The sequence below is a fragment of the Cupressus sempervirens genome, chromosome 2 (assembly GCF_028749045.1).
Source record: "Cupressus sempervirens isolate cs-2001-9-10 chromosome 2, ASM2874904v1, whole genome shotgun sequence".
NCBI lineage: Eukaryota > Viridiplantae > Streptophyta > Pinopsida > Cupressales > Cupressaceae > Cupressus > Cupressus sempervirens.
Window position 1 is genome coordinate 170,348,632 of NC_143119.1, and position 72,089 is coordinate 170,420,720.

Genomic DNA, 72,089 nt, shown 5'->3' on the forward strand with positions numbered 1-72,089 from the left:
CATGTGCAGTACCTATAGTACTCGCACCAAAGAAGGATGGAGAGTGGAGGATGTATACAAATTCTCGAGCTATAAATAGGATAACCATCAAGTACCGATTTCCTTTGCCAAGGATGGATGATCTTATGGACTGCTTGAGTTGAGCTCAGTACTTCACAAAGATAGATCTCAAGAGTGGCTATCATTAGATATGGATATGAGAAGGAGATGAGTGGAAAATAGCCTTCAAGACCAAGGAGGGTCTTTATGAGTGGTTAGTCATGCCCTTTGGATTGACAAACGCCCCAAGAACCTTCATGCGGCTTATGAATGAGGTACTTAAGAAGTTCTTGGGAAAAAAATTTATTATCTATTTGGATGATATTTTAATTTTTAGCAAGACTTTGGAAGAACATTTATTGCATATTCATAGTTTCCTTGAAAGGTTAAGGGAAGAGAAACTATTAATTAATTTGAAGAAGTGTATCTTTGCAAAAAGGGAGTTAGTCTATTTGGGATTTGTTATATCACCTGAAGGTCTCAAAATGGATCTAGAGAAGGTAAAAGCCATCTTGGAATGGCCTAGTCCAAGGTTTGCTATTTAGGTAAGATCATTTCATGGTTTGGTTAGTTTTTACAAGAAGTTTATTAAGAATTTTAGTGGCATATGTGCACCCCTAACTGACACAATAAGAGGGGATAGAAAAGAGTTCAAATGGACTACAGCAGCTGCGAGAAGTTTTGAATTACTGAAGAAGAAGGTGATAGAACAACTTGTGTTGGCACTTCTAGATTTTAGAAAGGTGTTCCAGGTGGATTGTGATGCTAGTGGTAGCGCTATTGGGGCTGTATTAAGCCAAGAGGGTAAGCCTATTGCATATTTTAGTGAAAAATTGAATGATGCAAAGAAGAAGTATTATGTTTATGATCAAGAGTTCTATGCAATAGTTCAAGCCTTAAAGAAATGGAGGCATTATTTGTTTCCAAAGGAATTTTTTTTGTATACTGATCATCAGGCATTACAATACCTAAATAGCCAAGGTAAATTGAATCAGAGGCATATGAAGTGGGTAGTGTTCTTGCAGAGTTATACATTTGTGTTGAAGCATAGAAGTGGAAAATCTAATAGGGTTGCAGATGCACTAAGTAGGAGACAGTTGTTGCTTACAGTAATGCAGGTTGAAGTAGTTGGATTTGATGAAATCAAGAATTTGTACCCTGAAGATCCTAATTTTTCTGAAGCATGGAAAGCTTGTAAAGAGCCTATTGCTATAGATAGAACCAAGTGGTTAGACTATTTGATTCAAGATGGCATGTTGTTCAAGGGTAGTCAATTGTGCATTCCAAGGAGTTCCATGAGGGAAAATATGATTAAGGAGAAACACAATGGAGGGATGGCAGGACATTTTGGTCGAGATAAGACCATTTCCATTCTTAGAGAACATTATTTTTGGCCTCAGATTTCATAAGATGTGAAGAAGTTTGTACAGAGTTGCCAGGTTTGTCGAGTTGCCAAGGGATTTAGTCACAATACTGGACAATATCAGCCATTGCCTATTCCATCAAGGCCATGGGAGAACATAAGTATGGATTTTTTTCTTGGATTGCCAAGGACAGAAAGGGGTAATGACTTAGTATTTGTGGTGGTTGATAGGTTCTCCAAAATGGCACATTTCATTCCATGCCACAAGACTCATGATGTTGTCCATATTGCAGACTTATTTTTCAAAGAGGTAGTAAGACTACATGGTCTTCCAAGGAGTATAGTTTCTAATAGAGATACTAAATTTGTGGGGTATTTCTGGAGGACATTGTGGAAAAAATTGAGAACAGACTTGAAATTTAGTTCCACACATCACCCATAGACTGACAGCCAAACAGAAGTGGTAAACAGAAGTTTGGGCGATTTACTTAAATGTTTAGTTGGGGATAAGCCCAAGGGATGGGATTTGATTCTACCACAAGTAGATTTTTCTTACAATAACTCTATAAATAGGAGTATAAAAAACTCACCATTCCAAATTGTATATGGAAGTAGCTCAAGGACTGCACTAGAATTGAGGAAGATAGAGCAAGGGGAAAGGACAAGTGTTGAAGCTGAAGAATTTGCTGAACATATCAAGCATCTACATGAGGAGGTTCAAGCACACATTAACAAGATGAATCAAGAGTATAAAGCTAGGGCTGATCAAAGGAGAAGACATAAGGAATTCCAAGTAGGAAAATGAAGAAATTTGGCCCTTGCAAAATTCTGAAGAAACATGACTTAGGAAATGCATATGAGGTGGAGCTGCTAGATGGTGTTCACATTTCTCCTATTTTCAACATTGCAGACTTAACAGAGTATCATGATGATGGTGTAGATGAGGAGATGGTGTTAAAGCCATGTCCAATTCCTGCTTCTAAGAAGGAGGCGATAGAAGACATTCTAGATCATTGTGTGGGTAGAAGTACCAGAAACAGGCAGTATGAAGAGTACTTGGTCAAGTGGAAAGGATGACCGATCGAGGACTCAACTTGGATTTTAGCAGCTGAGGTTTCCCATTTGGGATTTCCTCTACCATTCATAAAGTGACAGGGTCACTTTTCAATCTACCCTAGGTGTCTGATGCAGGAGCATCCAGAGGTATAAGGGAAATCCTATGTCACCCAAAAAAATATACTTAGACTTAGTTTCTATTTCATGTGTTTTCATTTTTAGATACCCATTTGGGTCAAATAAAGGTTCCAACTCTCATAGTTCCACTATCAGTGTTCTAGGATAGAGTATTTGAACACCTTGGGATACATGTAATTGCCGAAAAAATAGGAGTATGTAATTGAGCCATCATTTTGGTGAACTAGGAGGTGTAAATTGGCCAAATGAATGTAATTGTAATTTAGAGCATTCCAGAAAAAGAATCAGGTCAAAAGGCCCCATGGTTTGAAAGTTATCGCAATTTTTTGAGTTTTGGAGACCTCCTAAGAATGCTTCAAAGTCAGGTTAGGGGCATTAAATGAGCTCAAAAAAGGTTGAAAAATGGGGGATGAGTGAAGCTGGTACACAGTTCTATAGAGCACTTTGAGAGCTTTCCAAAAATGTAAATGATTCGTCAATCGGAGCTACGATTCAAAAGTTATGCCTCTCGGAAGTTCGATTACCATTTCTAGATTCTTCTAGATTTGTGTCAACTTCTAACACAGCTTTTGGAGCCTTCTATTAGGTCGGTGGATGCGTACTAGCACTTTCTAGAATGTATTCCTAGTCCTTAACCCTCTGAGGTCTATTTAAGGACATTTTTGGCATTGTAAAAAGAAGTTCGGAGTGGAGTTTGAGAGGAGGTACTGAAAGGAGAAATTATCTCTAGATTTATGTTATTGTAAGCCCTTAGGGCATGTTTTGAAGTCTATTTTCTCTGTACTGAATGTACTAGCTTATTTTCACATTTAATACAATTTCCCTTTTCCTGTTGTGTCCATTCTATTTTTGGGTTATCTCCCCATCAGTTGTACTACTAGGGATAACCAAATTAGGATCAAGTACTACCATAACTTTTTTATATGATTGCAAGTGTAGACCAAATTCAACATGATTTTGACAACAACAAATTTCATGCATTTGATTTATGTGTACAAAGGAAGGATACAAACTTTCTTGAATGTTTGAAATAATTCACTTTGAGTTATATCTACAAAATGTTTTGGATGTTCAATTTTGGCCCCTATCTGTTGATGTTTAATTTGTATAGTATCATGTTTGTTGGAAGGAACGTTACAATGTGTGGTCCAAAGTTCAATAACTTGTCTTTACATTTTTAAAAATTCTATCTTTTTGAGGAACTATACAAATATTCACCCAGTTATTCTCAACGTTATCATCTAGCATATTTCTCCTCTTGATATATCTCTAAACAATTCTTCTAGATATATGTCGTACATCTATAATGGTATGTACCTATTTTCTATGTGTCAACTTTCTACTAGATATAGTAGTCATCAATGGTCTACGTCCATTACTCAAATCACCTCCTCGAGTTGTGTTGTCACTTTTGTTATAAGCATTTTGAAATTTTTCAACTATTGTTTTATTAATATTATGTGCATGGTTTTTCTTTTTATCAACACCCAACAACTCCAAAATAGGTCTCATATATTTTCTCCTAAATAACTTGACAAATAATTGTGCTTGTCCAAATATACTTTTATCTTTGAAATATTCATCCCACATGTTTTGACAATGCTTTCTAATAGTGTTATCATTTATCATATCTTTAGATGGAATTTGGTTAAAAGGTAGTTTCTCATCCAAATCCATCAAATTTTCTATGCCATTTAATTTTTTTTTATCATTAGAACTACCAATTTATTCCTCTTCATGAATCTCATCCTCTTCATTACTTCCATTCTTTTCATTAATCTCATCTTCTTCAAGAATTTCAATAGGTTGGTTTTGGTTACATTTTGTATGACCTTTCATTTTGTCGTCTCTTATTCTATCATATTTTCTTGATCTTTTCCTTTTACTACCCATTGAATACTTTAATCTATAGAAACAAATATTTTAATTTAGATTTCACCAAATACCAGCTAATGCTTCAATATATAATGTACATAAAAATAAGTACACGGGAAAAATACCTTAAAAATATTTGATCCTTTGCAGTTCTAATTAAATCCACAAAATAGTCACTAAAAATGGCTTCAAAAATCATTGTCTTCTCAAAATGTTCCTTTTTTTTTGTTATTATATATATATATATATATATATATTTATTTAAAGTTTTATTTTATATGAAATAGTGAAATTAACTACTAGTGGTTTGATAGGTTGGCGAGAGTTACAACTGAAACCCTTTCAGTCAAAAGGGTTAGGGCGGAAATGGTTTCGATCATAACTATCTGTGTGGCATCCTAAGTGGTAGCCACACAAGCAAAAATAAGAACTTTTGTAAACATGTCACTTTGAAGGCCAATTTGACCTACTAAAATGAAGTTTTTTTTAAAACTAAAAAAATACTTTTGTAGGTCTCAAAGTCAAGATTATGATTATATATTTTTATTTTTATTTTTATTATGGATGATAAGTTGTAATTTGAAAATATTACAAGTAGGTATTTTAAGATTCGGGAAGATGTCTATTCAAAAATAGGAAAAGAATAGTATATCATGTTCAGTTATTTTTTAGTGGTGCACTAGAGGCGAGAGTCTTCTTCAAGAATATGTAGTTTATTTTTAAAAATATGTAGATTTGATGGAGAAAGTTTGAGAGAGAAAAAAACTATAAATTTCTGATAACTTTGACTTTGACTAGTTATAATTTGAAAAATATTAGCCAAATTTTATTTTTTATTTGTTGGTGCACTAGGTATACCTTTCAAATCTAATATATTCCATAATCAAACCAAAATATGATCATTTGCATATATTTGTTTGATTGAAAAAAAAACTCTATATTTTCAGCATTTAGAAAAATTAAAAATAGACTTTAAAAATTCAAAAATAAATAAAATTTTCACTCTATTTTTTAAAAAATTATAGACATAAACTTCATCCAATTTTACAAATTTTATTAGTTTACATCATCTTCAAATTCTAAACACAAATGCCACTTTATGTTGTTAAAGTTGAAGAGTTTAAATTTTGGTATCACTTTCCTTTATAAAAGGTGACACAGGTTTGTGCTTTTACCCTTCTAGAATATAGCTTCTCAAGTTGTTTCTTAGACTATGTTAATTCTCCTTTCATAATGATATCATACTTTTCAAGTTCTGCATACTCCAACTTAGTATATTCAAATTCATATGTAAATTTTGTAAGGTTAGATCTCAAACTTTCATTCTTAGATTTCAAATTTGACTCAATTTTTTTATCATTTCTCTTCGGGCTCAATTTTAGATAAGAAATATTTAGTTCATTCTTCACGATTTCAATTTCTTTCTTTACTCTAAAAATGTCATCGATTTCCTTGACTTGATCTTTAGGCTCTTTGTTGGATTTTAGACAATCAATCTTATCTTTCACCTTATCAATGTAGCCTTTATAAGTAGGTTCATATCTTTCTTTCAAGTCATCTCTTTCTTAAGTAAGAATGTCCATTTTTACAAGAGCTTCTTTGTAGGTTCTTCTATAACTGTTCCATATCCATAGGGATATTACTTAATTTGTTAAGCCTCTTTTTGAGTAACAATTCTCTAATTCTAATTGTTATAAATAGAAAAAAATGAGGGAGGAGGGGAGGAGGAGGGGATCAATATTTTTAAAACATTAGTCCAAAACAAGATATTATTAACAATCTTATAACTTGGCTATGAAAGAAAACTAATTATGCCAAATACTAAATGTAAACATGCAATAAGAGAACTCATAACACTATATTTTGTTAACTAGGGAAGCCATGGCCAAGGGGAAACCCTAGTGGGGATGGTACCCACAAAATGATCCACTAATAAAAAGTATCTTGACAAAGATATTGACCCTATTAGGAGTCTATTACATTTGTATAGTATCTTGGTCTTTGTTAGAGGACTTAGGCCTTGTTAGAAACCCCAAACCTATTAGGAGTTGTAATGTAAAAATTCAAAACGTATGAAAGATGAGCCTGTTGACACAAAAAATTGCACCCTTTCTTGAAGTGTGAACTTCAAATGACCTTGTGTAACATGGAAACAATCTCCAAGTGTGGGACTTGAAATGAGAGATTGAATCTTTGAAAAAGGCCAACTTCCTTACTATCAAGATGCACACCTAAAATACATCTCTTAAAGAAAAGGGAGGAGATGCACTAGATAGAATTTCTGTCTAGTCTTTCTAATCATTTGCACTTAAATTTAAAAGAACTCAAAAACTGCCTGTAGCTTATCAACTTTAGCACAAGATGAAGGTGAGAAAACAATACAATCAAGAAATGAACATATATTTTCACTTAAGAGATTTACTAAATAAGATTTAGCATAATCATATAGTGCTATAGATGATGGAGATACATCCAAAATAATAAGGAAAAACATTGTACAAGCTTATTTTTGATGAAAGTAAACATAAAAATAGTGGTTTCTATTAATCAAGGCAATACCATCTACAGAGGAGAATTATTGAAAGAGGACCAGAAAAAGAGATCCTTAAGAATATCCAAGGTTTTTGTTTTGAAGATATCAAACATAACTCATTTACCACCATTCAACTCAAACTCTAGCAACTAAAGTTAAGATCATAGAGTGCAAATCATGAAAATTAGAAAAAAAACTTGATTTTGTACAAAAATTTGCTCGTGAAGTGATAGAAAATGAGCCAATAAATGATCCTATAATAAAGAAAATCATGCCCATATCCTCTCCAAGTGTAAACATAGGAAGAAAAAGCCTTTACATCCTATGTAAAAACTCCAAAAAGTAAGTCAATAGTAAATATTGAGCTCTTAGGTTGTATCACAATTAATAAGAAAAAATAATGTAGGCACAAAAATGCATAATAGTTTTGACCTTTTTACTATTGTAGCATAAAATTATTTCTACATAATAGACTTATGATGATGCACAGAGTACAAAAATGCATCATAGTGCATCATCACAATATGAAAATGTACTACAACACACAACACGTAATGTCATGTAGCGCAAGGTTGCAACATCACAAGATCAAAACCTGTGCAAGATTGTGAAAAAAAAAAATTTTATAAAAAAAAGGTGTTCATTTGATAAACCAATTCATTTGATGAATTTCTTTTGATTCCCAAAAATGCACTGTAGCACAAGATCAAAACTAAAAAGCTCCTCTCTTTAAACTCTCTTATGATGATGCATGGGTAGAAAAATGGACCACTATTTCAACCTACAAATGTCAAACACTAGTACAAAAATAGCAATATGTGACTAAAAAACTACTAAATTTTGTATATATTTGACAAAAAATCAGTCACGCGACTAATAGTAGTTAATATCCAATCATTTAGAATGCTACTAAATATACTACTAAATGATTTTAGTCACTTATTTGATCACTGAGTTTGATCATTGATTTAATCACATATTTAGTCGTATATTTGATAGTGGATTTAGTCACAGATATAGTGATATATTAAGTAGCATATTTAATCACATATTTGGTAGTGTATTTAGTAGAATATTTAATAGTATATTTGGTCACATATTTAGTAGCATATTCAATAGCATATTTAGTCACATATTTGGCAAATATTTGATAGTGCATTTAGTACCATATTTAATAGTATATTTGGTCACATACTTAGTAACATATTCAATACTACATTTAATCACATATTTTGTAGTGTACTTGGTCATAATAGGGCATGATGGAGTCCAACCACCATCCTCCTACTTGTAAAGCAGGTGCTCTTCCATTGAGCTAGCACCCTTTGAAGAATACATAAAAAATTATTATTTGTTTCATTTTATTCTCAATATAGCACCCAAAAAGGTTTTATAACAAAGAGTCAAAACAAAGAAATTCACATTTCATGTACTAGGAGTTTAAGAATAATCAAATGAAATCTTGCACCTTAGCAACTATTTGGGGCCACAGAGGCATTATAGCAACTATCATTGAATAGAACAAAAAATGATATACAAAATTCACCTTCAATTGATCAAGAGTGACAAACATTAAAACTGACCCATCTTGATGCAAAACACCCCTATAATCTACCTCATTACCTTGTACATGTGAAAGGAATTCAATTAATGATAAGCATAAAAATCATATGTAGAAAGATATACAGAAACAAAATGTAATTTTCTTAAAAACATGTTGACATCAAGACCAGCTCACTTTTACAATTTGAGCCTCCTAGATCAAGTGTCAAGATTTTAAATAACTACAAATAAGAATGATAAAATTTTAATGAATTAATTAAGAATTTAAAACAACACAAAATTGAATTCCTTCAATTGAGACATTGATTGAGTAGAAGTACAAAAAGAAATAATTAAACAAGACTTCCACTATGAAAAAATAAACACTAACATAATTTAAAATGGAGAATATCAAACAAATGGGAAAAGGGAAGTATAAAGATCTATGAAGAGCTAAAAACATATGATCCTGAGATTATTACCCATGAAATTCCATTGAAACCAGATGCCAAACCTTTCCATTAAAGGAAAAGGCCTATCAATCCTATCATTGAACCAATGATAATGACTGAAGTTAAGAAGTTGTTTGATGCCAAGATCATTTTCCCCATTCACCATTCTATGTGGGTGGCTAACTTGGTTCTTAAGTGGAAAAAGACTGGGAAGATTTGTCTTTGTGTGGACTTCCATAATTTTAACCTTGCATTTCAAAAGGACAACTATCCTTTGAGTTCACTAGATGAGGTTTTAAAAATTGTCAATGGTTCAAAGATGATATCTTTCTTGGATGAATATTTGGGATATAATCAAGTAATTTTTGATGAATAAGATAGGCTAAATATGGCCTTCACGACTAAATGGGGGACTTTTTCTTATAGAAGAATGCCTTTTGGGCTGATTAATGCAAAGGCTACATTTCAATGATCCATGGAAAAAGTTTTTAAGGGATTGATAAACAAGTGTATAGTCATCTAAATGGATGATTTAACTATCTTTTCAAAGGATCAAAGCACACACATTTCTGATCTCAGATAGGTGTTCATAGATGTCATAAATACAGTATATCCCTCAATCCTAAGAAATGTTCATTTGGGGTTACTAAATAAAAACCCCTTGTTCATATGATCTCTAAAGATAATATATCCATTGATCCTAATATAATTGAAGCTATTCTAAAGTTATGGCCTCCTCATAGAAGAAAGGAGCTTAAGTCTTTCTTTGGGAAGGATGAATTTTATTCAAAAATTCATAAGCAAATTTGCAGAGATAATTCATCCCCTTAATGATTTACTCAAAAAGGGAGCTAAAATAGAATGGATTCTGAAGATTAAGAAATCATTTGAGGATATCAAAGTGGCCATTTCTGCGGGCCCAATACTAGTAAATCTAGATTATGGACTAACTTTCAAAATATTCTCTTTTGCTTCAGAACATTTATGTACTGGGATTCTTATGTAGAAGAAGGAAAAGGAAGATGAAAGGCCCATTGTCTTTATGAGTTGCCCTTTGAAAATGTTGAGTTAAACTAATACAACCTCAAAAAATAGTTTTTTTCTTTAATCAAAGCGGTAAAGAAGTTTTTCCATTATATATTGAGAAGTAAGGTATAGGGAATTGTACCTGATCCAACAGTTAAGACATTATTGATGCAAAATGAAATTGGTGAAAGACAAGGGAAATGAATGGAAATCCTTCAAGAATTTGATTTAGAGATTCAACCCATGGAGTTAGTAAGAGGCCAAGGCTTATCAAAAATGATAGTGGATAACCAAATCAAAGATGAAAAGAAATTCAAATTTGATGATGAAACAAACATGGGAGATCAGAAAAAGATCATAGTATCTTAAGTTGACATTGATCAGGGTGTAATAACAGATGTCTGGTACCATAATATTGTTTACTATTATTTACAAAATTAGTATCCCAATCAGATGAATAGTTCACAGTGTAGGGGACTCAAAATGAAGTGTGAATCCTACATGCTACATGATAGAAAGTTATACAAAATGAACTATGAAGTAATCTACCTCAAATTCTTAGTGTGCGAGGAAGTAAAAGAAGTTTTAGAACAATCTCACAATAAGTATGGTACAAGACATGGTTCGACAAAAATAATTGCTCATATGATTTTAGATAGGGTTATTTCTAGCCCATGATATTCAAGCATACTTTTGAACATGTATATACTTGTCATATCTGTTAGACTAATTTTAATAGAGATAAACATCCTACAATTCCATTACAACTAGCGTTCGAGATACACCCTTTTGCAAAGTGGGGGCTAGATTTTATTGGTCTAGTGAACCCATTATCATCAACTAGGCACACATTTATTCTCATAGCTACTAATTACTATACGCATTGGACAAAAGTAGAGAGGTTCAAAAATTGCATGGCTAAGGTGGTTAAGAATTTCTTGGAAGAACATAATGTTACTAGATTTGGGATGTCATTCTCTCTAGTGTATGATAATGGATCAGCTTTTGTATCAGTATTCTTAACTTAATGGGCATTATAAAATTTTGTTATTATCAAGTTCTCCTCAAATTATTATCCACAAAGAAATGGAGTAGATGAATCTATGAATAAGAACATGATCACGATAATAAGATGTTTGTTGAAGGAGAATCCTAGAGATTGGTATACACAACTCAAATATGGGCTATGGACAAACCGAGTAAGGGTCAAGAATGCTTTGCGAACATCTCCATATTTTCTTGTCTACAGAACAGAGCTAGTACTCCTACTTAAACTTAGGATTTGTATTTTGAAATTCATGAGTGGGTATGCTAAAGATACTGATAGAGTACAAATCAGATTGATGAATGTTTTAGAGATGGATAAAAAAATGGATTGCTGCTTTGGAGCATATGGAAAAACATCAAGCTATCATCAAGAGGTAGTTCAACAAGTGGGCCATGATAAAGTCTTTCAAAATATCTAATCTTGCTCTACTTTGGACAAGGAAAAAGAAAAGCTAGGCAGCCACACAAAGTTTTAACGCTTATGTATTGGTCCTTATTAGATTGCAAAAATTCTGGGAGAAAATAATTTTAGACTGAGTTCCTTATAGGGGGAATTGGTTCCATTACTAGTCAATGGGAAATTTTTGAAACATTACTTTGAAGCCTAAAATATAGAAAATCCAAAATTAAAAAAATTATGCATATGTGTTTATTTTTACAAGTGTGTTCCTTTTTGGTTGCGTGTTTGATTTCAGTTGTGAGTTTGTTTTCAAAGTTGCATTAGTCCATGGGCTAGGTGCACTCAAGATTTTTATCTTGACATATCTCACTAACCATTCTTTTGGTTTTGAGTTTTGAGAAGAGCTATTTCTCTATAAAAACAATTTTATGATTTTGTTTCTTATACCAATTGAGGGATGGATGTTACTTGTAGTGATAGGGGAATTTTAGTCTTGAATTCAAAATTGTAGATCAATAAGTTCTCAACACTTTTCAAATTTAAAGATCTATTATTATAGGTGTTTTTGAACCAATGTTGAAGGTAGAAAAGGATAGTCCAAACCCCATTAGTTTAAATAGAAGGGTCTTCTTGAAGGAATTGCTAAGATCGTTGTTTGGCATCAGAGTTTCTAAAAAGTTCTCAAAAGAGGAATGCAAGGGATGTTCGCAAAAGATCAAATCTAAGAAATGATATCAATGTCTTGGCCACATAGTCTAAGCATGGTCAGGATATAGAAAGAAAACAAAAAATAAATAAAGGTGTTCAGAATGAAAGATTCTACAAAGTTTGAGAAAGGTAATCTAATTATAGGGATATGTACTCTAAATAAGCTATCCAATGTCAAAACCATTACATCATTGAAGAATAAATGGAAAAATTATGAGCTACATGAAGTAAATATTCAAAAGGTTACCCAAGACTTCAAATGGAAAAGTGATAACCTGCTAAGAGCCCTCATAATTTATTCTCTCATCTCGTCAAACAAAGGATTGATAAACAACTTTCGTGAAGATTCTTTATGAATGGATCAAAAGGGTTGGAAGATTGTTTCCATGTTATCAAAACAATTTAATAGACTACATTCTGAGATGTCAAAGGAAATGAATGCTCTAAACACACATTGAAAATAGAGATTCAAGATTCTGAGGTTTTTCATGTAAAGTGACTCAAAATATGCCTACAATGTGTGGGATTTAGTTGGTGTTTAACACATATCAGAGCAATGTTTGCTGATGAAGAAATGCCTTTTTCATTCCTTCCTTTTTGTCAGGGCTATTTTTTCTGGTTTCACAATGCACGCCCCATTTTTCCTAGAAATGGGGACCCCCTACTTTAATTTCTGGCTTTATGGAACCCTAGTCCAAGATCTGAGTCTTTTTTAGGGTTTTTTCTGGGTCCTAACTGGAAAACCCAGCTTCTAAAAATTTAAAATTTTGGAGGGAGAAGTAATTTTTTTTGCAAAAAAAGGCACACCAGTGCACCTCATTAGGTGCACTAGTGCACAAAATCACTTAGAAAATGGAATTAATCCTTGCTGATGTGTAGCAGCACAACACCAAGGCATGCATTGGGTCTTGGGTCTATATAATGTGGGGACCCGTACCCCTCTCCCCACTTTTTTTCATTTCTCTTCTCTTTGCTCTCCAACCCGCAACACCGAACCTCCTGAGGTGTGCCTCCTCTGCTCCTCCCCTCCTACCTTGCATTCACAAAATAAAACAAGACTAAGACACCTATAATGGTGCACATCTATACACCTATTTACCTGCATAGTTGCACACCTTTTTTCTCTATGAAAAACCTAAAAAACTAAAAAAATTACAAAAACATAAAAGACTTAAACTAAAACATCAATTTAAGATGCATAGTAGTGCACCTAATAGGGTGCACTACTACACACCCTAACATCTATAAACCCTTTTGTGCCAAAGCAAATATAGGGTGCACATCAGCGCAACCCATAAGGTGCACTACTATGCACCCCATATAAAAGCTTAACAAGGAAAAAGGGTGCACTTTTTTTTTGCATTCCAAGGTTACAAACTTAGTTTTTTGGTGTTTTTGAGTAATTAGGCTTTTCAGTTCTATTTGCGTCACTATCAGGTTTTGAATTAATTGATTTTTCTTCAACTCTAGACTAATGGACATTGTTTTTGATTCAATGGCTTCTTCATCATCCACTCCTGCTATGAAGATGGTCCCAAAGCCCATAGTGTTCAAGTTTCAAGGTGTTCCAACAAAGTCACATTTCCAAGATGATTATTCAAAGATCTAGGATAGAGTACTAGGTCACATAGATTTGGGCACATTCTTAACATTGTACAATGAACCAATAGAAAGGTCTCTAATGAAATATACTTTGATCCAATTAGGACTTCTGAGTGCAACATCACACCCAGTATCAACGTAATCCTCAAAACTTATCATTACACTCATGGAAAACTATGTTCTTGAACAAAGAGTAGTGAAGAGCATAACTAGAGAGATCATCTCAGATATTCAACCCAAGAATATAGAGATGGTGTTCCATCTCCCAAGGGCAGATCAATTCATTAGATTAACCTATCACCAAGCAAAGAGATGGTACAGGGAACATGTAGATGAAGCTTCTGAGGTCATCCAATCTTCATACCTCACTGAGAAGACTCGTCTAGGATAGAAAGCAAGCAAAGTGGATATGACAAGAGGCTATATGAAGGGAGATATTGGATATTCAGTCATACTCTTAAGTATAGTCATGGGATTGCCAGCATCGGGAGATTTGAACATGTGGATGGTGCATTTTATTGAGACAATCAAAACAACAAAGATGTCAATTGATTGGTCTTCTATTCTTGGTGAAAACTTGGGTGAGCAGCCTATGGTGGTTAAGAATAACCAAAAGTTCTATATGACATCATATTTGGTATACTTTTTAGCTTCAAGGGTGACAAATTTTCTAGGGCTTTATAAAATGGGTAGTATGTAGGATGCAAATGCATGGCCATATATAGTATATCCTTAGCTAGTTAAGAAAAAGCTTCAAGAGCATAGCAAGGAATAAAGGATCATAAATGATGCATTTATATTAGCAATAATCTAGTTCATGAAAGGAGATTATGCAAAGAGAATGTCAAAGGAGGTAGCGGCTAAGATTTTAGAGGTTGGAGGCTATTACATCTAGTACTGAACATTCACATATTTGAGGGTAGTGGGTACAACAATCAATCCAAAAAAACTCCCTAGATAACCAAGTTATAGACTAATACTATTGGAGATTTCTCAACAACTCTTGTCTGCATACGACATAGTACAAAGGTAGCACAAAGTAACATGGGTGTGGCCCATTATGATAAGACTATTCAGTGTGGATTGAAGACAAGATGTTCCATCTTATGAGTCTGAATGAGATCAATATCCTTTTGATGAGTATAATTCTCCTCGACCTTATTTTGATGACATTGGATAAGTGTAGTATTTGGATGGCAAGACATTTCAACATGAAGATGCAATTGAAGACCACTGGATGAATTTAGTAGATGACTACAATATTTGTATAAGGGATTATTGTAGGATGACTCACTATCTAGCAACCAATGCTTTGAATATTAAGGTTCCTTTAAAAGGTTGTGCAACAAGATACTAAAGATGTCCTTGATCCATTTCTCAATAAGGACAAAATTGGTGATCAACCTATCATGAATGTTGAGGTTGATAAGGAAGAAAACTCAGACATTAATCATCAAGCCAAACATGGTATCAAATTGACAAAGGATTGGATCAAATGACCTTTCAAGTTGGATCCAATTCCTTAAGCAATAGTCTTTCACACCCAAGCCCTCTGAACATGAGGTTGAGCTGCTAAGGTTATAGCGACTACATTTATAGCTTAGTCTCTAGTAAGGCTAGAAACAATACGCCAACTTGATTGAGAAGTTGGGTATTATAGCATTCAAAAAGGAAAAGGTAAAGGAAAGAGGAAGTGGAATTCTCCCAAACAAGTTGAGCCAGAAGAGGGAGCCTCTCAAGCACTACACAACTTGAGGCAAAAAATGTACAAGGATTAGAGAATGTGGAATTAGCACAAGCCCAAGATAATCCTCAAGTATCACTAGTTGAACAAGGGAAAGGAGGAGTTGAAATTGAAGTGCAAGAGGTGTATCCACCTCAACAAGAGGTACAAGCCTCCCCTTTCATTGCTAAGAGAGGAAAGATTAAAACTCTTGTCAAGAGGAGACAAAAGGTCATTAGGAGAGTAATTCCTTTCCCATCAATTATAGAGGCTATCCCAAAAGAAGAGGAAGAATATGATGATGAGGACAAAGAGGATAATTTTCCTTTGAACCGGAGGACTCGGATTACAAGAGCTACAGAATCAGAATGAAGAAGGAGCTCCACAATCACACCACCATCTATTCCTAAGCAACCCATTTAGTCTACAAGCTCTAAGGTTGAAATACAACAATGGATAGATGAACATGATGTTGAGGGGACTGATGTCATTAAGATATCAGATTTTGATTTCACACCAGTTGGTATTGAATTGTTGGGAGACAAAATTAAACACTTTGACTAATCAACTTTAGCAAGAGGATTGGAGTTAGTTGCCACTAGAGCCATAGGGACCCAAATTAGACCCACCATGTCTAGTGCAAGTCACATTTTGTGTAGATAAGGGATTAGCTACTCCTCCTCCTCAAACATTGAAGAAGAATAGGTTCAAGTAGGAAAAGAGGAAGAGCTATAACAAGTATCCACTAATGAAGTGTTAGAGGAACCTGACAAATAAGTGAGCAGCCTTCACAAGCTTCCCAAGACATAGAGGTGAGGGCTATGGACTCCATAGATATAGAAACTCCTAGTGTGGATCTCTTGCAAAAGGAGAGGACTCCATAAATTGGAGATAAGGGGAAGAGTATAGCTGAACAAACTCCTTTGTCTTCAAAAGGAAAATCTCTTTTGGAGCATATCCCAAGATGTTTGAGGAAAAAAGTGATAAGAAACAAGAGGTAGCAATTCACCACTGAGGAAGGGGATAGGGTGGAATTAATTGAATTTCTAAGGAAACCTCAATCACCACCAAAGGATGCGTGGGCATTAGCCTTCATCATGAGTAATCAAAATTAGGACTTATTTTTTGCTCATGTGGCAATCCCTCCTTTGTATACACATGTTAAAGAATTGACTCCAAGAGACTATCAGATTAGGCAGGTCATGCTCTAGAAACCTATGTTGGATACAACTAAGTTGATGGTCACAACAAGAATTAACGAAGTGTTTAGGAGCTTAGAACAGGATGGGGTGGAATTGATAACACTTTAAAAATAGAATGAAATCCTAAAGGGATATTTAACCGAAGTTGTTGGTCCCTTAGATCCTAAACATCCCAAGGAGACTTTGAACACAACACTAGAGAGAAGGGATAAGGAGATGGTGAACCTTGACCTATTTTTGAAAGCTTGTCAACAATGGTGAGAAAGTTTTGAGGAAAAGGTTGCACAAATTATACAAGGAAATTTGAATTTATTACACCATATGTAGAATAATGTAGATAAGCGTGTAGCCATTTGTAATCAAGATTTTGGTTTGATGGACAAAGTATATACCTAGGGTAAGGACCTACAAGCACTACAATCAATTAAGAGTCAAAGATACCAGATGTTAATGGAGGTATATGTAGTGGAAGAGTAAGATAAAATTGATGATTGGATAGAGTATAAAGTAGATGGCAATAAAGTAATGGAAACTTTACATGCGGATATTCATAAGCTCGAGGATCAAGCCCAAGAGCAAATTTTGGAAGCAAAGAAACATTATATTGACACATGTCCAGATATTTTTGAAGATGGTGCAAGGGATAAATTGATAGTTGTAGAGGTAGTAGTTGAAATTTTGAAAAACTTTTGAAGAAGCCTCTAATGATGATGACATTAGGCAAGCATTCAGAACAAAAGAAGCATTACTAGATTTGGACGTGAAACTCAAAGATTTTGCAGAGACTCGCGTTCAAGTGGGCAATTATAAACAGAAGGTGAAAGATAAGTATGAAGCCTTAGATTTTCCAAATGTAGCTAAAGTCACCCAGACTATTGAGAAATTCAAGGGAAAATACCCAAACATAGCTCTGGTATAAAGGGGAACAAAACCTAGAAGCCTAAATTTCAATATTAACACTTAGTGAAATTTTGCATTTTTTGAACCTGCTTCTGAGGTGCATTGGTGATCTAGGTTTGCTGGTGCTCTTTTTAAAGGTTTTCTTGAAGTTTTTAGCAAGTTAGAGGTGTGCCTACAATTAACTGCCAATTCTAAATTTAGAGCTTTCCATGCATCACAGACACATTTTGACAGCAGTTTAACTCCTATAGACACCTAGTAAAGGTGGCACTTCTATTTCTTGCACTTCCAAATACTTCTACATTATCTAATGGCTTTCTTCTTCTTATTTTCTCATGTTTTCTTTGTTTTATGACATGTAGAGGCTCATGCATCCAATTAATGATATAAATATGGATGAAGTCCTATTAAGCATCAATTAGATCGTTAGTTTGTATATAAATAGATTTAATTTATTATTTTAAAAGCATATCACTGCATAAAGATATCTTTCACTCTCAACACCAATTGAGGAGAAGATTTCTTATAAATTCACGAACGTAATATGTATTCCAGGCCACCATTATTTTGATGCAATAATATATGCTATTGGTGCTCGCATTTAGAGTGTAGTGATTCTTGCCTAAGTGTGTTGTATTTTGTGAATGTATGTTCATGGAATGTAATTGATCCAATGGTTTTGTTCTGTTATTCTGGTTGTGTGATCTTTTAATTCTAGTGTTTGCTATAGGTCTACAAATTTCACTGACGTGCTTAGTTAGATAAGAGATCATCATTTTGTTCTTGGATAGCTTTCCATCTCGCATGAGTGCACTTTTTGTGGCCTTGTGATTTGATAAAAAGTGAAACATCTTATGGTTACTGAATTGCCATCCATAATTGCGTTCATGGAATTAAGGAAGCACTACTTCTATTTTCATTGGTTACCTACCGATCTTTTCAAAGGCTTAACTCACAGACATGTTGTTTCTGTAGCTTATGTCCAATAGCATTTTACTTTTCATGTTATTCTCTTAAATTTCTTGTTACCCTATCTTCATTATTTTCTTTACTAACAACTTGGTTAAATTAGGAATTCATATAACTACATTGTTAGATTGCATTCATCATAAACATAGAAAAATAGAAAAATGTATTTCTTTTTGTGTGGTTTTTCTTTTGAAATAGCAAGTAGATTCTATAGCTTATTTGAATTATTTTAGAACTAGCAGAGGCCTCCTCATGAACATTCACATTTACCTTCAATTGAGCAGATTTTAGTAAGTCACAAGATCACTTGGAACCTTAGAGTTGATCCCAGATTAGCTTTTCAAGAGAGTAGTTTGAAGGGATTGCTACCGTTAAGCATCATGCAAAATGATAACTCAACAAATACAAATACTAAGAGTTGATTTCATCGCAAATCTTGTCTCTTCTCTTGTCTCTATTTTGTTCTCTGAAATTTTGATAAAAAAGTTTGTTGAATTTCAATTGTAATTATTTTTGAATTATCTTTCAGTTTGCTTTTGCTAGTAATCTAATGGAGTATGTAAATTCTTAATGCAAAATGAGAGAATAGTGTGGTTTTAAGTGAAGATATGATAAGTATGAGATTTGGACATGAATATAGATAAATCTTTACACAAAGTGTTGAGATAGGATCAAAAGTAGGTTTGTGGTTCCTACTTGTCATAGCCCAATGGTTAAGGCACTAGCCATCCTTGTGAGTTAATATGAGTGAAATGTTTTACATGATGTAGAATGCAATCATCAATCAATCTTTATATTTATGTTAACTAAGCATGGAAATGTTAGCCTACACTTGATTCAATAAGGCTTAGGATTTTGGTAAACTAGCTAGCTTCCATATCTTAAGAACTTTTGAATTAGAAGACAAAATACTTATAAATCTATTGTTGCTAGAATTCATGTTATAAATTGGAGTTCATAAGGTAAACCCACCTAAATTTTGTTGAGTTCAAAGTGGAGAAGACTTAAATGTCTTGTTAGTTGGTCCTCTTTTTTTGAGATGCAAAATACCTATAATGGTTTATAAGATAGCTAATCCCTAGGTTTTCTGACATTATAAAAGGTAGTTGAAATCACTGTTAAATCAGGAGCCAACAAGAGTTGAGTCCCAATTTTGTTGGGTAAGTTTTAATTTATTTAGGGTTATATTGTGATTTGAAATATGAACATCTATTGTTAGAGTTAAGTTTCAATTTAGGGTGAAGTTGTGATTTACAATATATATATATATCTATATAACAGAATTATATTTTAAAATAAATTTTAAAAAATATTTAATATATTTTCAAAAATTTGATCATCTATTTCTTTAATGATAAACTTATATTGAATGAATATTCAGTATAATTTTCTCTTAAAGAATTCTTCATGTTACTCATATTACTTTCAAAGAACTCATTAATTATGATTAGTAATAAAAGTAAAGAAATTATTATTATTAGAAAAGTAAGACATTTCTATATTATTAGATTTACTTTTCTAGTATTCTACTTTTCTAAATAAGAATAATGATACTTATAATACAAAAATGTAAAGAAAATATAGAAACATCTTAATTGTAATTTACAAAAATAAGATTCATGATGACAAGAATCATTAGTGTTGATAGATACTCACTCTAGATGTAGTCTTTCTTCTTCTACATTCTTTTTGTATCAAGCAATGTATGAGGCCAATTTTGAATCAGTTATTATTAATATAAATATAAAGTTTTGTCAATTTTTTTTTTACAAATGTAAGAGATTTTTTTTCTATTTATTCTTTTTATATTAACATATTTCTAATTAAAATTTATTAAATATATAGAATTTTTTAATTTACAATCACAATCTCTTACAATAATTAAATATTAAAATTAAATATTATTAAATATACCTATATACACTTCATTGAGTGTTTGTATTCTTATTAATATATAGAAAAAAATAAATCCAAAAAGTAAATTCACAAAAAATTAAAAAAGTAAAATGCTACTTAACATGTCATGTGCAATTCAACCCTTGGTCGTATTAAATTTTTTATCACTTTTTAGTCATATATGACATGCTGAAAATTCGTTGGGCCGTATAGAATGACAAGTTAATTTTTTATAAAACCATTAATATTACATTTAAATTTGTTAATAAACTCTCAATATTTATTATGTTCAATAGATGTGATATTTTTGAAATATATTTTAAACATTTTTCCCCAATTCAAAGTATCAGTATGCAATATATAAGCTTTAGAAACTTTTTTAAATTTGACTTATATTACTAATTCATAATAATTTTTTAGTGTTTTATTTTATTTTATAAAATACATAAATTTAGAAACTTGCCAATTAGATTTTTTCAAATATTAATATATAATACTTATATATCATTGATAAAATGGTTTAATTTAAAAGAATTATTAAATTATTCATAAATTTGGAAAAAAAATTAATTAACATTTATCTTAAAACATAAAATGAGAGACAGTAAAATTCCTAAAGTGTCATCAAAAAATTCTATAATGTGGAGAGGTGACTGTCAAATTCCAAGCCTATATTTCTATTTTAATATTTTAAGATCTCATTTATAAATTTATTTTCTATTTCTATTTGTTAGTAACATGAATGTCAAATGACATCATATCTTTTAATTTGACTTCTAAATTTGTTCTAATGCCAAATGACATTTGCTGTTTTAAATAAGTTTTTTTTTTTTTTTTTGATGAATAGTCCTTTTCAATTAATAAAATTTACTAAGATTAAATTAGTTTTTGAAAAATGAATCTTATTCGTAATTGTCAACAAATCTTTTTCCTTGAGTAATTTTCCCATATGAATTTTCTTGCTTTTTAATAACACCAATAAAAACTTAGATAAATAAGAATTTGTAAAAATATGCTTAAATAATGAAACTATAAAAAAGGCAAATAGTTTTTAAAAAGTCATGAAGCTAAATGGTATAATAAAATAATAAAATGAAAATTGAACCTAAGGGATCAGCGAGGAACGAATAATAAATATAACATGTTTGGACATAATAGGTCATCTTTTTTTTGATGAATAGTCCTTTTCAATTAATAAAATTTACTAAGATTGCAATTCACAAAAAATGGCTAGGGAATACAGGATCACCCCGCGAATGAGTTCAATTGGTCGAAGCTAGAGCAAACAACATGGCCGCAGCCAGCAACTATTAACTATTCATCCAAAAAAATATTTAGAACAACCTCATACTGCCAAGGCAGTACCAGTAGAGGGAGGAGGATCATCTTTATCAGGAAATCCCCACGCATCAGTGGGATTGCGAGGTAGACTAGGAACAGTCCAGCCGTCAGTAGCATTCGCAGGATCTGGGGTAGTTGCAGTCTCCGCATCCTTCTTGTCTGGCCATGGAGGAGAAATTTCTAAGGCCAGCCGGGGAAACTTGCCAGAGTGCACCCATCCAGGGGGAGGAGCCAAAGACCAGCCAGAAGCCCGCCTAGCGGAGGGAGCCGAGGACTAGCCAGAACCACCACGTGGTGGGGAAGCGGAGCGGCGCCTCCAACCGCCATGACCACCACTGGGAGAGCGATGGTAGGGACCTTGGGAGTGCAGCGTGTGTGAATGGTGGCCAGAGGACTGGCATCTGGAATGACGACCGCAGGATGAGGAAGCATCAGCTAAGGCATCTGGAGGCACTCTGGCAATTGTACAAGGAGCACTGCCCCAGTGGTTTAACAATTCTTGTAAGTGGGCAACCTCCAATGCAACTTTATCAACTTGCACCTATATATGCATAATGATATTGTTACAAATGCATGCCTTAGTGTACATTGCAATGTTAACATCCAAAAAACTATGAGTGAATAAAACTGCATTCCTATCTTTCCATAGAGAAAACAAAATTTCCATCTTGAAGGTATGCCAAATCTGGGAAAACTTCCAAGGAAATCTGGGGGAATCACCTAGAAGGATCATGTGCCATGAAAAAGGTTCAGGCCTGAAAGGCTTGAAAAAATCATGGATCTAGTGCCAATAATTTTGAGCAAGTTTGCAAAACCAAAAAATATGTAAAAAGGACTCAGGTTGGCCACAAAAGGGGCATCTGGGGTCAGGAACCCCAATGTGCTTGAGCCGAGGCCCTAGGTGAAGACCTTGGAAAGCAAGGCACCAAGCAAAGTGAGCAATCTTAGGTTCTGTAATGGCACTCCAAATGGTGTCGAACTATTTTCTCCATTGAAAAAGCGAAGAATGCAAATGCCACCGTTGATTAAGCGTGTCCACCATCGGAAGGTGGGGCGAAAGCCATTTGTATCCCATATTGGGCTTATAATTGGTAAATGGAGTGGAAAGAAACCACTTCCAATCATACCACCAAGGTCGAATAGACTGAATCCCCACTTTATGAAGTAAGTGGACAGGGATGGAAGACAACAGAAGCTCATAAGTCTGATGATCGGCACGAACAAGGTGGTATTGAACTTGCACATCCTCCCAAGACCTAAAATTCATGGTGACTCTTGAAAAAATATCCTTAGTAGTGCGAATGCCACATTTATAGAAACGCAGAGCACTGGCACCTTGAGTCCTAGCAAGAGGAGTACCTTGGAAGGCAAACACGGGAGACCACCAAATGTTCTACTGATTTAAGGACAACCCATTGCGGAACTCATTACCAGCCCAACGAAGCCAAGGTGTAACAGCTTCCCAGGCTTTCCAGATGCTCTTTATAACGAAGGAGCCCTGTATGACAACTGGTTCACGCATAGTGAGAAGGGTCTGAAAACCAATTCCCTTCCAGGCCGGTCTGTTAGTAGGGAAGCCTAAAGAGATGCAATGTCTAACAAGAATTTTTCAAGCTTCATCTCCAGAAATAGCTTTGATAATCCATTTAGCACAAAGGGCAAAGCCCTACTTCCGAGTGGAAAGCAGGCCGAGACCCCCAGATTCCCTTGAGAGACAACAGAAATTCCAAGCAACTCTATGAAAACCATGATGTTTAGAACCAGAGGCCCAAAGAAAATCTCTGAGAAAACGTTCTAATTTGAGGTATGAAGTTTTGGAGGGAGCCCAACAAGAAGAATAAAACACATGGGTGGCAGCCAAAATCTTAGAACAAATCTGGAATTTACCAGCAAGAGAAAGTGGCTTAGTGATCCAATAATCAAGCTTTTTGGTAATCTTTGTTAGCACAGCATTCCAAAGTTCCACAGGGGAAGCCTGGAAAGCAAAGGGAATGCCAAGAAAGCAGAAAATTTCTCCATGAGTAACCCATTTCCATTGGAATTAGCTGAGCCAAGGTGGAGCTGGCAAAAAAGACTGTCGGTAATAGAGCATTTTATGCCATTGAATGGTAGAGCCAGACAATCTAATGCATTTTTGATGTTTTCTTCATCTTCAAGAAGAGTGAGAAAAGAATCATCAGCAAAATGACCATTGACTAATTGGGAGGAAGAATTAGGCAAGGAAATGCCACGGACCAGCCCAAAAGACATAGAATGAGCAAGTAAATAACCAAAGCCTTCGGCAGCAAGGACATAAAGTGCAGGAGCTAATAGACAACCTTGTCTGATGGAACAAAAAAGTCCAAAAGCTTTAGATTGTGAATTATTGATGGTGATGCAAGCATTAGCATCACCAAAGAGCATCTCCATGAACTGAAGGAAATTGGGACCAAAACCCAGAGCCTGAAGCATAACCAAAATGAAAGGTCATTCAATGCGATCATAGGCTTTAGCAAAATCTATCTTTAAAAAGATAGCCTGCTGCTTGGACTTACAGGCCCATTCCATACCTTCCCAGATAGCAATGATGTTGTCAAGAATATACCTAGATTTGATGAAGCCAGTTTGTTCAGGCCGCACAATTAGAGGAAGCATATGGCAGATTTTGAGAGAGATCGCCTTAGCAATGATCTTATAAGACACATTGAGGAGGGTGATGGGCCTCCAGTTGCAGATGTCCTTAGGATCACCAGCTTTAGGTATGAATTTAATATTGCTTTTATTTATGATTGCTCCTAAGCTTTTAGAATGGTATGCTTCAAGATAGACTTTGTGCAGATCAGGACCAATTTTCTCTCAAAGATGTTTGTAAAATTCATAGGGAAATCCATCACGCCCAGGGGATTTTTCATCCGCCATGGAGTAAGCTGCCTCTTTAAAGTCTCGGAGTGAAAGAAGTTGCTCATAGAAAGCACGTTGCTCAACCGCGAGGCGGTTTGGAGTAACAGAAATACACTTTCTAAGAACCTCCTCCTGAGCAACCGAATGGCCCTGGGAAGCAAAAACATTCTCATAGTGAAGAACAAAAGCTTGCAGGATGTCTGGCAGATTGGAAGGAACATCAGTTCCCTGTTTTATCTTTTTAATCCCAATATTGGTATGACGGGCTCAGAGAGCCTAGAAGAACTCCTTCGAGGCTTTATCACCAACCTCCAACCAGTGGAGATAGGCTTTGATTTGAGCTCCTAGGGCAGCATAGTTATCAGCAATTTGCTTTTCATGGCGAAGCTTGGCAAGCTGAAGTTGAAGATCCACATCAAAAGGGTTGAAGGTGAGCGTTTCAGAAGCTTTTTTGAGGGCAAGGGTGTTGGCTTCATAAGATCATTTTCTGAAAATTGCCAGTTGACACCCGTAGATGCGCAAAAAAGAGTCATTTTGGTAATGGCATCATTCCACCATTGAATCCAACTTCGATGGGAATGTGGATGTGGTTCCAAATTCCAAATACGTTGTATGTGGGAGATAGTGGAGGCATGCAATAGCATAGACGTGTTGAGGAAGAATTGAGACTTAACCACTTTGGGGACAACTATTGGCCAAGAAATGCCAAAATAAATGGGATAGTTGTCTGACAACGTCACATCTATCAGGGGAATGATAGGTAGATCACGAGCTTCAGAAAAATAAAAAAAAGATTGCGTCGAGATCATAGCATGATCAAGATGTTTCAATATGCGGTCAGGACTGGCTCAAAAATTGGACCAAGTGTGCCAAGCCCCATTATCATGACGGTGGCTAGTATTGGGATCAAAGAGGCCCAATTTATGACGCATGTGAAACCAGGCTTTTCTTTCCCTAGTTGTCCAACAGAAAGGCAGAATGCCATCTTTGTCAGAGGCCACTTCAACCATATTGAAGTCCCCACACAGGACCCAAGTAGTTGGCGGTAGGTTGTTAGCAAGCCAAACCCACATTTGCACCCTTTTCACAGCATCATTGGAGGCATAAACATTAATGACTCCAAAAGAATGATTGTTGATGGAAAGCAAAAGCCAAATAATATGGTGTGTGGGGTCAAAACCATGCGAAATAGTAGCAGAATGAAGGCGAGGTGATAGGAGAGTAACTAAACCACCTCGGCCAGCTTCATGCTGAGAAGAAAACATGACACTATCCTACCAAATGACGTGGCATGCAGCAGAAAGCATGAAACCAGAAATCTTAACTTCTTGCAGGCAAAGAAAATCTAAATTCCCAAGTCTATGATGGGTATCCCGGACATAGAATTTTATGGGGAGGTCTGTAAGACCTCGAACATTCCAAGAGAGGAAGTTCATGAAAACTCTTCCATATCATCCTCGTCCTCGAGAGAGGAGTAACTATTTTGCAAAAAGGTAGAAATCGGGTGAAAGTTAGACGAAAAATCCTCTGGACTTACAGCCTGCCATTTGACCCCTAATATCTTTGCACGTCCAAGAGGACTGCGAGAATGCCTTGTTGCTGGTGGTACTATGGAAGAGACTGCAAGAGGAGAACAAGCCCCAACCAAGGACGAGGTCCTGGCAGCTGCCTTAATCCCCTGCGAGCCAGCAGGGTTTGAAACCTACGGAATAGAAACCAGTGCAACAGAAGCTATTGGCGTCTCCACACTAGCAGGCACTGATACTTCGATGGAAGCAGGAGGAATCGCGGTTACGGCTGCATAGGATGGCTTAGGGGCCAAAGGATTCAAGGTAGGCTTGCCTTTGCACCCAACAATAACCCATTCTTCTTTTTTTCCTTCGACCTGCTTGACAGGCGTCACTTTAGGTTGGGGTTTGACCCTAGGTGTGGCCAAAGGGCAGTCCCTGATCTTTTGTTCCGCAAACTGGCACCTATAACAAGTGTTAGGTAGGTTCAAGTAAAGCACCTTCTGTGCGAAGGTTTGAGCACCAATCTAGATTTTCACCGAATCCTTGAGGTCTTTAGAAAGATCAACTTCAATGCAAACACGCCGTTGAGGGCTAGCATTAAAAAAATTTTCTAGCTCCTTGGTGACAACTTTGCCAAGGGCTTGGGCAATAGACTCAATAAAAGGCTAGCAGGGCAAGGGTAGACCTGGGAATTCAACCCAAACAAGAACCCTAAGCTTTTTATCGTCCAAGACAGAGAAGTCTTGGGAGCATTTCTGAAAAACAAGCAGAGAGGAATGCACAGACCAAGGGCCGTTGGTAAAAACTGCATTAGCTTGCGACGGGTTAGCGAAGTGAAATAAAAAAAAAAACCTTTGGTAAGGTTTTGCATAGCGTCAAGGCGGACTCCATGAGGGGTCCAGCTTTTGTTAACCCAGTCTCTGAGCATAGCTTCAGGGGGTCCTACCAACAAAATACCCTATCAAGGTATGTTGTTCTAACCAGTCACATGCGGCATCAAATTCTTGCAAAGGAAGGACAATATCAGACTTACCTCGTGGAAAACTTTCAGGACAAACTTGTGCGGGCGTTTGTTCGGTGGCGGCGCCATGGCAGTCTAAAGCAGCAGTGTGAACACCAGAAACAACTGGTTCACCGCTGACCGGAGCCATTATATCCTAACCTAAAGCTCCCGTAGTGAATGCAGTATGACAAGTGCCGACAGAAGGGGAGTGCAAGCGAAAGGCCATACGCAAAAAAAATTGCAAATTCGCATGAAGCAAGAAAACCCTAGCAGAGCGAAAAAACACAATTCTCCTCCGAAAAACAGATTTTAAGTTCTCAATATTTTCCCCAATAGGTCATCTTTTGACAAGTATTTACATTTAAAAATAGCAAAAACCAAAATGATTCCGAAAACAAGAGATAATAAAAAGCAGACATTACAGGAGTTATGTGCCTGGTTTGCCTTTTGGCCTAAATAATTGAATTACCAAAATGAAGTCAGAGATATCAAGCTGGATAAGAAGCCCTACAGCGCCAGTTTTGCAGGAGATGTCGGGCGTGATGCTATGGACTTGGCAGCATGTCCCTGATTTCTTTGAGACGAGCAACAATTTCTTTCATCATTGGTCTCAATTCCGTTTCTATTGCAAGGCATTCAATGCCCAATTCGGCAACTGCAGTCACCGCGACCTTCACCTCCTGACTTCTTTCAATCTTCAAATCTGGATCGACCATTTCATCCAAAACGCCCCTTCTGATCTTGTCTCTTGCCATATTAGCAAGGCTGATTTCATTTCGAATTCGCTTGTTATCCACCGCTACTTTGGCAGAGATAATCTCCACAAAAACAACTCCAAAGCTGTACACATCAGATTTCTCGTTGAGCTGGAAGCATTCATGGTACTCTGGGTCAACATAGCCGGGAGTTTCATGCGGAGCAAGTGTGGCGTGTAAGAAATTCACGGGCACCAATCTAGAAATCCCAAAATCGGCGACTTTTGCTCTAAATTGTTCATCCAGAAGAATGTTATTGGATTTAATATCTCCATGAAATATGGGCGGATTCATGTTGTGGAGATTCGCCAAGGCCTCGGCAGTTTCTATGGCAATGTTTAACCTAGTCGCCCAAGGCAAGCCTGTGAGAGTTCTTCTGCTACCATGGAGGTGATCAGACAAAGTCCCATTTGTCACAAACTCGTAAACAAGCACTAGTACTGGACTCGGCGGATTCGTACAGCCATATAGACGAACAAGATTTGGATGAGACAGAGATGCCAACATTTGTACCTTGTTCATAATCTCATGTTCAACAGTTCTGGAGCTTCTGTGATGAAGCCTCCTCACAGCTACAGCTCGTCCGTCCGCAAGTTTACCCACATACACCGCGCCAGAGCCTCCTACTCCAAGTTTGTTCTTCTCGTCGAAGCAATCTGTCGCCTGCTGAAGTTCTTGATATGGAAATATGAACAAATTGTCTATCACATACTTTCGGCGATCTGCTTCAATCTCGCTTCTATGAGAATGATCGCAATCGCCTCCACCTTGAGGCCGTTTTCTTTTGGTCGCATACAAAAAACAAAGCAACGCCACTGCTGCCATCAGCGCCACACCTACGATGGAGCCACCTGTATTAGAATGATTCAAATCATGTCATAGATGAAATTTCTTTTAGCCCTTTGGAAGGACGAACTGAACTATTCCTCAAAAATATTTTGCTTTGTTGAAAAATTAAAGAGGAAGGGATGCTTACCTACAGCAATAGCAGTCTTATTAGCACTGTTAAACCCACCTGCACGGTCTCAATTACAAATAATGGAACATATAACATTGTTAGTGGTGTGGCTGGGAAATATTGTTTTTATAAATTTCTTTAGACATAAAAGTTTGACACATTTTATTTCTCAGTCGATTAAGTAAAGGAGGGGTTGTGGCTTTTACCAGGGCTCCCCGATTCGCAGCTCAATTGCGTCGGATTAGAAGTGTCATAAATGCCAAGCGCTTTCATTGACTCACAATTATCACAACCTTTGCTGAAACTCCATTTTATTTTAAATCCACTCTGTATACTTCGAGGTAGCGGTCGATTAGTTCTGTCGTTTTTTTTGACAGGTAGATGCACCAATGATTTCCAATACGCACCCAAATCCAAGTCTGTAAAGTACCAACTCTTATTACATTGTAAAGGGTATATTTCTTTGGGCAGGTAGTCTGTGTTTTCTTCTCCGCAGTCTCCCCATAGACTTAAATTCATGTAATCATCATAGATGCGAAATTGAGGGTTAGACCACAATTCCGTTGTATGGTTACTGGTCGACGGGTTGAACGAACTTCCCCACATATTTATGTCAACTATTTCTATGTAATCGATGGGATCCTCTTTCCGATGATCCGAAGGTTTCAGTACGTAGTACTGGTAGCCATTGATTGTAATTAAAGGAATGTTAACGTTATGATCACAATCAAGTTGAAGAGCAGGGTCACCACAGCCGCTGTTCTTTCTTCCAAAGGGATATTAAAAAAAGTGACCCCCACATTTGAAGGCTTCTGGAGTACAAGCTCCAGATGGAGGAATGAGGCATGACGTGATTATTGTGAAGATAACAAAGAGGAAACGAGGGAGGTTTATAGGGAGTCTATTGAAGTGCTGAGAATGGTACATATGAAGAGGTAATCCTTCCACTTTGGCTCTGTTTGGTTGGGGAAGATGAATTTGTGGCGTAACCAAGTTATCTTATAACCAGGTTTTTGAAAACTTGGTTTTGTGGTTTGGAAAGCCAATGGTTCATTTGGTTGACACGGAAGATGAATATACCGTGGACCCTACAATATTATTAAAAAAACTGTCATAAAATTCAAAACCTGGTTTTAATTTCAAATTCCACCTTTTTATTGGAAGAAACATCTTCCAAATTTTGACCAAAATTGGAAGATGAAATTGAAAACCAGGTTATAATTTTAAGGAACCAAATGCCCATGTTTTTCTGCAAAACCTGGTTTTACCCCTGATAACCCGGTTTTGGCCCTCATAGTCAGAACAAAACAAGTAATATGGGGAACATGATTAGCAATTAAATAGAAGAGAAAGATAAGCAATCAGAGAAGGCTGAGGAAAAGATCGGCAATGGAAACGATCAATTAAACTACCAGAGTCAACACACCAATTTGACTAGCTGCCTTTCGTTAAGAATAGGCGCAAATAATATGCAGTTGAACAAGCCAATCAAAACATTTCAGTCATGCATTCACCGGATCCTACGCACTTCCTTTGATGCATGAAAGTTGCGCAGGACTACAAAACGTTTGAATTCCATGTTTCTTTTGAGTTTGAAAGTTCTGTGGTTTGACGAAGAGTGGAAGGTTGCAAACATTTCTATGAAATTCACCTCACTAACATGAAAATTCTGGTGATAAGCTTGACGTAATTTTTTTTCCCTTTGTGAAACGAATACCCAATTTAAAATGAAACTAAATTTACATTGAGAAAGGCTAATTTAAACTAGCACTTGCACATTTGATGGTGAAGTATTTTCTTGTGTATGTATTTTATCTAATATATTGGATTCAATTGTGTGATTTCGATTTCTTGTCACACTCAGAGTACAAATGCTTTTTCTGAAGAGCTATCTGATATAGGAAGACCTCCTTCTTTTTGCATATAATTGTATATGGATTGCTTTTCACTTTTGAGTATCTTTCAAAAGTGAAAGCAGGTCAAGTACCAAGACCATCTATTGTTTTTACTCTAATTATAGCTATAAAAGTGAGTCCTTGTCTTTCAGTTCCACCGATATCAACTATTACTTTCTATAGTGTGAATCCCTAGGATTTGTGTATTGTGATAGCCCATGACATGGTGAGTGGTAGTTGTCTTCGACTGCCTAATGTGATCGGTACTATTGGAACACATTTTGGTTCATCTTGATTCCATGGTGGTCCATTGTAGTTATCAAAATGTATAACAACATACATGGGCATGTCTAGTGGCTTGGTGCCTGTTCTATAGACAATATATGTGATTTCACCGAATGTTCCATTGATAAGACCTCCTTCTATCCAAATGTTTGTTGTAAGCATGATGCATTGTCCTATACAAAGGAGTACATGTTTTTCCAATTGTTCATTATACAACTCGCTCTTATCTTTGCATCCATAATATATTGCCATGCTTGTGGTGATTGGACAATTTAATGATTTTAGCAACTTCTCATTATATAGTTTCACTGCATCATTTGTAGCGCGTAGATGTATAGACTTATCAAATTCTTCATTTTCATCTATGCATAAGTGGATGTCTGTATGACTCATTAGGAGCTCCCAATCATGTTGTGTAGGGTTTGCTTCTCATATATTATGTAAAAGCTGACAAAATTATGCTTGTGTGGTAGTTTCACCTTAGTGTTGGAAGATAGTCCGTAACGTAACAACTATAGTGAATTGCTTTGAAATCAACTTAGCACTTGAATGCGATGTATAGATTGGTTTGTCCATAACAAGGCGTAGTTGTGCAAGGTCACCAAACAAAATAATTGATACTCCAACAAAATGGACATACTTTCGATGAGGAAAGGCCTCTCGTAATCGGGTATCAATTTTAAGTAGGAGTTTTGGACCCAAGAAGCTCATTTCATCAATAATAATGTACTTGATATATTTTAATTCTTCTTGGAATGCTATTAATGCTTGGCCTTGTACCAGTTGCATATCGTTAATAGGAATGTTGAGCTTTGAATGTATTGTTGTAGCATGTATATTGAATGAAACAACACTTGCAGGAGCTAGTAGTAGTAATTGCACCTTTCGTTGGTGTACCTTCTTATTGAACATTTCTTTTATGGATGCAATTAGATAGGATTTTCCTATTCCTGATGTGCCTTGCACAATCATGTGTAATGGTCCATGTGATTGATTGTTGTCATTCTCCATAATTATTTGAAGTGCTAGTCTTTGCTCATGAGATAATGTATCATGGGGATTGGTGGAGACCATAGGTATGGTATTAAAATAACCACTAGTTTTGTTGTCATATATAAATTGTGTTGTATTTACATGTAGAAATAATGAGACAGTATATGGTCCCAATTGTTGTTTATGTCAAATTCATGCCTTCTAAGCATATTTGATTCATTGAGTACAGTATTACATAATGGTCCCATTTGTGAAAGGAGTTCCCATTCACATACACCTAACACATCATTCGTATCTTGATTAGTTTTATTTTCTTCTTCCTCATAGTTGTTCCCAACATTATTGGCACAACTTTCATGCCACACGATGTAATCTGTAGTATTCATTTGATATCAACTGTTGATTATTTGTTCTTTTGTGAATCCTATCTCTACTTCTATATTACATAAATTCTTATATAAGAGTAACTTGCTCCAACAAAATGCCTTGAAATGTTTGGATTCAATATGTGAGATTTTATAAAATTTTGGATAAGCATCGACAATAGCTATCTTTTCTCGTGCTTTCCATTTGCATCCTTTTCAATTTGTAACATATGAGTAAGATCTTACAGATTATATTAAACTCAATGTTTCAAGTTTAGGAGGGTGATGCATGTAGGAATGTAGTTAGCTAGGCTGAATTTGAGCATTTCCTAGCTCTCTTATTATTCAATGAAGCACTCTACATCCAACATTTAATGCTACAAACTCTCAACTGCAAGCAACAAGTGGCAATTTTTGTAACATATGACATGTTTTGTGTGCTCTAATATCACATTCAATAAGAACTTTAGATAAGAATTTATGATATGCAGACATGGCTAAATCATCCAACTTTTATGTTATAGATATTCTTTTGAGCATTGTAGTACATGTCTTAGATCATTTTTCTACCTTTGCTACATATTTGGCAATATATTTCAAGACGAGTCTCTATGAAAGGATAGGTTGGCAATCTATGTTCGCTCTCCAAATTGATAGCATCATTGCATTATGTATATTTAACGTATCATCATTTTTTAAAGGTTCATATTGTAGTTTTCTATTTTCATCACATGATAATGTGGATACATCTTTCTCTTTCCAAGGGATTTTATATCTACATGTGAATTTGTTTCCTTTCTTGCATAGACATGTACGCTTAGTGCATTTTGTGTGTCTTTGAACTCAGTTTACTAGTTCTTCGTAATCATGATCTAAATATTTGTAGCAAAGATCTCAACTATATTCAAAGGACAAGGATCACTAAGGGAGAACACTATACTATATTACTATGAAGGCACGCATTTTGCGGATTCCAATTAGTAACACACATATCAAAAAAAATTCTATCACGTTCAACTTCAATGTTGTTTTTCCAAACCAGTGTATCCATATTTGGTGCATTTGGCATCTAGATAAATCCATGTATGTGTTCAATTCCTCAATGTTGCCATTTAGTTCTATACCACCAATCTATTGCACCCAAGAGCTTTTCAATCACTTCCTCTCAAAATATTGTGAACCTTTGATGTAGGTATAGTGCAACACTATGTGTTGATTATTAATGACATTGTCTAATCACTATTTATTTGTTTGCATGCCTATATTTATGTTGTCCTTTAATAATATTTGTAAATTTGGCCATTTCATATCTGCAACACTCAATGTAAAGAATAGGGTAGGTGGTCCAAGTTGGTTGATCATATCTGCAAGGTTAGCACTACATTTTTTCCAAAATGGCCTTGTACGCCACATTATGGATCCAAAATGCATAAGTTCTTCTACTAACTATGAATCTAGGAGTTGTTTTAGATGTGCAGAAAGATCCTCTATAGTCATTACGTTATTTTCTTCAACATTCATTTTTCAAAAAAAGTGCAGCTAGGCTTTGAGTACAATGGCACATCATCATATTGTCAACTAAATATTGGAATCTTTGGGTGTCTTCCAAACCTTTGGTCTTGGTACTTTATTAAGTGGACTGCATATTCATGCATATATACTCTTCGTATTTGTGGTTGCAATGGAAGTGCAACACCATTAGGGAATAGGGTTAGAAATGCTAAATCTAGTAGTCCCTTGGTATTATACTCATTTATAGGAGATGAATTTATGTTAGGCCAATACATGCTGTCTTCTGCAACATCTTGTTGATCGAGCTCCCTTTTTAGAGTGTCTAGTTCTCATTGCTTAATTAGCAACTTGGACATAAGTGAGGAGGTCTAGACTGGAAGTAGTTCATCTTCAATATCATCTAAGCCTAATTGATCAATTGTTGTAGTCATCTCATTTTCTATGTCAACTGTGTGTAGCAATCCTAATATATCAATATTTTCATCAGGAAGCTAAGATAAATTTTCCTCACTTATAATGACATCATGATAATATGAATCATCTTTTAATTTGTATTGTAGTGCATTTCAAACATGGCTTCTTCTCACATAAAAATCATATGTGCACCCTTTTTTGTGTTCTCTATGTACTATTAAACTATCTAAGTCATTGACCCTTCATGGCAATATCTTGGTAATGTTTTGAATGTCTTGTGGAAAGCTAATTATATGACCACTATATTTTTATTGGCCACCAATGACAGGTTATACTTGTAATATTGAAGCCACCTTAGCAATCACTATTTCTTCTACTTGGGTTAATCTTTTAAGTACAGTTGGTTTGTCACTTGGGTCCATGTTGTTGAGTGTTGAGAACCTGTGAACACCCTTCTCATTAGAACACCTCTTACATGTAACATTCCTATGTGAGAGGTGTACATTCATTCTTGGGTATTGTTCCTTGTGTGTCACGCATGCGTGTTGTTGAGAAAGTGCATCTAACCGGCGTCAAAAAATTTCTCTTGTGAGTATGAACTTAGAATTATTGCTAAATGATACATTTGGAGGTATGAAATCTTCCATCGAACCTTTCGCTTTTGTTGGTTGGTTCTATTCATGTACCATGTGTGATTTTTCCTTTCCAATTCTTCTTTATGGTGGATGTAGTAGTTATGATTGTGTTTATGATATCTTAACCTTTGAGCATCATCTTGTTCAACACCTTCTTGCATTTCCTCAATTTTTTTCTCACTTATTGGAGGAGATAACTGAGCCCCATGTATAAGATCATATTGTTGTTGTTATATTCTTTTTTTCTTTCTACATTCTGATATCTCTTCTTTTTGTCAAGCATAATAAGCTCAGTTCCTTTCATGAGCTTTCTATACCTTTAGTGGTGGCTGATTTGATGTCACTTCACTTCCTTCAATATTGATGTTTTCCATCTACAAAAAAACATTTCCTCATGTTAATTAGCCAATGACAAGATATAACAGTATGTTTGAAATGTTTATTGATTCACATTTGTTAGAGTAATGATGTCTAAACTTAGAAACATGTAATGTACATGACATTATAAATACGTCAATATCTACTGAGTATGTCTTAGTGGTTCCAAATATTAGAAAATGGGCTTATTACATGCCTTATGAAGAATTCTTACATTGGTATCATGGAGTGTCTAATAATTTGAGATTCAGTATTAAGGCCTGTCATCTATAAAAACATTTCCTCTTAGTAACTAGTGTCTTACAAGACACGACATGATATTTTCAATGTCTACTGATACATAGTTACTAGTGTGGAAATGTATGGTCATGGAAATATGGAATGTATATAGTCAGTTTGTCTTACTTGTTCCCAACATTAAAATAGGAGAGGCATTCTATTTGCCTTTATAGAGTACACCATATTCATGTATAAGACCACTATCTTGATATTTCGTATAGATCAGCAGTATGTACATCTACCATATTATGTCTAGAATACATTGTGTATTATATGCATATACAAGAACATTATGTTCATATTGACTTCGACCCAACATCATGTAGAGTTCTTTTTTAATGTAAAGAATACATGATATTCTTCTTTACTAAACATTATGTTGATGCCACCTTTAAACAAGTACCATGTACATTTCTAATCCTATTTTTGCACACATATGATTAATATATACATGAAAACATTGGAGTACACCTTTGCATTTTCCCTTTTGTCATTTTGTCTTTGGATGGTGTGATCTATTGGGCTTCTTGGCTGAGTGGTTGAGTAGTACACATATTTGTAATCCTTTTGATCAATGTATTGCTCTTTAATTTGAAATCTATTAGTGATATGTTTGTAATAATTGCCTCTATGCATTCTTCATCATTATACATCTCACATGCACACATGATTTTGAATACATATTTTTTATGTTGAACATCTCTTACACATTGTTTCATTCTCTTATTAGTAATGTCATCAAATTGAAGATTGTACAAGACTTTTGCTGACATGCCCATCAATTGTACCCAGCCTCATCAAAGCTAAAAAATATAAAAATATATAGGATCCACTTCTCCTTGGTTAAAAAATATCTATCTATTATGTGATATCCAATCATACATGAAAATTTTGGAATTTGCATTGATGATCTATGTCCTTAATCATAACCTATTTCATTATTGGACATTGGGTTTCCATGGTTGATAAATCTCTCACCTTGGAAATTGAATTGTGTGCTATCCCCCACAATAGTTACTTTTTCTCTTCTTGCATGATATCTCTTTGCATTTGTCTCTTCCAAGGCCTCATAGGATTTGTGACCTTCTTGGATTGGACTGGGTGTTGTCTATGGATATTGTCTTGATCTTGAAGAAGGTTTTATCCTTGTTCTTTTCTTTCTTTAACATGTCAAAATAGTATGTATTTTTTATATCTTAAGGAAGGGGTCATATATATGACCTCCCTCATTCTATATTATGCATTTTTGTTCCAACCTTTTATTTTGCATCATTCTAAATCATAAAAGCTAACACACATAAGTTGCTAAATCCTAAAGAGACACGGATTCCCAATTTCAAATATACTGAATCCTTGGAAGGTAATGCACATAAGTGGCTAAATCTTGAAGAGATACACATTTTACAAATTTATTCTATGGTGATATGAGAATATGGATCCATGGGTACTTTATAAAAGCCATAAGAAGATGCACTACATACATGTACAAAGCTGTCAGAAGGTGCATAACTTTATGGAGTGACTATCAAGTTATTTCTTGGTGGTCCATCCTATTCATTTTGTGGTTCATAGTGAGATACACACATCTTACTAGGCAAGCTAGCCACCCCTCTCTCCTTTTATGTTTCTAGTGATGTCTCTCTTATTGTAATCTTGGAGTTGACAAAGACTTGAGTCACTAGGGGCTTGAGGACTGCTTGGTCCCTTTGATTTTAATAAGATTATCTTTCATTATGATGTCCTTTACCAAGAGTTTGCATCAAGTCCATACTCTTACCAAAGTGGGGGCTTAATGTATCATCTTAAAATGGAAGCACTTCCATGATAAGAATGTTTAGCCCTTGCAGTAGGTGATTTGGGGTCATATCAAGTGCCTTGAATGGGTCCTCAATTTAGATATGGGTTTCTACCCTAATTTTGTCCCCTTTTCCACCTTTTTCTACATTTTTCTAGCATTATAGACTGAGATCCTGAGATTTGTGACCTCAGGGTCAAGGTTGACCTTTTAGGTGAAGGTTGACCATCTAGGTCAATGTCAACTTCAACCCTAACCTAGGTCAAGGATGACCTTGACCTTGACCTAGGTAAAAGTTGACCTTGACCCTGAGCCAAGGTCTAAATTTAAAGGTTCCATGATTTTTGGATGTCAGGTTTCAGAAAGAATTTTTTTCCCACTTCCAAGTTGGTTGTTTTGGTCTTTGAAATGGAAAATTCTTAAATACAATTTAATCTAGGTCCATTTGTAGGGGTAAGGGCCCAATGGAAATTTATTTCTCATATGTCAACCTCTTTAGGAGTTTGTGCCCTAGATGTCTATAAAAGGAAGCCTCTTCCTCTCATTTTCTCTAAGACAAGCATATTGGATGATCCATTATAAAGCATCCACTTTCATGAGCAAGCATTCAAGATTAAATTCATCAAGGAGATCCATTGTTAGCCATTGAAGGATTCAATCTCTATGGAGTGCTCTTGTTGAAGATTTCTGCTTTCACATTCATCCATGCCTCTTGCTATGCTAAGAACCATTCAAGATTGGTGTTGAAGACCTAATGCCATTGATTTGAGACATCCTACAATTTTTTATACATTCATTTAGAGCATCCATACTTGTAAAGTCAAGGATTCGAATCCTACACAAGGATTTCAACATAAGGAAGTTGAAAAATTGCATTTACTTTGTTTACACATATTGCAGTTTCAATTACATTCCAAGCTTGATTCCAAACTAGGGTTTGACCAAGGCAAACCCCCCATCCAAAAAAAAGAACCAATTTTCTTGTAGGTACAAGTACAGGATAATGAATTAAAGTTCAAATTTGGATACACTTTTCGGTGAACTTCTGGATTTGTGAACAAAATTTTCCCTGAAGCTGTTTAGGTTAGGGATAACCTTCAGTGAGGGGGAAGATTTTGCCCCACTATCTAGGTCAAGGTCGATCTGGCTCAAGAAAGAAAAATAATTTTAGGTTTTGTAGATCTCATAGTTTCAGTTCAAGAACTTGGAAATCAATAGTTTCTAAGATCGTTTGGTAGGTTTTTCAGTAAATTCTTTTTCAAAGATAAGTACCTTTTATGTCTTCATTTCAATATTAGTCATCTAGATTTACTTTCCATATCATAAGAATTTATATGTATGTCTAAAAAATTGGTTTAGGGTCACGTTCATGTGCATTATTCTAAACCCTATGTGGCTACATATTTTTCCCATTACAAGATGAACTTTGATGAAGCTGCTAAAGGAAACCCATGCCCAACTAGTTGTGGTACTATTGTGAGGGATGATCAAGAAAATATGTTGAAAGCAATGATGATCCCTCTCGATATTCAAACCAACCACCTAGCTAAAGCTATGGGTCTTCTTCATGTGTTAAAAATGTTTAGTGATATCAAGGCTAAGAGAATGTCAACAGAAGGGGATTTGTAGAACATATTAAATTGTGCATCTAATTCCATGGTTACTTTATGGTTCATTAAAAATATTATCAAGGAAGAAAAAAGTTTAATAGCTAAGTTTGATAAAGTGTTTATAGCCAATTTATTTAGAGAAGTAAACATGATTGATGACTCACTTGCAAACATGGCAGCTAAAAAGGGATCCAACATATCTCGGAATCACAAGGATGGGATTAATTATGAAATAAAGGTGTGTATTGATCATGATAAGCCAACAAGTAAAATATGGTCATTTAAATTTTTGTTTTTTAGAATGAAAGCACTTTGGGAAACAAAATGTAATTATTTCAAGAAATGTTTGAGATATAATAGTGTGGTAATAAAAGAATCACACATATTATGGGTTTTTTAGTTTTCTTTCTAAGCAAAAATTAGAGAGTTTGGCTCTACAAAGTTTACTAAAATAGGTGGAAAATTGAGAAGAAGGGAATCCAAAAACTATGAAAATGGAGGAAGGAGAAGGAATTTTGGGAAAAATTGGATGCAGGGGGCCTTCTACCCTACATGGAGAAAATGAAAATGGCGAAACTAGAAGTTAAAAATATGTTCTTGAAAGGCTGGAACAATATCATAGTTAACCTAGGGGGGGAGGAAACTGTAGCTTGATGCAGTGATAATGGTGGAAATTACAAGTCTCACTAATAAAGATAACCTTTTTTCTTTGTGACCTAAATTATTTTAAATTAGCAGTTAGGAAACTTCCCAAAGATTCAAATGGTAAACTGATTAAAGGGGATGGTAGTATTTATTCTTCATTGTCCACTAACTTTCTTTGGAGGTGTATTCTTATTACTATAATGGAGTATGTTTTTCTTGATGAGAGATATGACAGGGCTCATGCCTATCACTTTTTGCTTCTTAATCACTTTAGATATACAAAAAGTTTTTGTTTTCATTTCCATATGCTTTGTTCATTATCTCACAGTATCAATTCTTTAAGGTCCAAACCCAACAAACTAATCTTGTATAAGGATCTAATGAGGATGATTATCAATTATGTGAAAAAAAATGTTCCCAACCTTGTTTCGACAAAGATTTAGGAATATTGTGGTAAAATGGATAGTTTGTGGAAAAATTAGGCCAAAGCTAAAAAGGATTTTAAGGGAATTAGGTATGGAATCACCTAGTTCTTCAAAAAGAAAGAAGGCTAAGGTATATTATGCAAAGCTTGTCTTAGAGTATGAAGAAGAAAGTCAACATGAAGAAGAAAAAGATGTGATGGAGTGGAAGGGGAAAGTGAAGATTCACATGGAAAATCTAGATGAAGTTGAAAATAATGAACCTTTGGAAAGATTGTTTGGGGGTCGCAATGTCCCAGCTTCCCCTCCCTCTCAATGTTTGGTTCATAATTACATAAGTTTTTTGATGGTAATCAAATAAAAATACATTCAGATTACTTAAGATAATGTTAAAGAAGACTACCTTAAAGAAACCATTAGGCTTGTTGACTATGATGAGTCAGTTGAGAAGAATTTATTTATTTCTCTACAAGATTCTCAAGGTAAGCAGATGAAGGCAAGACTCATAGTTAGAAACTGAATGAAAAAATAGACAAGGATTTCTAGGAAGAGAAATAAAAGAGAAAGGTTAGGATTCCAATGTTGCTAGTGGTTGATGTGGATGAGGTCAATGTAAAGCTTACATATGTGGATATCATTGATCTAGCTATTAACCCTCCTCATGGTGTTTTGTAAACTACAAAAGTGGTCTCCCTCTACTCAATCAGATTGGACAAATGGACTCTCCATTCCCTTAAAATATTGAATTTAAAATGCAGAGCTCTGGAAGGGAAAATTGAGGAGATGCAGAGTAAAGAGGAAAAGAAAGGGCAAAAGGAGAATGAGATAGAGAAGAAAGGTAACCTAAAGATGATCAAAAAAATAAAGAGAAAAAATGATAAAATGGAAAATGTGAGTAGAGATGTGTTGTCTAGATACCAAGGTCTGTTTGAAGCCACTATAGAGGGCATGAACAAGGCATTGGGTAATTTAGATCAAGAAAATGAGGTAAATAATGTGGAGATTCTTCACTCTAGAGATTTTCTAGTTCTACCAAGGCTACTCCTAGGCCACCTCGGCTTTCTATCCCAACCCCAACTTCACATCTTTTGACCTTGTGAGCCAAAAATCCACTAAATGCATTCAAAGGGCCAAAATCAAGTTTATGCCATCTTTCTATAGTTCTTGATTCTTTTCACTTCAATCTGCATCTTTTGGGTAGGTTAACCATACCCACAACTCCAACTTGCCCTATTTACCCTTGAAGCCTTAAGAGCCCCTATTAGCCTTCCTAAAAAAAAGGAACTGGCAATAACTCCAAAAATCCCTTAACAAGGCCTCTTGATGCCTTATAGACCTTGTTTCCTAATGACCTAGGCTTGAATATTTTTCAAGTCTTAGGCTCCTATGGTGTCTGTATAGTACGGCTCCAAAGAACCCTTATTTTGAGGGTTTCTATGGCAATGACAATGAAACTCCCTCCAATTGTTCCAAAATCATCATCCAACCTTCTCCTCTAGATTTTAAATTTATGATATCCTACTACATCATTTCCTATGAAAGATTGGCATATGCTAGTCTCCTGTTCTCACCAAAACTCCTTTACAAGCTTTCACTACGCCTTGCCAAGCCTTCCTTGCTTGCTTAGGGCTTGCTTGTAAAAATAGCTACTTGACTTCCGCAAAGCCCAAAATTACTATTTACATAATGTACAGGGGCTATTGCTTGATTTCCAAAGGTCATTTTCTTTTACCATGGAAGCTCAAGCTATAGCCATTTCAATGATGGTTATTCAAAACTAGACAACAAGAACACAAAAATTAACTAATTTTGTAAACCCTATGAAATGAATGCTCAAGATTTAAAAAAAACATGCACAAAGTTAACACATGATCTCAAGACACTAATCTATTCAAAATAGTAAGCTTTTCAATCAGGTTTCTTTTCTCTATCCTTCAAAATCTATTTTTTGTCAAACAAAACTCTCCTTCACACATGTACTATCCGTACAACTGTATCTCCAATCCTTGGAAATGAGTTGTGTTTATATGGGCTCTCCTAACCACCTTGTCCTCTGGTTCTAGCCCTAACTACCCATGTTACCCTTTCTTCCAAGCTGTGCAAAAATTGCAAAGTTGTCAATGAGCAATTTTGACAACTTTTGCAATTTTGCAATCTAAGCCTCCAAACTTGAACAGTTTGGTTTCCACCTTCATAAAATGATCCTAGGACATCTAAGGACCTCCTCTAAACACTTGTTGCCCACTTTTAGGCATTGTTTCAAGTTTTGCCTCATAGAGCCACTTTGAGCAATTTTTAGGCTTATCAACACCTACTTGCTTACAACTTGACTCAACCTAGGATCTCACCTAACAACACATCTAAAACCTACCTTGGGACTTTAAATGTATTCCTTATTCTCTAAATGGTTGTTTAGACCATTTACAAACCAAAATTTTAGTGAGGGTTTTACCTTACACCTAGGTGCTCCTGCACCAATGAAGCTGGTGCTCGATCTAGAGGAAGCTAAGAAGGATGATGAGGATGTTGGTCCTAGAAAACATACCCAATCCAGCACCAAGAAGCAGAAGAAAGGGACCCAAATCAACAAAAAAAGGTATCAAAGAGGTAAGAGAAGATAAAAAACATTCAACAGGAGCTGAAAGAAAAGGTGGAAGAATTAATTTAGCTTCTTCCACTGTGTGTTGTCTCTTTTTTGTTTTTTCTCTAGTTAGCCTGCTAGTGTTGTAGTTTGTGCTAGTTTTTGTGTTGACTTTTGCCAAGTTCACTAATTGTGGTTGTGGGTGTGTCTATTTGTCAGGACATTGCTTCATTTTGGGACTTCCATATTTAATTCTTTATGTAGAACTTTTGGGGTTTGAGGTTTTTTGTAAAAACCCTATTTTATCCTTAATCATATGGAATTTTTTCTTCTAAATGTTATTAAATCAAGTCAAATTATTTCATTATTTATTCTAAAACTTATTACATCATTACTTATTCATTTATTACATACATTGTAAAATTATATTTTGAAATAATATAAATGAAACCTGCATAATTTTTTATTTATAGAAATTTAGATTTAAACAATAAGTTATTTACAACCATTGAATAATTTTTGAATGTGCATCACTGATAAAAAAAATAAAATTAAGTTGTTTATTAAGCCTAGAGGCTTTCTACAGTGACAACAATCTTCAATGTAAACATTTGCCATTTTCAAAAAAAAAATTGACGTTCATTTACATGTCAAAAAAACAAAATAGAAATAGACTAAATATAATTATAATTATAATTGTGAAAATTATAGAGAGGAAATGGAAGTAAAAATGAGGCAGACTCAATCATTTCCTCACGCCTCTTAGACTCATATAAATATGCCATGATGAAAATTATGAGATTATGAAAATAGACACCTTGAATAGGATGAAAAATAAATTTAAATTGTTTATTTATCAGAAATAATTAGAACATCGATACGTAACCATACTAATTTAAAGAATAAAACAAACATTACAAAATTACATAAAGATATAAGAGATGCACTTAATCTGAACCTATGCCGGGCCAGTTTTCCTGTGGTCAAAATAACGAAGATGTTGGTGTGGATTTTGAAGATTCTGAGCTTTCCTGCAGCACCTCCTTGATTTCTGCGAGACGGGAAGCAACTTGTTTCATGGTTGGTCTAAAATCACTTTCAATGGCAAGGCACTCAAACGCCAACTCCGCAACTGCAGCAACACTGACCTTCACCTCCTCATTTCTTTCAATTTTCAAATCTGGATCGACCAATTCGTTCAAAACTCCTCTTTTTATCTTGTCAGTTGCCATGTTAGCAAGGATTATTTCATCTCTACTTCTCATAGTATCAACTGCCACTTTGGCAGAGATGATCTCCACAAGAACAACTCCTAAGCTGTAAACATCTGATTTCTCAGTGAGCTGAAAGCATTGATAGTATTCTGGGTCTACATAACCGGGCGTGCCTTGAGGAGCAGTCGTGATATGTGAGACATTTAATGGCACCAATCTGGAAAGCCCGAAATCTGCAACTTTTGCTCTGAAATGTTCGTCCAGAAGAATGTTAGTGGATTTAACATCTCTGTGAAATATGGGCGGATTCATGCTGTGGAGATACGCCAAAGCTTGAGCTGATTCTATGGCAATGTTCAAACGAGTCGCCCAAGGCAAACCTGTGAGAGTTCTTCTGCTACCATGGAGGTGATCCGACAAAGTCCCATTTGGCACGAACTCGTAAACAAGCAGTAGCATTGGACTCTGTGGACTCGTACAGCCATAGAGACGAACAAGGTTTGAATGAAAAAGGGATGACAACAATTGTACCTCGTTCATAAATTTCTCAACTGATCTGGAGCTATCCTGGTAAAGCCTCTTCACTGCTATAAAACGTCCGTCGTGAAGTTCACCAAGGTACACCACGCCGAACCCTCCACCTCCAAGTAAGTTCTCCTCATCGAAGAAATTTGTGGCTTGCTGCAGTTCTTGATAGGAAAATATGGCCAAATTCTCTATCATACGGTAATTTGCCTGCTTGTCATTTTTGGGATAATTACTGTAGATGCCACCAACCCCGCGGGAATGCCGCCGCCTTCTTTTCTTAACATACCAAATACAAAGCACTGCTATTGCCGCCATCAGTGCGGCTCCTCCCAGGGAGCTACCTGTATTAGAACATTAATCTAATTAGATATTTTAAGTAATTAATAGTATTTTAGAGAAGTCCTATAAAAATTCACTAGATTAACAAACTGACCGATTTCGGCCACATTTTAGACGTAAAAGTTGTGTGCTTTGAAGAGGAAGGAATCCTTACCTAAAGCAATGGTAGTCTTAGTAGCACTGTCGAAGCCAACTGCATTGTCTCAGTTATAAACAGCGGCACAGATAGTTATTATTTCTCGTATGATTAAGAAATAAAGCTAAAAACTCATTTTCTTTTAAGAGTTTGACGTTTTTCCTTCGTCTGTCAAAAAAGTTAAAAAAAGGAGTTACGACTCTTACCAGGGCTCCACGATTTGCAACTGATTTGCGTCCAATTGCTCGTGTCGTACATGCAACGCTCTTTCTTTGACTCGCAATGCTCACAACCTTTACTGAAATTCCACTTTATTTTGAATCCGTCATATATACTTCCAAACATCGGTCGATTACCACTGTCGAATTTGTGAATAGGTAGCTGCACTGATGATTTACAATACGTAGCCAAACTCAAGGTTGAATAGTACCAACTACTATTGCATTCCAAAGTATACACCTGATCAGACGTAGTACTGGCCCACAGGTATTCTCTGACATCTTCTCTGCATTGTCCCCATAGGCTTATATTCATATATTCATCAGAAATGCGAAACTGAGGGCTAGACCACAATTCCATTGTCTGATTACTGGTCGACGGGTTGCAAGCATCTCCCCACATATTTCTATCAACTACTGTAATGGGATAGAAAGGAGCCTCCTTTCTGTGGGGACGAAAATGATTCACTATATAGTATCGGTAGCTACTGATGTTAATTAGAGGTATTTTCAGTTTACGATCACAGTCAAGCTGAAGAGCAGGGTCACCGCAGCCGCTGTTCTTTTCTCCGAAGGGATATCCGAAGATTTGATTCCCACATTCGAAGAATTCTGGACAAGCCGCTGGGGATGAAGGAACGAGGAATGACATGAACATTGTGAAGAAAAGAGAAAGAAAACGCCAGGAGCACGGATCTTCCATATTCACTATACAATGAAGCGTACATTAGTGATGGAAAATGAGTTTAATAGGAGAGAAGGACGGTGGGAGGAGGCAAGAAAATGAAAATTATGAGGTGTGTGGAAAACCATAACATAACGTAGTCAATACACCAAGTTGACCATACTTTTGTTACCGACCTCAAAAGTCGGAGTCAATGCACTAATTTGTCCGTCCCTGAGCTACAGTCAAATTCTGCGCTTGAATCGCGTGTGACTTACTACATTCCACGCGGTTTCCTGGAAGCTTTGGAGAAGCGATTATAGCAGTAACATCTGGGCTCCGCGAAAGTTGCGTCTAAGTTGACGGAGATCATCATAAGTAATGTTTGGGATATATTTTTATGATATTCATTTCACTAACAGCAATGATAATAGAATGGTTATTTTGTAATTTATCGTAAATCTTTTTTGATTTTACCTAAAACACGGGTCTATTCTTCTAGGAGTGGTACAAATAAGAAGTATATACTTCGAATATGAATGAATAGAAATATGAAATGTGATAGGTCACGGAAACACCTTTTGAATATTATTAGTTCCTATCGACGGTAGGAATACTAACACAATTGTTCAGTCCACTAAAACACTAATAATAAAAACGATTGCCAAACCAATAAGATTTAATTATTTTTGAAGACTTCAATTTATGATAAAGGTTGAAACTTTACACATATTTTTAAAAAAATAAAAAAATCATTTATCTTATTAGCTCTATTGAAAAATAGCAAGGGAGAAAATCATTTTTCCAAAAATAAAATTATCGAAAAAAATTTGTCCACACTTTGGCCATAATACAATTAATGTTGCTTCGATCAATATGGAAAACTCCAAAAGTTTCAAGGTTTTCATCATGGCCGCTTCATTTTTCAGTAGTGTGCTACTAGAAAAAAATTGGAAGACATTGGGGCAGTGTCATTTTTCATTTTTCACCTTGGAAGCTTCATTTTTCACCAGTCTGCCACTAGGAAAATGCCAATGTCTACAACGTAATCTTTTAAGGAACATGCTCGAGGATTTCAGGTCCAAAACCTTCTACAACACTATGGTATGCTCTTTGTAGCCATCTTATTTTTTAATTTCTGGTTTTGTTTGTCGGCATATTCATGCGGGGATCAAAGAGATTATGGCAGATCACATTCACTAGGGAATGACTCAAAATTGGATTTCCATCCTTCTATTTCCGTTCTTTTTCGTCATTATGAAAGATGTTTTCCCATTTCCATTCCGCTCCGCTGATGACAAGGGGCTCTGAAGCCTTCTAATCTAGAGCATTAGCCTTCTTCAGAACCGGAACTAAGAGTGGCTCAAAGCATTTTGTGTTTAACTATTTCTTTTTATATTCTATGCATATAATAGATTGAGATCTTTTTAAACATGTTGCATGTGTTGCTAGTTTTCTTTTTGCCTTCCTAACATATTTTCTCTGTCGATTTCTATACTGCTATTTGGTTTGGACACAAAGCTTTAAGTATATTTCTTGCTTTTTCAAATTAATTGATTATTACTTAATGCCAACCCTTCCCTTCCCTGCTCCACAACAATAATACCACCACACATATGGTAGGAACTATGACGCTTTGCATCTCTTGTTGAAAGATGTAATTTTTTGTTTTAAAGCTGGATATGGAATGCGTAAGAGTAGCAAGTCAATTCCATAGACAAAGAGGCAGGGCATATGATTTAAACTATTCATATAAATGCTTTAATTAAATTATAGTAATGTGAAGATGATGGGGAAGGAAGACACATTGTTAATTTAATATTTGTTATATGATGATTAATAATTTAATGATAATTTTTATCATATGGTTAACTAGAGATCTATTTCTATATCTCTTATCATATGGTTAATTAGATTCATAATCACTAGTTTATCATACTCAAACTAAAGAGCAAGGTTGCGACAAATCGTTGTTCTTTTCTCCAAAGGGATATGTGAAGGTTCAATTTTCATATTAGATGACTTTAGGACAAGTCTGGATATGAGAAATTAGTTCCTGAAATTTTATAGATCAATCTATTCATTTTCAACTTAATTATATGTCCAAGAAAGAAAATGAGATAAACCAAGGGCACATGAATGACAGTAAGATAGTAGAGAAAGAACATGGGAGAAGGCAAGGAGAAGACTAGGTGAGAGGCAAACCATAAGGAAAATACCATAGTCAATATACCACTTTGATGTTGAGTTGTGTAGTAGAACATCATAATTCTTTACCCATACTTATTCATAATCACATATAATAGTTGAATTGTGTACATCTATTTCTTATTAGATTCCATGTGATTCTTTGATGTGTGAGAGTCACACAAGTTAGCACAAACATTTGGAATATTTTTGTGAAAACCTTATTCATTTTTAGACATTTAGAAGCTACAAATCTAATTCACATTAAAACTTCAGAACCAACATATATAGAAATTCATTCTATTACCAACACATGAAGTAGTAACAAATTAGGCATCTTGTATGGTTTCTTATTATCTTTTTATTTTTCTTTTGAAGATTATTTATTTAAATTAATTATAAGATCTCTAATGTAGAAATATCTTGGAAGTCATTTAATCTTGCATCACAAAGAAAATATGTTACAAACAAATTCATTTAATTAAGTTCAAGTTAAAATTTTTTTTCATATATGTTTGTGGCCACATATATGCTAGCTTCCACCATAAAAGGTTTGATTGGAGATACACTTTCATGCATATTTTTATATTTAGTACAAAGCGAAAGGTTGTGCTTTTTGTTGATGTTTCTATACATGATCTATTACAACATATTCACATTATATAGAAGACCCATTTTTGTTTTGAGTCCATGCACATACAAAAGTTTAATGCAAAGGATGTTTGCACACCTTTGTAAAATATGTGATAAATATTAGTAAGCCACTAAGACATTTGAGGAGAAAAATGTTCTAAAATAAGAATTAATGATTGGGAATTTGAAGTAACACATTAGGAAGTCTATTACTTAATGACATGTCACAAATTTTAACTTAAGAATGTGCACAAGATGATCATAATGAGTTTTCCAAATCACACGCACACACATGCACGCATGCACGCGTGCGCGCGCGCACGCGCGTGTGTGTGTGTGTGTGTGTGTGTGTGTGTGTGTGCGCGCACATGTGTAACTTCTTAAAAAGGAACCACTTACTTTTGTCCATTTTGAGATCATTTAGCCCTCCTTAGGGAAACCCTTCTCATTGAGATCCCACATTGCAGTTAATGAAATACATCATTTAAATCAAGATCCTTTGTTTTCCTTTAATCTTTCTCCAACACCTATGTTTCTCTAATTCCTATGCATAATTTCCCATTCATTCCTACATTTTACCTCATTTAATATCTTTCTCTCATTGTTGTAAAAGTCAAAAAGGGATTTAAAGTTAATATATCATCCTTTGATTGTCCCTCTCCAACTTGTACAAAATCAAGGTAGGATCTAATCTCTATGCATCCTTCTAAAACTTCCCCTCTAATAAAAAAATGAATCTTTTCATAGGCCCTTTTCAAGATTCAAAGTCCCTTTTAGTCAATTTCATTATATATCATTTTGAATCTCCCCATGCATCTGAAGACTTTATTACTCCTAATACGGGATTCTTAAGATTGGTGCCCTTGCAGAATGGATCACCTAGGGTGATTGACACTCTAGAGAACCCTATTCAAGGGTTGTGATCTCAATGTAATTCTTCTCTGTTTCTTTTCTACCTTGTGGAGTTGTCTTCCCAAAATTCAAACCTGAAGTCACTATAAAAGAATTCTTCTTCCTTCATTATCCATCCATTCTTTACATATATATTCTATGAAATAACCAAAAGAACTTAGTAAATCTATCTATAATCAATAAATTTGACATTTAAGGAGTTCAAGCAAGCACATTTTTATCATCCATTAAGAATTTCAAAATATTTTCAAGTCCATAGATCTATTTCATTTCTTTTTATGAACCAAAGGGGTATAACATCAAGGGACTTGAGATCTAAATCATTTCTTCTTCTTCTTCTAATATCCATAGTCCAAGATTCATAAGAAGAGTTGATATATTACATATAAGTGAATGCATTCTACATTCTACTTCGACATTTCAACATACATACAAGAAAGTGGACATCTTTGTGGATATTAGATTCTAATCCATACATGAAGGTTTGACAATAAAGGCCAATACTAACATTTATCTTGTTTTAGATTCTTTATTTTATGCATTTCAAGGTTAATTCCCAAATGGGAGCTTGACTAAGGGAATACCATTTCTATAAATAACACTCCCCTTTGCTTATGTGCAGGTGCATTTTTGCATAGTTATAGATTTGAAAAAAAGATCCAAAGATAGAATTTTCATCAAAGATAAAAGATCTCCACTTATAGCTCTTCCAAGTATAGGTCACCAAAAGAAAGCTATGCCTAGATATATGTTTCCCAAAAGTGACCTATTTCTTATGGTCCAATGTTTTGTTGACAAGAGTTGTAGATTTGTGAATTCCATATCCCAATCAATTTTTGTTTCCATTATACTTTGATGGGGTTATTTAGAGTTATTTCTTCGCTCTCCTCTAGAGTACTTATTTTGGTACTGATCAAGTATCTTGTTATTTATCTTAGACATAAGTGTTCTCCTTGTCCACTTCTCCAAGTGCATAGCATGGAAAGTGTTGATCTATATTACCATTCCCCCTACACTATACAAAAACACATAAAATATGTACATGCACATATACATATACATGTCCATACATATATACATATGTACACATACACATACATGTACTTAAACATACATATAGTTCTAATAAAAAATGAGAAAAAATGAACAAAAAGGTGCATAGATTAAATCAAATTATAAAATAGATGGTGATGGATTTATAAGATATTGTTATAATCGATATTTCATACACCATCAACAAGAATGTGCAAGAAAACAATCAACAAGTATGATACGATGATTTATGAGAATATTTTTGTTAAGAAAATTGATTTGTCAATAGGTAGGTACATCTTGGATAGAAGAATTTGCAATTAATTTCCTCCCAAAAAGTTCATTTACAAGGGTTTCAAAAACTCAAGAGGCACAAAATGAAATTATAACAACAATCTAATGCAAGTATGAGTACTAGGTATGTGCACCAAGTTATGGTGCCAAAAAGATGACGCCCTTTTCTTTTCCTTTTTCTAACTTTAGAAAGTGCGTACGTGCTTTTTAAAACCCAAACATTTTATAAATGGGTTGCAAACCCGTAGCCCTTTCATGTTTTTGTCATTTTGCAACTTCCTCTCCTCACAGTGCATACATGAATTCAACAAATTAAAGATTTTCACCACCCGCCTCCTCAATATGCCTCCTCATCAGCAAAGTTCGAGATCGTGATCACACCGTATGTTGTCTAACCTTCTTTTTGCATTGTTTTATATTTTTGTATTGTTTTTTAGGTTTCTTTCAATTTTACTTTAAATTTTTTTATTTATTTAGATTGCAATTGGTTTCTTATTAGGAAATTTGAATAATGAATCGAAAAATCCCCAACAAGATCAAAACCAAAACCCTCAACAAGATGAGAATCAAAACCCTCCACAACAAGAACAAGAAATTTTGCAATCCACACTGATTGGAAGACCTCCTCCTAGCACACAAGACAATATAATAAATGACATAAAAAGAAGCAAAAATGAATTAGAATCACTCATCAATAGGTTAAAAACTTGTGGACAAACCAATCTAATGAGATCTCAAATGGCATCCTCCCTCTAGTCCATTATGACCCATGTAGCTTTTGTTAGTGGTCAGTTGGATATTTGGTGGGTTAAGAGGGATGACCAAAAAATATATTATGCAAACAAAATATCATATGAACATGTAAAAGAAAAAAAGAAAAAGAAAAAAGTAGAATTTGTACATTGTTTAGAAAGCTTGGTGAACAAAATATTGTTACAGAGACAACTAAACTGTTCCCCATCCATTGGTGCATACATGATGGTATTACAAATAATTTTTGGGATAGATGGTGGATGGTTTTTGATGCCCCTCCCTGCAATATTCATGAGGTCCCAATGTATTTCTTAAAGAAATTGTATTGTGAGTTTTTCCTTGGGGAGATTCCCAATTATTTTGATGTATTAGAATCTCAGGGTAGAGGTGGGGGGTTATCATTTGAGAGGCCAGGGGCACGTCATGGCCCTAATGTAGTTAGGGCACCTGTGGTCAAGCCACAACGTGAGCATGTGACTATTTCCTTAGTTGTGAAGGAACATGTAGAGGCCAACACTCGAGGGACTATTAATGCTATGATGCAAACCCTAATTCATTGCACGAGTCCATTAGTTGAGGAGGAGCCTTCTGTGTGTCGTAGTCACATGTACACATCATGTAGATCCTTCTGCACATTTGGCAGTCATGCTAGAGATAGTGTGGATGATGGGTTAGTCACTAATTAGTTCCTAAATGAGACATTTGGCATTGACACATAGGTAAATTGCAATTATAATAAACTAATTTGATCACATTTCATATGTATAGTGAATGACTAATTAATTAGTATGTATTGACATTGTTCAAAATTTAGGGTCAGAGTGTTGGCAGCCCTATAGTGATCCCCCATCCCCATTTTTTGTCTCGTCGATGAGTCCAGAGGTATGTATAGTGAATGATTTAATCATTTAAGTTAATACATATATTTATTAAGTAATCATTTGAAGGATTGAAAAAAAAATTATTAATGTGCATCAGTTCTCTACAGGACTGTCAACATTCACTAGGGACTCTAAACCTAGACATGATATGAGCTTCATAGAGGTACATTTGTTTCATGTTAATTTATTTCATTTGATTATATTTGTTTCATATTTCATGTTACATGTAATGTGTATTGTATGACATGCAACTCTTGACATCTGAGACTCCTCCTCATCTTTGGTAGTCCATTGACCATGGAGTGGCTGTAGCTATGGCTAGTTCATAGCCATTGAATGAGGTATGAAAGAATTTTCTTGGTTTTAGTTGTTTATAATAGTTAGTATCAAAATTTCTAATGTTATTTATATACGTGATTATAGTGATTCAATTTTTGTATGGTCTTGTTACACCCGATCATCCACGAACCTTTGAGTTGGACTTGCAAAGTGACTATTTGATGGCGGTAAGAAAATAATTAATTTTGTATGTACATATATTTGATTTCAATGTATAATAATTATTGATTCATATCTAATTTATTTTTATCAGCTTGATTTAGAGAAGAGCCTCAACAAGAGGATGAGCGAGCATGTGAGGAAGACCCCATCATTGCCATCATCTCCCTTCACACAATGATCAAAGAGCTCTAGAGATTTCTTTCCTTCCCCTCGTGGGAAGGAGAAGATATAGTTGACAGACACACATGTATAGGCATCAACAGACATATATGTTGGATTTTATGTCAGTGGATATATTTGATATATATTTGATGTATATATGACATTTTATATTTGATGTATGACATTTATTTGATGCATGGCATTTTAAACTTATGAAATTATTGGTTAATATATGATATGTTTGTTCATGTACAACATTATTGGTTATCATAATATATTATGTGTTTGTTAATGTATGACATTATTAGTTATCATTTTATATTATATGTTTGTTCATGTATGCCATTATTGGTTATCATAATATATTATATGTTCATGTATGACATTATTGGTTAACATAATATATTATATGTTTGTTCATGTATGACATTATTGGTTATCATAATATATTATATGTTCATTCATGTATGACATTATTAGTTATCATAATATATTATGAGGTTGCATGGGTACTTGTACCCAAGTACCAAGTACATGTATCTCAAGTACCAAGTACTTGGTGGAGAGCATCATAGCTAACGACCTTGATTGAGATTTTAGATTTTTTTTTTTTGGTTTTTTGTTTGTGTATCAGCTCATTGTTTGTCAAGCTTAATTCAATACCTAATTAGTTTGAAACTTTGATAGAATATTGATTAACAATAAACATTATCACTGTTCAAGCATAAGTTTATCATCTCCAATATATCATCATCATATGATTTATGATCTTATTCATGTTTAAAGTTTTACTTCTTTGTTATTTGTTTATCAAGCTCAATTCAATACCTAATCAATTTGAAACTTTGATACAATATTGATCAACAATAAAATTTATTAGTGTTAAAGTCAGAAATTTATCATTTTCAATATGTCATTTTCATATGATTTATGATCTTCTTGTTCATGTTTAAAGCCTGCCTTCTATGTTATGCATCAAAACATTTATCATAAATTATTATTACAAACATATAACAAAATTGAAACTAAAAATAATACATTACATTTGCAAACTTTATCACTGTTCTTGATTTGAAAAATCATTGTCATGACTCATAAGTTTAGGTTTTCTATAAATATAAAAGTATAATTAAAAATAAAGTTTGACATACCCAATTACCCCTATCACCTATTATAAAAAAATAGCTATACCCGTACCCATACCTATACCTATACCCTAAATACCCCAAGTGCCCCTATCCCCATGCAACCTTGTTTATTATATGTGGATCTTGGTGTTTTCTCTACACCTATGTGGTCTATAGGATCTCTTGCTACTTAGAACATCCCTTGGCCTTGCCCAACCTTCTCGCTAGGTTAACTGATCCAAACTTGCAGCATCACTCCCTTACTCTTGTAGGAAAAATATCCCTCCAAAGGTTTTATAGGTCTACATGGGTACCATAGCACTCCCTAGTCCAAAAAAGGTTTCCATGATTTCCTAAGGTGTTATTGGAACACTTTTACTATGCTTGAATGGATAACAACAAGTGGTTTCTACCTGATTTCAAGATTCCTTCACAAAAGAGCTATAAGGAGAACCTCTAATTAGGCCTCCACCCAGTTTTCTAGGGCCAATAGTGTTAGAGTAAATAATTAATATCTAATTATTTATTCTATTGCTTCAGTTTACTTAGGTCATGCATTTATTTAATATTTCGTATTTAATGCATGTTGTGACAACACGGGAGTTTGTTCCCTTCTAGTTGTCACACTTATCTTCTAGCTTGTTCTACAAGCTTCCATGAGCTCTTTATATTCGAGCTCTCCTCTTTGTATTTTAATATTGTTAAGCCATTTTCTTATTGTAAATACATTCCTTATTGTGTTTGCATTTTTGGCTCTCATGTCCGTTTAGGGTTTTTGCCCGTGCTCCATGCTCTCCCCTTCTATGGCTTCTCTTTGACAGGTTTCGCATGCAGGTGATCTTGGCGTCTTCGGAGTTGGCTTTCCTCAACTCCAACATGGTATCAGAGCCTTCCTGCTGCAGCTTCGTTGAAGAAATCTTGAAGCCGTGATTTGAAGTCACAAACCCTAGTTTGTTTGTGCAATTTTTCTTCAAATCAGGGGATCAGCAATTTTCGAAGCACTTTCAGCCCAAACGGACATCACCATTGGATCCGGAAGGCCGTTTGCAGTCAGGATTCATATAAAACTTGTCGTTTTTGGAGACAGGGCATTTTTGGCGATTTTTTGAGGCCTCCAGGATTCTGCCGTACGGACTGTACGGACGATTTTGAGCGAAAAAAAAATTATTTCGGGCGTCGCCGCCGCGCCACCCGCGCGCCGCCCGCAGCGGCCGCAGCAGGCAGCGCCGCCCGCGCTCCACCGCGGCTCCTCCCAGCTCCGCCGCTGCCCGGCCTCCTCCCGGCCGCCGCTCGTCCGCCGCCCTCCACCGGCGGCTCCTCCTGGCTCCGCCGCCCTGCGGCCACCTCCGCCGGTGGCTCCTCCCGGCTCCGCCGCCCTGCGGCTGCCTCCGCAACTCTGCAGTACGTCAGCCGTGTAGGCCACTGCGGGGGTGACACGTGGCATGGGCGCCACGTGGCACATTGCCACGTGGACTCGCCACGTCACCCCTGCCACATCAGCTGCCACGTGGCACTTTTTTTTGCGGCGACGACCTCCAATCTGTCAAATTTAATCGGCTGACTTGCTGACGTCAGCACTGCATCAGCCCTTGCATGCACCTCTCCTGATTGCTTTTGGACGTACTTGTGGTTTTTTGGCCATAACTCTTGCATACGGAGGTATTTTTCTGATCCGAAAGAAGCACCGGAAAGCTGGTTCCGAGACGGAGATTTTGGTGCAGGTATTTTTAGGTTTTGATGCATTTTTATTGCTCATTTTTTCAGTTAAATTCCGAAGTCCTATTTTTGACTCTGGCATGCATATCTTTTGCGTCCCATGTCTGTTTTTGGAAAACTTTATATTTCTAGAAAGCTGGTTCTGTGTAATTTTCAGAACTGTCGTCTTTTTTCCTCATTTTTGGCCTCTTCTCTTTCTATCATAGTTTTGGCATTTTTGCTCTATGATGGATATTTTGAGTGTTTTAGGCCCGAGGATCGTTTTCCTGGCATGGTTTGCTTTCTTTTCGGCTGTACTTTCTCTTGGTTCAGCTCTTTTTTAGTTCTGATCATTGTAGCTATCTTTTTGAAGCACTTTTCTATTTCGCACTGAGATAAACTGTCACTTTTACATTCTGGGAGTCATGAACGTTGTTTTGAGTCAGGTGTACTTGCACTATTTTCATAAAGCACCATGGGGGGGATTATTTGTTTGCTGTTTTAGGCATTCTCCCTTTGTCAAGTGAGTGTCCCTTCCACGACATTAGCCCCATGCAGAGTCAGTTAGACCGTGTCTTTATCGGTGTCTGTACTTCTTTTCCTCTCTCCTCATTCTTGGTTCGTTTGCAGAAGATTTTGGCTCACCTTCTTAGTTGCCTGTCATCACACCCCGTCTGCATTAAGGGGGGATTATGCTGTGTTCTAATGCATTCGTGGTTTGATGGTTCGATAGTGTGAACTATGTATTTAGTGGTTGATCCTATATACAAGGCGATTGCAGTGGCTGGCTACCTATGCATTTCGGTGAGATGGATCATCTACCATATAGACATGCTCGGTTCGTGCCTTCTTCTTCCATGGAGGTTTCTTCAGATCAGCAGTTTGGCAGATTTGCGACTTCTTCATGCTTCAGTGATGCTGCTTCCTCATGATCACTTCTTGTTCCTGTTTTAGGGGACATTTTCCCTAGTTGGAGACTTCTTCAGCGCTTCACTGGGTTCTTACCTCTTTTTAGGGGAGGGTTTTTCCCATGTGGTTTTCTCTCTTTTCCTGCTTACAGAGGTTTCATTTTTCTTGCATTGTACTTGGGTACCTAAAATGGCCTCGTTGCCGGGACCCATTATGCATTTCATCTTAGCTTTGTGAGCTTAAGGCATTTCCCTAAGTTGCACTTAAGGGGGGGTGTTAGAGTAAATAATTAATATCTAATTATTTATTCTATTGCTTAAGTTTACTTAGGTCATGCATTTATTTAATATTTCGTATTTAATGCATGTTGTGACAACACGGGAGTTTGTTCCCTTCTAGTTGTCACACTTATCTTCTAGCTTGTTCTACAAGCTTCCATGAGCTCTTTATATTCGAGCTCTCTTCTTTGTATTTTAATATTGTTAAGCCATTTTCTTATTATAAATACATTTCTTATTGTGTTTGCATTTTTGGCTCTCATGTCCGTTTAGGGTTTTTGCCCGTGCTCCATGCTCTCCCCTTCTATGGCTTCTCTTTGACAGGTTTCGCATGCAGGTGATCTTGGCGTCTTTGGAGTTGGCTTTCCTCAACTCCAACATGGTATCAGAGCCTTCCTGCTGCAGCTTCGTTGAAGAAATCTTGAAGCCGTGATTTGAAGTCACAAACCCTAGTTTGTTTGTGCAATTTTTCTTCAAATCAGGGGATCAGCAATTTTCGGAGCACTTTCAGCCCAAATGGACATCACCATTGGATCCGGAAGGCCGTTTGCAGTCAGGATTCATATAAAACTTGTCGTTTTTGGAGACAGGACATTTTTGGCGATTTTTTGAGGCCTCTAGGAGTCTGCCGTACGGACTGTACGGACGATTTTGAGCGGAAAAAAAATTATTTCGGGCGCTGCCGCCGCGCCACCACGGGGCCGCCGCCGCGCCACCCGCGCGCCGCCCGTAGCGGCCGCAGCAGGCAGCGCCGCCCGCGCTCCGCCGCGGCTCCTCCTGGCTCCGCCGTTGCCCGGCCTCCTCCCGGCCGCCGCTCGTCCGCCGCCCTCCACCGGCGGCTCCTCTCGGCTCCGCCGCCCTGCGGCCACCTCCGCTGGTGGCTCCTCTCGGCTCTGCCGCCCTGCGGCCGCCTTCGCAACTCTGCAGTACGTCAGCCGCGTAGGCCACGGCAGGGGTGACACGTGGCATGGGCGCCACGTGGCACATTGCCACGTGGACCCGCCACGTCACCCCTGCCACATCAGCTGCCACATCAGCTGCCACGTGGCACTTTTTTTTGCGGCGACAGCCTCCAAGCCATCAAATTTAATCGGCTGACTTGCTGACGTCAGCACTGCATCAGCCCTTGCATGCACCTCTCCTGATTGCTTTTGGACCTACTTGTGGTTTTTTGGCCATAACTCTTGCATACGGAGGTATTTTTCCGATCCGAAAGAAGCACCGGAAAGCTGGTTCCGAGATGGAGATTTTGGTGCAGGTATTTTTAGGTTTTGATGCATTTTTATTGCTCGTTTTTTCAGTTAAATTCCGAAGTCCTATTTTTGACTCCGGCATGCATATCTTTTGCATCCCATGTCTATTTTTGGAAAACTTTATATTTCTGGAAAGCTGGTTCTGTGTACTTTTCAGAACTGCATCTTTTTTCCTCATTTTTGGCCTCTTCTCTTTCTATCATAGTTTTGGCGTTTTTGCTCTATGGTGGATATTTTGAGTGTTTTAGGCCCGAGGATCGTTTTCCTGGCATGGTTTGCTTTCTTTTCGGCTGTACTTTCTCTTGGTTCAGCTCTTTTTTAGTTCTGATCATTGTAGCTATCTTTTTGAAGCACTTTTCTATTTCGCACTGAGATAAACTGTCACTTTTACATTCTGGGAGTCATGAACGTTGTTTTGAGTCAGGTGTACTTGCACTATTTTCATAAAGGACCATGGGGGGGATTATTTGTTTTCTGTTTTAGGCATTCTCCCTTTGTCAAGTGAGTGTCCCTTCCACGACATTAGCCCCATGCAGAGTCAGTTAGACCGTGTCTTTATCGGTGTCTGTACTTCTTTTCCTCTCTCCTCGTTCTTGGTTCGTTTGCAGAAGATTTTGGCTCATCTTCTCAGTTGCCTGTCATCACACCCCATCTGCATTAAGGGGGGATTATGCTGTGTTCTAATGCATCCGTGGTTCGATGGTTCGATAGTGTGAACTATGTATTTAGTGGTTGATCCTATATACAAGGCGATTGCAGTGGCTGGCTACCTATGCATTTCGGTGAGATGGATCATCTACCATATAGACATGCTCGGTTCGTGCCTTCTTCTTCCATGGAGGTTTCTTCAGATCAGCAGTTTGGCAGATTTGCGACTTCTTCATGCTTCAGTGATGCTGCTTCCTCATGATCACTTCTTGTTCCTGTTTTAGGGGACATTTTCCGTAGTTGGAGAGTTCTTCAGCTCTTCACTGGGTTCTTACCTCTTTTTAGGGGAGGGTTTTTCCCATGTGGTTTTCTCTCTTTCCCTGCTTACAGAGGTTTCATTTTTCTTGCATTTTACTTGGGTACCTAAAATGGCCTCGTTGCCGGGACCCATTATGCATTTCATCTTAGCTTTGTGAGCTTAAGGCATTTCCCTAAGTTGCACTTAAGGGGGGGTGTTAGAGTAAATAATTAATATCTAATTATTTATTCTATTGCTTAAGTTTACTTAGGTCATGCATTTATTTAATATTTCGTATTTAATGCATGTTGTGACAATACGGGAGTTTGTTCCCTTCTAGTTGTCACACTTATCTTCTAGCTTGTTCTACAAGCTTCCATGAGCTCTTTATATTCGAGCTCTCCTCTTTGTATTTTAATATTGTTAAGCCATTTTCTTATTGTAAATACATTTCTTATTGTGTTTGCATTTTTGGCTCTCATGTCCATTTAGGGTTTTTGCCCGTGCTCCATGCTCTCCCCTTCTATGGCTTCTCTTTGACAGGTTTCGCATGCAGGTGATCTTGGCGTCTTCGGAGTTGGCTTTCCTCAACTCCAACAAATAGCTCCTTTTTCTTAGAGTTTCAAAACCTCTATCCTTAAGAAAAATTAATACATAGGACCCATGCTCAAGGATTTTTAGGGTCTTAGGCTGCGTATAGGTCATACAACAAAAATAGCAAAATTGAGGGTTTGTTAGGGTTTGCTAGGGTTTTCTTAGCTGCATTTTTGTCCCCACTTTTAAGACACCTTCCACACTTCATCAAGTATCCTCCTCCACAAGTTAGAACCTCCTCATACCCCTCTTCAATCCCTCAGAAGGGGAAGTCTTCATTCTTCAAGCTTTGTTCTTGAGAGCTCTTTCTTTGTTGATAATCCCTAGCTGGGCATTGCCTAGCTTGCCTAGGGCTTGGTGAAAGAATTCTTTGCACTCACTTTTAGGGCCCTTACTTGCATAATATAATACATTAGGGTATGTAGCCTTGAAATTCAAAAGACATGGAATTTCCATGGTGTAGACAAGACTTACAACCCTTTCATGATATACAATTCCAAAACTAGTTGCAGATAGGTATCTTTGAAGAAATTTACAAAACCTTTCAAAACTTGGTCAAAAACTATAACTAATGTATGGAAAATGAAAAACAAAAACAATAAGACAACTTAAACATGAGAAAAATGATAATAGCCACATGATTTGCCTCCAAAGAAGATTAAAAACTAGTAAACTCTATGCCAAAATAGTCACAGTTTGCTACATACATTCCAACAGTATGGATTCATACAAGAAATGAGTTGCCAACCCTTGGTTAGGATTCCTCCAAGAACAAATAGGTTTCTCCTCATGTTAGACATATGATTTAGGGGTTTTTCAAAGTTTCTTTACAAAGTACATGAAAATATTATACCTGTGTTGGAACCCAATATTGGTTTTCACAACAAGAAAGAAGATATTCTTAGTCAGTTAAATATTCTTGCTTGGTAGTCTAGGAGAACTTGAGAAGATTAGCATAGAGCCAGTAGATTTCTCAAGGAGGAAGAATATATAGATGATGTTCTTAGACAACTACAAAAACAAAGACAAAGACAAAACTGAATAACCTCTAGAAACCAAGAATCCCAAATATCTTAGTCTGTGAACCATTGCTGGGAAAATTGAAAATTTTATTCTCTAGACAGTATAGTAGATCTCAAAAAAGGGAAGGTATTCTTGATTCTGTATTTCAATAATTACAAGACATTAACTTCTCACCAAACCTTACAGGGTCTAGGAGAAAAGCAAAAAGTAGACCTTCATCTCCTTTGAAGGAAACCTAGTCAACTCCAACCCTACTATTTGGAAAACTTAAAATTTACATGGGACAAATCTTCCCCCTAAAGTCACTATCTCAACTCTAATTGCTGCAATGGGTCAACCATGGGGAGCTTTTGCCTCTTAAGTGCTAATCTAAAAGACCTACCCAAAGAAGCTATGGAAATCTTGCCCAAGTTCAATGGTATTTCCTATTGAGAGATGGTTGAAAATGTAGAAAATCCTTAAATCTCTTAGACTCTGTAAATTGTCATCTTGAATATAAATTTGATGTAAAAAAATAGGGTAATATCCTAGTAACGTTAGAAAATCCTTCATGCACTATTCCAACAAGAAGCCAATGGACCCTTAAGACTCAAGGCAATACATTGTGCCCAAAGTAGCTAAATAAATGTAAACATCATTTTCGTCAACCCTTTGGTTGAAAATTTCAAAGTTCAATGACTCCAAAATCTCATTTGCTAAAAAAATCCATACTTTTTAAAGTCATCCAAAAGCTAAAAAATCCCCCCTATGAGTACCTTTGATCGAACCCTAACAAATTGGATAAGTTGATTGAATATGTCATAGGTCATCAATTTGTGCCTAAAGTTGTTGATAAATAATTAGCTAATGTTTTATCTTTAGAAATCGGTCAAAATTATGCAATTCATTCCTCCATTGTTAAATTTGAGGCTAAAGTTGGTTCATATGACAAATATTTCTCATTAAATATGAAGCTCAAACCATTATATATTTCTATGTTCATACACAACCATAAGATTAATAATTGTATAATTGAATCTAGGGCCTCTGACAACACAATGCCTTGTATGTTCTAAAATCATTAGATCTAACCCCGTCCCCCCTAACTAAAATCTTTGGTAAATGGTCTTTTATGGATTATAAGAAGGCCTCTGTAGTACACCAAATAAAAAATGCTCAATTTGCATTAGCCACTCATCTAGGCAAGATGCTAAAGATAACTATTTTGGTTCCTAATATCCTAGTTAGTAATGACATGTTGAGAAATAGTTTTTATAATGACCTAGGAGGAAAAGTTAAATTGGATTGGTCCCAAGATACTATACTAGTGGGTAAGGAAATTGTGACACTCCAACCAAATAGAAAGTCTATGTACATTCCTTTCATCAAAAGATCCTTGAGCCCAAATTCTATGCACTAGGTGTTAAATTTCTAACTACATTATTCTAGGAGGGGAAGAGGTTGTTGAATCTAAACTTAATAATAAGGATTCCCTATAGGATATTGAGTTCAATGGTATATGTTCATCCAATAGTATAGGAGTTGGTGTAGTGTTGATATCACCACAAGGTGATAAATTCCCTTATTCTTTTAAACTAGAATAAAACAACACATATACAACAATGGAGTACAAAACCTTGTTGGTAGAAATTGTTGAGCCTTGTTGTTAGGGGAATATTAAATGTGAAAAACCTAAGGTTGAAGAAGTATAAAAATACGGCATGGGATGAAGTAGAAAGATTTTAGGATTACCTTATTACCATAAAAAAATAACATGTTCAAAATGATGTGTATGATCACCCCTTTACCTTCTATCATGAGTCTCCATTATTGGATGAGATGACATATCCAATTGCCATAGTTAAAGATCTCTACCCTATGGCATTTAGTGACCCTTAGGGATGCTTCAGTTTGGCACACCCGAGAATGTTTGAGTACTCAACAGGATGGGATGAGCTTGGGGCTAGGATTTATCTAGCCACCCAGAGCTAACAAAATAGACAATTTGATCCCACGACGAATGGTGAGGGAGATTTGGCAGTTGGCAACTTTGTACTAGCCAACACTATGAGTTTTAGCATTACTTGAGATGGCGTTACAAAATAAAAATGGAGTAAGATCTCCAAAACACAAGAGAGGTTATTGTAGATCTCCACAACATGGTCCTATAGGACCTAGAATTGCATCCATACCTCACACGAGCTATGAGATATGCCCCATCAAAGATGGCTACCCTATGGCATTTAGTGACCCTTAGGGATGTTTCAGTCTGGCATGCCCAAGAAATTTTGAGCACTTAACGAGATAAGAGAAGCTGGTTTACCTATCCACCTAAAGCTAACAAAATAAACAGTTTGATCCCACAATGAAAGGTGAGAGAGATTTGGCAGTTGGCAACATTGTACTGGCCAACACTATAAGTTTTGGCATCACCTAATATGGCATTGCAAAATCAAAATGAAGTAAGATCTCCAAAAAGTGAGAGAGGTTATTGTAGGTCTCTGCAACATGGTCCTATAGGATCTAGAATTGCATCCATACCTCACATGAGCTCCAAGATATGCCTCATCAAAGATCACTTCCCTATGGCATTTAGTGACCCCTAGGGACATTTCAATTTGGTGTGCCCAAGAATGTTTGAGTACTCAATGGGATGGGATGAGCTTGCAGCTAGGGTTTACATGGCCATTTGAAGCTAATACAATAGACAGTTTGATCCCACGACAAATGATGAGGGAGATTTGGCAGTTGGAAACTTTGTATTGGCCAACGCTACAAGTTTCAACATCACTTGAGATGGCATCATAGAATCAAAATGGAGTAAGATCTCCAAAAAGAGAGAGAGGTTATTGTAGGTATTTATAACATGGTTGTATATGACCTAAAATCACATCCATATCTTGCACGAGCTTTGAGATATGCCCCATCAAAGATCACTACCCTATGGCATTTAGTGACCCTTAGGGACATTTCGGTTTGGCGTGTCCGAGAATGTTTGAGTGCTCAATGGGATGGGAGGAGCTTGGGGCTAGGGTTTACCCAACCACCTAGAGCTAACAAAATAGATAGTTTGATCCTATGATGAATGATAAAGGAGATTTGGCGGTTGGAAACTTTGTATTGGCCTACACTATGAGTTTTAGCATCACCCGAGATGGTGTCAGAAAATCAAAATAGAGTAAGATCTCCAAAAAGTGAGAGATTTTATTGTAGATATCCATAACATGATCCTATAAGACCTAGAATGACATCCATACCTCACACAAGCTCTAAGATATGCCCTATCAAAGATCAATTCCCTATGGCATTTAGTGACCCTTAGGGACGTTTCTGTTAGGTGTTCTTGAGAACAATTGAGCACTCAATAGGACATGATGAGCTTGGGGCTAGGGTTTACCTAGCCACCCAAAGCTAATGGAATAGACAATTCAATCCCATGATGAATGCTGAGGGAGATTTGGCAGTTGGCAACTTTGTACTATCCAACACTACAAGTTTTAGCATCACCTAAGATGGTGTCACAAAATCAAAATAAAGTAAGATCTCCAAAAGGCAAGAGAGGTTATTGTAGGTCTCTACAAGATAGTCTTATAGGACCTAGAATTGCATCCATGCCTCACACGAGTTTATAGATATGCCCCATCAAAGATTGCTTCCCGTTGACATTTAGTGACCCTTAGGGAAATTTCAATTTGGCATGCTCGATAATGTTTGAGCACTCAAAAAGATGGGATGAGATTGGAGCACAATGAATGATGAGGGAGATTTGGCATTTGGCAACTTTGTATTGGCCAACAGTATGAGTTTCAGCATCACCCGAGATGGTGTCACAAAATCAAAATAGAGTAAGATCTCCAAAATGCAAGAGATTTTCCTGTAGGTCTCCACAATATGGTCCTATAGGACCTAGAATTACATTCATACCTCACACGAGCTCTGAGATATGCCCTTCTAAAGATCACTTCCCTATAGCATTTAGTGACCCTTAGGGACATTTTAGTTCAGTGTGCTTGAGAACGTTCGAGTGCTCAATGGTATGGGATGAGCTTGGGACTAGGGTTTACCCAACCACCCAGAGCTAATGGAATAGACAGTTTGATCCCATGACCCTTTTCCCTCTAAGTTGCAAATTTGAGCAACTTTTACAGCTTTCAACAATTTAACTTTGCACAAAAGGGTATGTGCAGGATCATGGTGTGCCAAAAAGTGGCGATCTGAAAAATATGTAGTTCTAAAATGCCTCAAAGAATTTCAAAATCTATTCCAACTTTTTTCCTACCCATCCTGATACTAAATGAAAAAATTAATACCTTTATAATTCCTACTATATCTTTCGATACCAACCTTATATGGTCATCTTTAAAACATCTCGAAAATGTGTTTTTGGCATGTTTTTATGTGTTTTTTACTTCAAGCATGTAGCTGACGACTTTTTTTTAACCACAATTTGATGTAATGAAAAGGGTTTCTTAAGAATGTTCTTACCTTTTCATAAATGTAAGGCTTGTCAAATTACGAGTTGAGTAAGTAATTATTACTTATTTTCTAATGGAGTTAGCTACAAAGTGCTGATTGACATACTAGTTGAAAAATAGCTATAACTTTCAAACCATATAAGATTTGTGAAATCCAAAAGATGCGTCACATTCTATGCTTCGAATAGTATGAGAAAAAAAAAAAAGAACTTAATTTTGATTTTTTTTGAACTAGTTAAGGTGGTCAGACATGGGAGTTTCTTAATTCTGAAAATAATAAAGTAGAAAATTCATAATTAATTATTTACTTGGAATAAAAATTCCCAAAAAATATGTGTCACATCTACGCATGAGTCTACTTTTTATATCTAAAATTATATTTAAAAATATTATCATTTTCTTATTATTAAGGTGGTCATACATACACCTACTTTTTATTTTTGCCCTAAAATTTTTGATAAATCGCATTAAAATCCAAACTTTTGACCAATCAAATAATTTTTTCTCTAGATAAGGCCTTGTAGTTTAGAAACTAGATTCAATTTGCTAAAGATTATTTTGTTTCAAATTTTTGATATAAAGTCTAGAACCACTTTAAAATTATGTGTCAAGTTGACATAACCCTAATTTTTTGGTTTTTCACTGCCACTTAAGGCCATAGTTTGGTACACCATGATCCTGCACATACCAAAAAGTGCAATTTTTACATTTTTCACTTGATTCCACTTCTATGACTTGGAAAATGTTTGGAAACAATAAAATAACTTATTTCCAATGCTCATCCCTTCACCAATTCCCAAACTCTTTCCATTCATAAATCAACACAGTAAAAGAGGTCAAATCCTTCATGGTACTTGACCTAGGGCTTGATTGCAAAAATCACAAAAACACATGCTCCAATCTTGAAACCTTGGAATCTTAAAAAGGATGCTACTAACTACCATTTTCTAAGTGGGAATTGAAATTTCAACCAAGGAAATTGTAGTTAGAGGCCCATTTTTTCTATGTGCACCAAAATGCTATCCTAAAAACCTAGTTTCACTAAAAGTGCAATAAATTGAGTTAGAAAACATGTAGAATGATGAGACCAGAAGAAAAAGAAAGATGATTCAAAGCTCTATCTAAAAAATCCATCACATTTGGTCTAAAAGTTCATATATTTCATGTAGCATGCAAACAACAGTAAAAATGACTCAAAAAATGAATTTCTTTCTTTGCAAGTTCTTCCAATCCGTATATTAATGCCCTCCAAACCTCACAAATGAGGTATATATATATATCCTATGTATATTTTAATGGTTAGATGCAATATTTTAATAGTTATAACCCTTCTCCCACTAAGTTGCAAATTTGAAAATAGTGTCTCATTCACATCATCTAGGGAGGAGCATGAAAAGAGGATCAACAAACTCCTATCTAGGATGGTAGACAAATGGTTGCAAAATACGTAATGAGGAAAAAAATTATATATGGAAGAAGCATGAAAATTTTCTCAAAGATTTACCAATTAAATTTATAGACATTGTTCACTTTCACTCCAAAGGTCAAAACATACTAGACATGGTTCACAAGATAATGATCCAGATGTAGAAATCACTAAGGAAGTCTAACAATTTCAACAAGATAAATATTAACAAAATCTCTTGAAATTGAATTTGGATCAAGAAAAAAGATAAATGCTTCAAACACTTGTTCTCTCAAGGAGTAAAATTTTCACACAACCTCAATGCTGACAACTTGATTCAAAAGGAGCAACCTTCACCTTTAGAAGTTGTTATGAAACAAATGGAAGAAATGAGGAAGGACATGTTACACATGAAAAATGAGCAAGAGAAACCTAAGCCATCCTTTTCACTTGAGTATAAATGTCTATTTCCTTTTGACAAATACTTATAAATATATCCTTTTGCTTGTAAGGTTTTCAATGAACCCCTACCCAAGCATGAACAAGAAGAAAGTTCTAGGAAGAAAAATAGGATGCAAAGATCAACTACATATGATTGAGCCAACTTGTGAGAACATAAACATGATTATGTCAAAAGGGAAAAAGGAAGGCTACAAATTAAACATTGATGAACCACCTATGATTATCCTTAAGGGTGTGGATTATTCCACATAATCAGAACCTTACAATCTTGAGACTAAGATAGAACAAACATAACAACCTATGCTCATCCTTAAAGGATTTTACCCCTAAACCCATACATATGCTAAAAACTTGAATCTTGTGACTAGGAGTGAACCAAAGATCATACACTTTGGTCTTAATGCTTCCAAATAGACAACATCTAAAAAATTTGTAAGATGGGTTCTATAAGTTTATGATTTGAAAATAAATTTGTTTTGGAGTTTATCTAAAATAATTACAGATGAAAAAACAAATAAAATATAAAAGCATGTTAGTCATGATATCATTATTGGTAACAATGTTCCGAATGAAAAAAAAAAAAATTTGTTTGAGCGTTTAGCAATGATCAAGCGGCTTACTGAATGGCTTGATGAGTCTTGGAAACTTCTTTCATTATATCCTTGCTTTCACCAGTTTCAAGTTTTTGGTTACATGCACACAATCATGACTTTACATCACAAAGCATTCACATTCTAACAATTTTCATGTTCTTTCATTACATTTTGATCTAAACAACAAATTCTATACTTTCACTTATTCAAACGACTAATCTGAAAATGGGTCCTATTAAGGAATCTAACATAAATTCAAATAATGTATCTAGATTCTAAACAAATCAAACTATAAAAAATTTTATTTAAATTTATCTCATCACTTACACATAATAACAATACCCACTTTGTCATGTGGATAGTCTTGGGGAAGAGGTTGCAACATTGTATTTGGATCCAATTGATAACTCTTTCTCGCTCTCCCTCTTTCCCTATTCAATCTAATGAACCAACTAGATCTGATCTACATTTTAATGTCTCAAGTATTGCGTTATGGTCTAAATCATGAACTTTCCAAAGAATATTATTATGTGATTTTTTACCATATTTTATTAAGTGGACATTTGATGTGACAACAAGGTTTGGATAATAAAGAATCTGCCTCTCTATTTGCCAATTCTCAAATAACCACAAGCTAGGGTTCTTCAAAGGATATTGTTTAAGCCATGTGCCAGTTACAACCATCGCACTGATATGATAGTCTAAACCTTCACCATCTATAACTGAGTGATCTAGTTTTTGTTTGGCTTGGACACAACGATACAAATAATAATCTATCCCTTCTTCATTGTCTTCAGGTCCAATAAAAAAAAAAACATGGCCTATAGTGACAAATGTACAAAATGTAGTCATTAATTCAAAAAATACTTAGGTAAAAGTTATAAAGTTACATATTTAAACTACAAAGATATATATATATATATATATATATATATATATATATATATATATATATATATATATATATATATATATATATATATAAAACTAGGTTGCACTAGATTAGACAAGTGGTCAAAGTCAATAGAAAAATCCATCTCTACCATTTTTAGTACTTGTGGGGGATGATAGGTGTCAATTGGGTCCAAAATCAGTATATCTGATTTGTCCACCCATTCAATTGACTCACACTCAGCCCAATTTTCCTCTGCACATGATGGACAATAGCATGCCATTTTTCATGTGTGGATACTCCATGAACATGCACCAGAGCTTCTAAAAGAGTGCAACTCACTAGACCCTATTAATGTGCAACAATCCTCATATGGTGCAATGTTAGTATTATCTATCAACCAAAAAAATTACAAATTGTAGACTCACCTTCGTTATCTGGACCCATTGTAGCATTACACCACTGCACAATGGAGTTTGCATCTATCAATATTGCTCCATCTTTTTACTTTAGTTCTTCATGAGCTAAGGATTTTTTGATGCATTCACCTACACCATTGTGCTCTCCCTTTCCATGACCAACCTTTGTGAAATTCCATATATATTGAATTCTACACAACCTATGCATACTTCTCAACCAATAGAACATCCATGCATTCTTGAATTGAGATGCACAATTGTTTGACCATGATGATATGTTATGCCTCTATTAGCCAAATCTCTATAAAATAGTTGAAAAAAACCATGTACATACTCAATAGAATGTGATCGATCATCGCTGATGTAAAAATGGTACTTCCTCAAAATATTCCTATCATCCTCTATACTTGTAGTTGAATTCATGAATGTTATGTGAAAAAATATGGAAACTTGTTGAGAAGTATAATACTTTGCTTGCATCTCATTTTGTAGTTGTAGTGTGAAGTTCTCTATGAAGTATACAACCAAAACAATGGTATCTAGTGGAAACATATCCTAGCACAACTTGAATTGCAAATCCAACAATCAAGTTCTATGTGTATGCCTTGCATACTCATAAATAATCTTTTCATGAAAAATCTTAATGAATATATAAATTGGAATATTTTCAATGACTAAATCACATCTTTTACCTTATTTCTCATCTTTTAGAGCATATGTCACTATCTTAATTTTTTCATAATCTACTATTTCATTTCCAATTGCGTGTGTACTATCCATATGTTCACAAGTTGATAAAACTTGCAAAGAACCAGAAAATAAGCATGTACCATCCAAGCATGATGTCTTGTAAAATTGTTGGCCATCCCCTATTCTACATAAAATCTTAGATATGAATTCCCTTGAAGATCTTGGTGGCTCATTCATGTCACAATTCTACAAAACAAACTTAAAATGCAAAAAAAAACATATATGCCTAAAAATATGAAAATGTTTAGAAAATTCAATATGTATCCTACAAATAAAAGTTGTGCATGTGTGATTTATCTTCACATAAAAAGGTTTACCTAGCTCAAAAAATTGTTGACTTATTCAAATTTGAGGATACATACCAATAAATATTGCAAAAAATTGTGTCTAAGTTGAGTCCAAAAAATGTTTCGCATGTGGGTCGCGATTTTGGCTACCAATCCTCCTTAAAAAATCTCTTTGATTAGGGGAAACATGTGTGTTATTTTTCTAAAATAATTGATCAATTATTGCAAAGCTTCACTAATTTCTTTATCCTTTCGCAGTAGTCTATCGTTAAATGTCCATAACTAATTTTTGTTGGATCTTCCAATCTCTCACGCCTTAGCATGGATCTCCTTAGAGTACCTCTACCAATTTTTGATTTTTTTCTTGTCTTTCTCATGAGTCAAGCTTTCTTCATTTGGATACTTACTATTGTTGATATAAGTACTCGTCTTGTGATATTACTATCTTTGTTGTGTGATTTAGAATCCATTTTGTCATAAGCACTCATTAGATTCTTTACAATGCTTTTTTCATTTGAATCATCCATCTTTTTTAGCCCAAGAATCTTCATGATAGGCCTAAATTTCAAATTGTTCATCATTTCAACAAATAATTGGCATTGACTTGTAATATTTAATTCTATAAAGAATAATCTCCACATATGGTTAACTTTTCTTTGACAAGTACGCTTGATAATCTTGTTAGGCATTGATTTCAAAATGTTAGTATCAATATCAATCAAATATTTTGGTCTTCTAAAATGAATTCTAGAAGATGTTATAATCTCTTCCATTCTCTCAAAATTTTAAACATCAACATAAGGTTGAGTGTTTTGCGTACCTTCAACTAAAGGTGATTTGCCTTTGCAATAAGATGCAAAACATGGAATATGACCTACTTGATATGTTGATGTTGTGCCTTCAACATGACATGATGGAGTGTGTACATTGTCAGATCTACAAATTAGTGTCTCTTCAACATAAGAGGATTATATGACTCTAAAATTGGAAGATGGTGTAGCTTCACAATTCAATTGTCTTCTTGAGCATAACAGTCTCATTCGTTCTTTTTGTCTTTCCAATTCTTCCTCTTTGTTTTTTAGTATCGATGGTTCTTGTTCCTCTTTGAAAGTCAATTCTTCATTATTGATTTGTAATTTTTTTGTTCATGTAGTAGTTTCATTTTATCTCTTTTAGTTGCCAAATCTCTTCCTCTCTTCATTTTTTTGAGTTTTTGGTTTCTTCCTTGGCATGATGATGATTTCTACATGTCAAATTATTTAAACATCTAAATTACTAACAATTTTTAAATTAAAAATCTTTCAAATACATATAAAAATTAAAATTATTGCAATGAATACACAATATATATCAAACAACTTGCCAAATTCATAACCATTTCCAAATAAAAATTCATTCAAACATACAAATTTCAATAAATTCACTATATATTAAACAACATGTCAAATTATAATCAAATTTGTCTCTATATATCGACAAACAATATTTAAAAAGGACCACACTAACCTTTTCTATAAAAACAATATTCGAAAATCTTTCAAATAACATATCCAATGATTGAATTTGTTGTTTGCTAGCTTCAAAAAGTCTTTAAATAGTTTTTGTTAACTTTCAATAGCTTGAAACCCATGTTTTCTATTGGAATAATAGAATGCACAATAGACAAAAAGTAGAATATGGATCAAAAGGGACCCAAACTTGCTCTGTGACCATTTTTTGGTGATTTCACATAGTGCATATGTCCTATAAAGTGCATACGCACTATAAAGCATGTACATACTATGTAAAAATACATCTCTCCCTATCCCACCATCCCCCAT

The 72,089-nt window shown here is 35.5% G+C and overlaps 1 protein-coding gene and 1 pseudogene across 1 annotated transcript; both read right to left on the reverse strand.

Annotated features, from left to right (window-relative positions):
* Window positions 1-27,751: 27,751 nt before the first annotated feature.
* Window positions 27,752-30,498, reverse strand: LOC149571604 (LEAF RUST 10 DISEASE-RESISTANCE LOCUS RECEPTOR-LIKE PROTEIN KINASE-like 1.2; annotated as a pseudogene).
* Window positions 30,499-43,551: 13,053 nt separating this feature from the next.
* Window positions 43,552-45,874, reverse strand: LOC149571605 (LEAF RUST 10 DISEASE-RESISTANCE LOCUS RECEPTOR-LIKE PROTEIN KINASE-like 1.4). The gene is made up of 3 exons (XM_089809494.1): window positions 45,152-45,874; window positions 44,964-45,002; window positions 43,552-44,811 (listed from the first exon to the last, which is right to left on the reverse strand). The coding sequence occupies exons 1-3, from the start codon at window positions 45,864-45,866 to the stop codon at window positions 43,712-43,714; spliced, it is 1,854 nt and encodes a 617-aa protein (XP_089665620.1). The 5' UTR covers window positions 45,867-45,874; the 3' UTR covers window positions 43,552-43,711.
* Window positions 45,875-72,089: the final 26,215 nt, after the last annotated feature.

What these genes read in the sequence shown, in the direction of transcription:
- LOC149571605 (XM_089809494.1), bottom strand. Translation starts at nt 45,866, where the DNA reads ATGGAAGATCCGTGCTCCTGGCGTTTTCTTTCTCTTTTCTTCACAATG. An exon ending in TTGCAAATCGTGGAGCCCTG is followed by an intron (nt 45,003 to 45,151) that starts GTAAGAGTCGTA and finishes GAGACAATGCAG; the next exon opens with TTGGCTTCGACAGTGCTACT. An exon ending in TAAGACTACCATTGCTTTAG is followed by an intron (nt 44,812 to 44,963) that starts GTAAGGATTCCT and finishes GTTCTAATACAG; the next exon opens with GTAGCTCCCTGGGAGGAGCC.